The 72089-nt window shown below is 42.9% G+C and overlaps 1 protein-coding gene across 7 annotated transcripts; it reads left to right on the forward strand.

The window, feature by feature from the left end:
* Positions 1-1406: 1406 nt before the first annotated feature.
* Dse (dermatan sulfate epimerase) lies at positions 1407-60247 on the forward strand. 7 transcript variants are annotated; one of them, XM_021229079.2, is made up of 7 exons: positions 2390-2516; positions 14184-14377; positions 25478-25946; positions 48288-48541; positions 51374-51613; positions 55475-55682; positions 57532-60247. In XM_021229079.2, the coding sequence occupies exons 3-7, from the start codon at positions 25531-25533 to the stop codon at positions 59294-59296; spliced, it is 2883 nt and encodes a 960-aa protein (XP_021084738.1). In that variant the 5' UTR covers positions 2390-2516; positions 14184-14377; positions 25478-25530; the 3' UTR covers positions 59297-60247. The 7 variants fall into 7 exon arrangements, with proteins under 7 accessions (XP_021084739.1, XP_005073329.1, XP_021084738.1 ...); XM_021229076.2 differs by lacking the exon at positions 14184-14377 and adding an exon at positions 6585-6767 and having other exon boundaries at positions 2452-2516; XM_021229080.2 differs by lacking the exons at positions 2390-2516; positions 14184-14377 and adding an exon at positions 1407-1526.
* The last annotated feature ends 11842 nt before the right edge of the window (positions 60248-72089 follow it).

Genomic DNA, 72089 nt, shown 5'->3' on the forward strand with positions numbered 1-72089 from the left:
AGTGCCAGTTAGAAATGGAAGTTGATATTAAAAGGTGATATAGAATACAAACCTTCATTACAATTGGGTGGTAGAATTAACCATTATGTTATTAGTACTGAGCATACCACAAGCCTAAAGAATAGGCCAAATTTAACAGAGTAGAACTTAATAGAATAATATAGGAGTGGTGGACACAAACTGCAGTGAATGTAGGTTGGAGAAAGCCTACATTGGAATCAGCTATGGAAAAAAAAACACAAACCCCAAAACAAACTCAAACTTCAGTGAATGGTAATACAGAAGTCAGTTCTCCAAGGATATATGTCAGAACAAAGCCATTATACAACCTTCTACTCTGACTTTTAAATGAAAGTTTGGACACAGTTCTAGGGATCGGGTTTTAATGAGGACACTGGACGAGGGAACGATGGGTATGTACTCAGACAAACGGAAGCATTATCCAGTAGAGTCAAGGACAGACAAGGTGTGGCTGGAGTGTGTAGCTAAGAGTGCACACTGCTTTTGCAGAAGACCCAAGTTCAGTTCCTAGCATTCATGTAGGACAGTTCACAACCACTCTACATCCAATGCCCTGTTCTGGCCTCTGTGGTTACTTGCAGGGAGACATACTCACAGGGAGACAAAAATGTACATGTACTCAAAAATACAAATACATCTTTAAAAAAATGTGGCCTATGGACTCCAGAAAGCAGAAGTGGAAACGGATTGAGAGGTACCATGGGGTTCTTTGCAAGTCAGTGTCATTCACTTGATCACATCAGTCATAGGTAAATGGGAGTTGGTAAGCACATGGCAGTGAGTGGGTGCTGTTCTTCCTTTGAAGAATTTTCAGTCTAGTTTCTACAAGATTGAACGATCAATGGTCATTGATCTGATTCACCAACCAGGTATGAGCTTCCACTAGGAAAAGAAATGTACAGTTCTTTAATGATACTAAGCTATTATCTGGAAGAATCAGTGGCTACAATTTAAAGAAGATGTTTTCTCTAAAGTCATTTTCCAATTTGAGAAGACAAGTGGAAATTCACTCAGAATTATGTACCACAGCTAGGCACTGACACAATTTGTCCTACTAAAATAAATACCTTAGCACAGTGCCTGAAATAGAGCAAACTTTCAATAAAAGGCATTTTATTGCATGAAGAGGGAGGTAGTAAAATAACTGTTCTACAGATGAGAGACAGGCTCGGAAGGTGGCTTAGCTTTCCAAGCCCCCCAGTAAATCACGAGTAAGGATTTGAATATTAATTCACAGCTAATACTAAACTAGGCTCTGTCTCCTTCCCTCAGGCCATGACTAAAATATCAGGAAGTTTATGCAAATCGGTGATTTATCTGAGTTAGCATTTCAGAGCCTAACATTAGTGTTGCTTTTCTTTCTAAATCTGTGGTGAGGAAGCTCTTGATTGCAAAATCCTCGACCTTTCCTAACTGTGTGGTTGTCTCTCAGGACTCAAAGCAGGAGTCCTAGCAAAGAGGAGAGAGCCTAGGGGCTGAGTGAAACAGCCCATTCTGATGAAAGGGTAAGTGACTCACACACCTGCCAGGCCATTTCATAGAATCTAGCTCTACTAGGTTAACTACCTTAACCCTGAGGGAGGAGGTTCGGGTCAGGCCTTGTTAAAAAGGCGAGTTTGATGGCTGCTTTTCATTGAAAGAATAAACAGAACTTGGGTGCATCAGCCCCACCCCCCCCCACGAGATAAGTAGATAGTTTCCCTTGTGGGCTGTGAACTCCAAGTGGTCTGCCCCCAACGCTTTATCTTTGCTGATTAAAATCAGTTCAGCTTGCTGGATTCGGGGCTGGATTCCCCGGATTTTGTTGCTCCACTCTAGGCGACAACTGCTTCGGATTAGGTGATTTCCCCCTTCTCCTTAAGAGTAAAACTGAATTCAGGAAAAGGGGAGGGAGAGGGAGGGAGGCAACTGGAGTGTAACTATTTTGGAGCCTGGAGAGGGGATTGGGCGCTAGCGTCGGGAGTGGGATTCTTTAAATTCTCAGCTTTCCTCTTCCAGCTCTTTGCAGACGCATCGGCCCCTCCCCCTGGGCCTCCAGAAGTTATCTTTTCTTTGGGTGCGATTCTAGAGTGCAACCTGAGGCTCTCAGGTCTCGAGAAGCCAGAGCAGCAGGAGCCAGAGCGGCAGGGCAGGGCAGAGCAAGACAGGGTGCGTGGGGTCTCGGTCACCGGGCGGGAAGGCTGGGACCGCGGAGGAGAGCGCAGGCCGAGGTCGAGATTGGGCTGCCCGGGGGTCCAGTTTTCCCCGTCCCCATCGTCGCCTCCCCGGCTCTGCTGACGTTGCGGCTTCCTCCGCCCCAGGCCGAGCCCTGCCACGGCCCGCCCTCCGCCAACGGTCCCCGCCCCGTCCGTCAGCACGGTCGCTGGAGGCTGCAGCGGAGCATCCCGGGCGCGGCGCCCTGGGCTCAGCGTGTGCGCTGAGGGCCGGACTCCAGGGGTCCGGAGTCTGGGCGCCCGGCGGGGACGCGGCGAGAAGACGCCCCGGAGGACGTAGCGGTGAGCAGGGGTGGAGGCGCGGGGTCGGGGCGCAGGGTGGGCGCAGTGGGCCACGCGCGGAGAAGCCTTCCTCCTGTGAGGGACGGGTCCCCCTGCCAGGCAGCTAGAGCCACGTCCGCCGCCGCGTGCCGATCCCCGTGAGCCACTGTGCATCCCGGCCGGCTCGGCTAGCTCCACGGGGCTCTCGAGTGCCCAGCTCGGAACCCGGCTCCACAGCCGCAGGGAGATCAGAAGTGAATAACCGGGACTGGACGGCTCGGGACTCCGGTGCTCCGGCAGGATCGGGTGGCACAGCCTCGTGTCTCCTTCCTTCTTTACACCAATCTTTACACCAATCATCTAAGGATGGTGGTGATCGTGTGCGCCCTTGATGGCTCTGCCTCTGTTACCTCCGGACCGCTGAAGCCCGGAGAGCCGGTACTGAGCCACCCCCAGCCGCAGGATTCCAGAGCCCCTGCACTCCATCAACACCCCGGGGTGACTGAGTAACCTCAGCCGGAGGCCGTCTGGGCCCTCCGCGCGCGCTCGACTTGGGCTGGGGAGCACTGTAAGCGATGCCACATGGGCTTAGAATCTGTGAAGTTTCTCATCTCTTCTTTGAGGCAGCAGTGTCCGCTTAGGCCAGCTGGCGCTCATATTGAAACCCAATCCCTTGCTTCTAGTGGGAGAAGCCAACCTCATTTACCTGGAATGCTTTAGGTCAGGAATTGACACGTTTCTAGGGACTTTCTAGTAGATTCTTAAAAACATTTGGTGTTTGTTGCTGCTTAGTCAACGATGTATTAAGGAAGGAAGAACTTCTCCCTAGAAATATCTTCATTATCTTTCACGTCACAGAGTTTTCACTTCTAGTAATTCAGTTTTCTTAAGTTTTTACATTTTCTTAACAAAAGATAATATTCATGAGATGAAATTTTTAAAAAGATTTATTATTTTAAATGATGTGTTTGTCTGGGAGTATGTACATGTGAGTATGGGTGCCGGCAGAGGTCAGGGCAGGACATCAGATCTACTGGAACGGAAGTTACAGGCAGGTAGGAGCTTCCTAATACGGGTGCTGGGAACTGAACTCTGGTCCTGTACAAGAACAATACTAGTTCTTGTAGCACTGAGCCATCTCTCACCCTTTATGAGTTGAAAAATTTGGGTTAGGTGTTTTGTGGAAGATTTCATACCATACTAGTAAAGAAAACTACAAAACATAACGTTCGTGAAAAATAGATCAGCATCAGCGGAATCACCCGAGTGTTTGCTCATGCAGTACTATTTTCTTTTCAAGTCCCCATACAGACGTGGGTTCCCCCCCCAGTGAGCTCTACCCCACTTTTTTTGTTTGTTTTTAGTGTAGTAAAATCTATTTTAGTGAAAAGGGAGAAAAAGTTGGATTTAGTATGTGATTTTAGTGATGCTTAGCCAAAAGCACCAGTACTAGTTAGTACGGGGACAGGCAGGGGCACTCAAGAGAGATACCTCCAGCTTTCTTGGAGTTTCTCTGGCTGTAGAAAGGGAAAATATGACTAAGCAACCTGGAGAACTTGAATGTTAGAAGGTTCATTTTGGTCATTGGGATAGGCTATCAGTTTCAGTCTCAGTAATTAAGTGAACACACTGGCCTATGGAGTACATTTTAATATTCAGACTGAAAAGAGATAGTGATATCACCCAGTAAAAGACATTTTTCCCCCAGCAAAGTACCTTGACAAGGAGGGAAATTGGCGGAAGGATACAGTCTATCTTTGCATGGTGGGGTTTTAGGCTCTGTTCCTGGTCCTGCTGGGTGAGGATTATTCCACATTTCTCCCTCGAGTTTGGGGCCTGATGGAGAGAGAGAGAAAACACCATAAGAGGTCAGCTGGGTTTGCCCGCCCAAGTCAGTATCTTCTTGGGGAGCAACTTGTCTGTGTGTCTACTTTAGTACTTACCAGTAGTTCACAAAGAGACTAGCGTGGTCCACTTCAGTGACGCAGAAGGTTTAAGTGCTGTCCTGCAGGGACCTGGGGTATTCCCTGAGACGAAATTCTTAACTTCACTGAAGTTTCCTCCTGCCTCATTATAGAAAATTATTTCACTGTCTGTGACAGTTTTAAGAATTGTCTTAAATGCATTCTGGGATGAAACAAACTTTTTCCCCTCATTTCTTTATGGTATTTGTGATAGAATATTTTGCTACTTACTTCTTCTTGTTTTGGTTCGTCTGTGTCACATGAGGAAAATCACATAATTCTTAATGTTATGATTTTAGCAAGTGGAGGAAAAGAAGGAGAATAATTTGGGTTAATGCAGTGGTAATCTTTGTTTTTAAAACAGTCCAAGAAATCAGAGAGAGAGACTGATTAAGCCTAATTCAAATATCTTTTCAGCCGTTAGAATGTCTCAGTCCTAAATATAGTAAATATTTTAACATGCCTTACCCTTTTATTGTCCTTAGTTGTGTTTGGGGCAGGCATCTGGGGGAGAACCAGGGCCTATTATGGTGGGAACTGCATCAATGGAAGCTTCATTCCATTCCTGAGAGGGGCTGGGTGTTTGCCATTCTGAAGGAGGGAAAGACACCTGAAGAGTTGCTCTGACCAGTGACCCCACTGAAAGAATGTCTGACCCAGGGCAGGATTGTTCCTATTACTATATTTAGTGCCTTGAGACTTTCTCATATTGGAATTACATTATCTCCTCCTTTTGTGATTTGTAGACTAAAACCCTCTGGAGGTAACTAAATTACTAGCAGCTGTTCGGACTGTACAGCCCAAATCTGTGTACCTGTAGTCAGGGGTGGACATGGGAATGAGGCTGGTGTCTAAACCCAGGGTACTCACTAGGGTATTATCCTCCCATAAGAGCCATATGATGGATGAGTGTCAATGGGAAGTGGAGGTCAGAATCCCATACCCCTGAAACACTGCGTGCAACTGTTTGCTGCTAGCAAGAGCTGGAAGTGAATGTTTCCAAAATCCTTCTCTACTGTCCCAATCTAAATGTAAAGTCTCTTTTAAGAGGTAGACTTGTTTTTCAAAGAAAATATTGCTGTGTATACAATAAACAAGTGTAGCACTCAAGTGGTTTCTTGTTCTTTGGTGTTTCAGAGCTCATGTAGCAGGGTGATTTGCTCAGCTGATGGCAAAATCTTTCAAAAACAGAAGAAAACCAAAAAGTGTTGGGCATTACTTTAACTAACTCTCATCTACAAATTCCTAAGCAGTTAGTCACCTGGAGGACAGGCAATGGATAGAACAGGCATCCACCTGCATGCTTAACGTTTTCAAGTGGCCTAGTGGTCCTGCATGTCATTCAAAGTATACTTATTCACATTTTAGCCTAGTAGAAATGGAGCGTGAGGTAGGGTGTATGCCTTGTCTTCATTTTAGTCGAGTGGAAATGCTGAAGGTGGGAGACTCAATCGATCATTTTATAGGTCATCTGTGACATACCTTAAGCTGAAAGAGACAAAGGCAAATAGCACACTTTGTCCTCTGTACTTCCCAGTTCACATTACTGAAGGCTCACATTTCAGGTGTCTATAGATCTGCTTTATTGTATTTTGTAGTCACTGCCCATGAACTGTCAGTTCCCGGGATGATCATGTACTTCTCAGGCTTCTGCAACTGTTTACAGATAGCTCCCTTTTGTCCTCAAGCTCTCCTCTTCCATCCCACCCCATCTCAGCTTGGTAAGGACCTCACCGGAAGAAGGCCTCTTCTCCACCGGAAGGCCTCTTCTCGTGCCTGCAGACCCCCAGGCTGCATTCTCAGTTCTTGCGAACTAGCTTTGGTCTCTAACTGCTCCTAATTGCCATATGGCGACAGGCTGCAGTCTGTTGCAGGGTTCAACTCCAGATTCTTTTGCAGATACCCACAGAAGTATAAACCTGCCGGAGAAGACAGATTCTCATAGTCTGTTCCTTTGGGTCAGAGAAGAAAGGGGGCGATTTTAGCTTGGAAAGAGAAGAAAAGATGCTGAGGCCATCTGTTTATTTCTTGAGTGGAATGGATTCGTTCAGTTCTTAACTCAAGAATAATACTGAATTTTAATGTGTGTTAAGATTCTCCCCGGGTTCCCTTCTGTGTGTTTTAGTTCTCTTGGAAACATTTGGAAACATGATCTCTGTAGAAATGTGAAGCTGTTCTCAAAGGAGAAGAATGTCTACGTTCAGTACTATGTACAGGCTCTGAGACTGAACACGAATATGTACAGGCTCTGAGAATGAACACGATGAACACGATATGCTTCGGTGTTTTGTGCTTGAATATTTGTTAGGTGAGTCATTATTGGGCTAGTGAAAGTCCTGTGATAAAAACGTAACAAATAAATGTGTTACTAGCTGTTCACATGGGTGCTGGGAAGTCTGAACTCAGGTCCTTTTGCTTGTGTGACATTGTACTGACTAAGCTCTCTCTCCAGCCCCCTTACACATAGGACATGTCTGCTGTGAGCAGTTTGCATCAACTTCATCCTAGACAGGGTCACAAGGAGTTTGTCACTGAATGTATGTATCTTCATACCAAAACAAAACTTTTGGGGGGACTTACTTATAGAATTCATAGTTACTATCTTCTTCAATTATTGTGAAAGTCATATTAAATCCACAGTATTTTAATTAACTAGCATTCACACTCTTTTAGGAAGAATTGGAGACTTTTGGCATGGTAGTGATGGGAGGCAGGAGAATTGCCTTGAGTTCCAGGACTGAGCATCTAGTGAGCCACAGGCCTACATAATAAGACCCCATCTCAAAAGTCAAAGCTAAACACAAAGATAAAAGACTTTAAAAAATTGAATAGGCCCCAGCCAATTTAAACAGCTGTCATTTAAATCTTTCTGCTTGAGGTAGCCAGGTCATACACACATGCCATAGGGCTGTAAAGTTGTATTTGTTGATCAAGTCAGGTGTTTACATTATTTTCATGTGCATAAACAATAGGTGTTTAAAGCAGAAGACACTAAGTAATAGGCTTGTGGCACAGTAGCACACATGGAAGACGCTCTAAGAAAACTCAACCAGCATTTTATAAATCCTGAAAAGAATTTGTGAAGGAGCTGTGCTCACCAATTTGTATGTCTGTACTATTTCCCTGATGAAGTCACAGGGGACGGTACTGGCTTTCCTGTTGCTGTGGCTGCTAGAAGATGATTGCTGACAACTCCTGTGTCAGTAAACACAGCGATTTTCAGATGATGCCTTTATTCCAGTATAGATTGCTCCCTTTCTGAATAACTGAGTGACTATGCAGCGCTCTCTTCTGGATTGGGGTATAGAAGGGGATGCTACGTTTCTAAAGCTACTTATATGCAGAGGTTGCCAGTGACAAGAAATCCAAGAGTGCAAGTCACTGATGTAGGTCAAAAATAGTCTGTGCCAAGCTTCACTCCAAGACAACACACACAGATGGGAGTGAACCCCGATGCCAGGGGAGCTGCTGACCCTCGACACAGTGCCGACTGTAAGTTGTTCTTGAAGCAACACTGTTTTTATTGTCGAACTATATCTATCAGTGCATTTCTAGAATTCCACACTTTCTTGGGAGAACCTTTCTTTTTAGCAGGCCAGTGATGTCATTGTAGGAGGTATAAAAGGGCTCCTTTCTCCAGCCCCAGGGACAATCAAGCCAGCTGGCCTTTGGAATCACCTGCTGTGTTTCTGCTTCTCTTAAGGGATGGGATGGGCCAGGCAGGAAGGAAAAAGGAGCCTGAAAGGGAAAACTGAACAGCTGTTTTCCATCTTCCCCTAGGAAAAAGAAGGGGAAACAAACTGGAGGCCCATAAGAGGGGTTTCTGCTAACCAGAGTGAGGCTTTCCTGATGCTTTTGTCCTTTTGGGTGATTTCTGGGGGGCCTTGAGTCCTCTGGAAAACTTTACATCAGGCAATCATGTGTTCTGTGGTGCTCTGTGACTTCTCTCTCATCTGAACTTGAAAATCATAGAAAATAAAAATGATTTATAGGAATGTAAAAGAAATGGTCAGTTTTACTTCTTTAAGTGACAATTGCAGTTTTTTTTTTTAGTTTTTTTTTTACTAGAGCTTGGTATTAATTGGCTGGTTAAATTAATTCTGATTGTGTAGGATTTCTCGAAGCTTCATTTAGGAAGATATTATATAACCCTATGCTTTATTATCTTCATACTTAAAAGAAGTTATAGTAAAATTTTATTAGCAGACATTAACTTGGTAGACACATTGCATAATTACTGCTGTAGTCAAATTGTCTAACTTATCCATCATTATCATATCATACCCCAGCTCTCTTAATTCTTTATTTTTTTTCTTTTTTCCTTTTTTCTAGTCATTTAAAAAAGTCTTAGCACCGGGCGTTTGTGGCGCTTGTTTTTAACTCAGCACTCAGGAGGCAGAGGCAGGTGGATCTCTGTGAGTTCAAGGCCAGCCTGGTCTACAAAGCTACACAGAAAAACCCTGTCTTGAAAAACAAAAAACAAAAGCAAACAAACAAAAAATCTTGGGATCAGACTCCACTGTTCCACTGAACTTTTGTCTGTGTCTTCTACTTTTCTCTACTCCATTTCTAAGTGGGGGCTTTTGTTTTCTTTTGTCTTTGATGGCTGTTGTGTTCCAATAGCAGGATCTCACGTAGCCCAAGCTGGCCTGGAACTTGCTGTGTAGCAGAGAGTGACCTTGAACCTCTGAGCCTCTTGCTCTCGCTCCTAAGTGCTAGGGTTCCAGGCACACGCCACCATGTCAGGTTTATCCTCGTCCTTACTGTGGTAGACTCAGATGGACAGAGGGATGGAATCTCAGTGGTCACATGAACATGTGGGGCATTCACCATTCTTGTGGTCACCACAGGGAGGTTGCCAGTGCCAGAAAGAGCTCTGGAAATTTCACATAGGAATGTTCTTTTACAGCCAGAAAAGAGGTCAGATCCTCCAGGACTGCACTTACCAGTTGTGAGCTGTCTTGTGCTTTTGGGAATCGAACCCAGGCCCTCTGGAAAAGCAACCAGTGCTCTTAACCCGGAGCCATCTTGCCAGCCCCCATAGAAAGGTTCTTACTTCAGTATTTATGGATAATACGCACACAAAAACCCAATAATAATAGTTTTAGACACAATTGTGAACTTTTTCATTTTGTTTAAGAAGATAATTTCAAAAATAATGATTCCACGGCTTCCGGTTAGCATGTCAGTTATTGTATTTTCCTACAAAAAGTGGAAAATAGGCAGTCGTCTGAGATGAACCCAGTGTGGGGATGCCATGGGCAGCCTCGTCTTAGACAATTGCTGTAAGTGCTTACATAGTGGTAGAGCCTGTGTTTCCCTTTCCAAGAGGAACTGATTTGTGGAATCACCAAAGATCCTCCGTTATCTTACTTTAGAGTGTCTTCTTTTGGTTTCTCTAGTTTTCTTTTTGTCTTTCTCTGTTTACCTGATGTCTTCCAGAACTTAAAGTGTGTTCCCAGGAGGATCCCAACCAACTTGTTAATTTTAGTCAACCATCCAATTATTCTTTCCTATACACTAGTTCCAAGATCTGCCTCCTCCACCCTAATATTATTGGGGCCACATTCTGATGTATTTCTTACATTTAGATTCTAAGGCTTTTCCTTATAGAAATGTGTGAATTTAATGGGATTTACGTAGAATTACTCTGTAGATGTTAAGGAGAAGTTGCTTAGTGCCTGTTCGGGGAGTTTTAAAAGTGCAGTTTCATTTCAACATGTTAAATTTCATCTTTGAAGTTTGAGGTCCTTGACCTCATCCAGTATCTCTTTGTTGGGGAAAGTGTGTATGGCAGTGAGTATTTACCTTACTGAATTGCCCTGGAGTGACAAGTCCCTCACCTGCAGTGCGGCTGGACAAGCAGTTCAGGAAGGAGGTTACAAAGCAGATTCTTCTTTGTGTGCCTACACTGTTTTTTCTTTCTGTAATTGCTAAAGCTACTCACTGTTGACTTGGTGACTGCAGATTTTAAGAGCGATGGATCTGTGTTATTTGGGAAAGAACACTTTGATGTCTAACTTTGTCCAGTGCACTCTTGAACTGGACACTCAGTCAAAGACCATTAGACCTGCACGATAGGAACACTGGAAGGGCTTAGTCCTTAAGTCAAGTATTTGCCAGGTTCTTTTGTGTTTGAGGACATGTCTGGGTGGCAGGAGTGGGGGCGGGGCATACAAAACAGATAAGATGTGGCTTTTGGCCGTGAGGAATTTAAAATTTGCTGAGCAGAGCAGTGACTCTGGTGCTTAATGAGATGAAATAAACACTGAGCTGAACCCCGGGATCACAGAAAGGAAGAGACTGGAGAAGATGACGGGCCAGAGGGAAAACAGCTGGGAAAGCATAAGGACTTGGGCCTGGAAGGGTCTTATGCAATGAACGGAGGGGGTAGGACACCACTGCCAGTGGATAGGCCAAGGAGCGGAGGTACAGGAAAAGGAGGGAGTGGAAATGGGATGGTTGAGTTGCATCTTATTATCTGTCTGTGTGTCATTCTGCCTTTTCCCTTCCCTTCAGAAGCTTTTCAGTGTCCCCGTGCAGCATATGGTGCGTGCGTGCGTGCGTGCGTGTGTGTGTGTGTGTGTGTGTACGTACATACATGTGTGCTCCGTAGTGTGCATCTGGAGGTGGGAGTACAGATCCAGGTGTGGTCCTTCTCTTGCGCTTTGTTTGAGACCGGGTCTCTGCTTTGCTGTTTGTTACTGTGCATGTCTGGAATTCTCCTGGCTCCGCCTCCCATCTTACCATAGGAGCACTGGGGATGTAGATGATGCTATGTGCTTGACTTAGGTACAGACCTCAAACTGGTGCAGCAAGACTGTTGAGCCGCTTTCCTAGCCCTGCCACACATACTTTTGAAAGGCTTGTACTGGACTCTGTAGGAGTGACAGATGACAAAGCCCCCGAGTCCCAGTAGCTTGTCCCTGAGTAGGTGAGATCTGCCTCACATTTCTTTGGGATCCACAGAGGCTCAAGGTACAGTGTGAGGAGGAGAGATAATTACAGATGTTAAAATACTCAATATACATTGTAATTAGTCATAAACGTATAGCAGAGTCAGTTGAATCTCTGTGCATTCTCACCTACCCCCTTTTACGGCCCAGTCAGATACCACTTCCTTGGTCTGTCTTTCCTCACCCCCATAGCGTCTGTCTCCAGCTTGCCTGGACTGGTACCTTTCTCCACACAGCCCTAGACAGCCATGCCACAGAAGGCCTTAGGGTATGGGGGTGGTCTCCATGTCCCAAAAGGATCTTGTGCCCTTCTCTTTAGTGTGGCATACTCTGTGACTTCTTTCTGTTTGAGGCTGGAGATAACGATAAAGTCTCAGTTAGGGTTTCTGTTGCTGTGACAAAACACCATGACCAAAAAAGCAGCTTAGGGAGGAAAGGGTTCATTCATTTTTCTTTTGTAGCTTGTAGTCTATCATCCAAGGAAGTCAGGGCAGGAACCTGGAGTCAGGAGCTGATGGAGAAGCCATGGAAGAGTGCTGCTTACTGGCTTGTTCCTCAAGGCTTGCCCAGCCTGCTTTTTATAGCACCCAGGACCACCAAACCAAGGGAGGCATTGCCCACAGTGAACTGTGCCCTGCCCCATCAATTGTCAATCAAGAAATGAACTATGGGCTTGCCCACAGGTCAGTCTGGTGGGCCAGTTTTTTAAATTGAGGTTCCTTTTCTAAAAAAAAGAAAATAATTCTAACCTATGTCAAGTTGACAAAGAACTAGCCAGCATGGATAGCAAGATAAATTTTTTGATATTACACCTGCACTGGATAACTCTTGATACATCACTGTCCACTTTATAAGTGACAAGGGGAGCTGAATGCTTTTGGAAAGGGGTAAAATGGGAAGTGTAGGTGGTGAGCTTTTACTAACAAGCCAGGAGGAGACAAATGAGCAGGTAGGTCTGCACTGTGCAGTAAGAGAAATTGCTGCCTCCCCACCTATGTTTGAGGATCGAAGCTCTATAAGCTATCGACGAAGCTGGAAATATCCTTCAGACAATCCAAGTTACTAGTGAAGATTAATGAGAACATGTAGACAAATGGCAATTTCAAATGCTGAAAGTACAAGGGACACTCCCGAAGTCATGTAGAAAACCAAAGTGTCCTCATGGATTGAAGTGGCTGGTTCCAGCTTGCTTGTGGAGTGGGGGGATGGGACATTTGTTTTTCATGCGAGAGCAGGACAGGGAATAGGTGTCCCTAAATGAGTCAGATACTTCAAAAAACTGTCAACTTGAGAGGATCCTAACCGTCATTTGTCCCCTTCCTTCTTCTCATGTAACTGAGGCAGTTACCTAGCCTCTGTATATATACACTAGAGACAAGACATGAATGTTTGAAAAGGCAGTCTTCTCCAACACAGGCAAAGTGGACTCCATCAGGTTTGATCACAAGAAGTAGCTGGGGGAAGCTAGCTGTGAGTAGAGACAGGGATCTAAATGGTAAGGAGAACATGGAAGTTTGGGTAGAAAAGTTTACAGAAGAGATTAGGTTAGGAGGGACAAATAATGGTGCTAACATTGTCAGCATAGGATGCTAAAGATACCCCAAAGGACAGTTGACTCATCAGGATGAGGACACAGACACCAAGTCCAACATTCCTGACCTTCTACACAACCACAGATATAAGTATTCAGCATTTGGCTGTTCCCAGCTCTGAGCTGGACTATTTCTCCCCTTCTTTCCCATCCTCCCTCCTCCTCTTCCTTTTCCCTTGGTTCTCCCTCTACTTCCTTCTTCTAGTCAGAACTTTTTGGTAACTACCTCCTCTATGCAGTTGTAGCTCTGGGAACTTCGCTCATATTATCACACATCTTTCTTACAGCCCTGTGGCATTACATGTTTATCCCTGCCTTACAGACAGGGAACTGAGTTGGAATGTCTGTGGGAGCATGTTTTTATCCTATACATCTAAGTCATTCATTCATCCCTTCTTCTACATTCCTTTGTTGCCTCAAAACGTGTTTTCCCGATAGTAACTTAGGTATAAATATCACAGTGGCTTTCTTAGCACAATCTAAAGGCAAGGCAGAAGAAATGGTAGAGAGTATAAATTCTCTAGATGAAAAAGCCAGCCCTTCCTTAATTTAAACCTTTAAAATAGTAATAAAAATAAAGCCTTTATTACCAAATAATAAAAATGGTAATTATCACTGGAAATAGGGTTAAATGAACTTACTTTAAATTTCAAAATAGAATGATGTAAATCAAAGCAATTATGTCAAAATCATCCAGCAGAGAGCCTAAGTAATGGGCCAGGTGTTTTGGTGTGTTTGTAAAGACCCGAGAAGACTCATGAAAGCCCTCCGTAGGATGTGGGGAAACAAGGGCATTCTGGAAGTGCTCTGGGATCATGAGCACACCAGGCTTGTTGGTGGTGGTGTGGACAGACTTATGGGTAAAGTTGGTCACAAGGTGGCCTGGAATGGGGTTAGCAGGACCATTGGGAAGACACTGCACGAATGCTTCTAGTGAAGTCTGGTAGTGACACTGCATAGCCCTGGTGACTGTAGCACTGTGCTACGTTTCCCCCCCAAATGGTTTGTTTTAGTAGTCAAAGAAAGATTTTTATTGCTTCTTCCTCTAGAGTTCTATTTAGGTAGCTGTAGAGTTATATAAATAGTTATCTCTGAGTATTTAAAGGCTTACATCTTGACACACCAATTAAATCCATTCATTCAGTAAATCCTTACTGAATGTTTCCTCCAATTCCAGCCCTGCTGGCCTCTTGGCTGTCTCCGTACCCCCATGACACTCTCAAGAACACGGAAAGATGCCCTGGGAGGGTTTCCAATAGTGCAGGGCTGGATCAGAATTGTGACTGGCGAGGATCACTCCAGCGTCTATGTTGAGAACAGCTATGGGAGAGAAGAATTAAAGCCTGGTGGCTGTCTCTGAAGCTGTTACAGGTATGGGCTAGGCTGTTACAACAGTGTTCAAAGTGGGTAGACTTGAGTACAGAGCTAACATTTACTGACAGTTTGGTTACAGAAAGGAAGTTATGAACAGAGAGAAGGGGAGTTTGGCCTGAATTTCCAGCAGGATTGATTGGAATAGGAGATGGGGGTGGGTGAGGTGGGGTGTGTGTGAGCATGCAGCTCTGTATCTTTGGGCTATTCACATGGCTGTTGCATTTGGAGTTTGAGTATGATTCGCAGGAGGATGTTTGCAAAGTGCACAGGGATTTTTGAGGTAAATTATGGAGAAAAAATGACCTGAAAAATAAAAATAAGTACATGTAAAGATACTTAAGAAGGCAGGAGAAGAGGCAAATTTATTATTATTTTATTATTATTATTAAATATTCACATGGCTGTGGCATTTGGAGTTTGAGTATGATTCGCAGGAGGATGTTTGCAAAGTGCACAGGGACTTTTGAGGTAAATTATGGAGAAAAAAATGACCTGAAAAATAAAAATAAGTACATGTAAAGATACTTAAGAAGGCAGGAGAAGAGGCAAATTTATTATTGATAACTATTTCAGGACTGGGGAGAAAAGGAGGATTGCTTGAGATGCCTAAGAAGGTAAAAGTGCTTGCCTCCACACCTGACAATCTGGGGCCCACCTGAGGAAGGAGAGAACTGACCCTCCCCCAGGTATCCTCACACTGTGGGATGTGCTCCTCCAATAAATAAACCTTACATGTTCCAAAGACCAAGTACTGGGCAAGATGCTCGTAACCTTAGTGTGAATGTAAATGATTCCACCAAAGTAGTGAAGAAAGAACAGGATGTGATTTTGGAAGTCCCTATAGCACCATTCAGCTCAGTGACTCTTTGGATGGACAGTGACATTTATTATAATCATAGCTTTGTTGAACATAACCCATAGGTAGAGGCAATGGGGCAGAGGGAAAGGCATACAGAGCAAATTCATAGAGAAGCCAGGGACAAGCCTCCAGGTGTTCCCTCCACTGTGGGACAGTGTGCAGTAGTGCTGGCACCTGAGCCTTGTTGCCTAGGGTTCTTACTGGAGTCATCTACGCATGCAACACCTGTTTGCTGATGCCAACTACTCAAACTCCACCCCCACCCTTTCAGTGCAGGCCAACTGATTAACCCAGTGTCAGCTGACCGCCAAACCTAGACAAACCAGTAAGAAGCCTGGTTTGCAAATTCTAGTGTAGAAGAAGAGAAAACTGACCTGCAAATATGTGTGACATTGAGTGGGTTCAGGGACGAGGCCAGGAGATGGAAAGATAGTCTGGTATTTGGTGGTTAGACCTAGAACAGAGTCTCTATCAGGAATCTGTTGCATGGGAAACTGGGTGTAGAAGGCCCAAGAAAGGAATGAATTAAGAGTGATTTCCAATAACCAGAGTGAGAAAGTGTGCTAAATGCGTTTGTTTTGAATAGAAGATGAACTTAGTTTTAGTTAATGTATATTCTTGACATTGATAGGAAGTTGAAAATGTAATTTCATTGAATATCACATCTCTACAAACCTAAAATTTCTCTGTCTCTCTGTCTCTTTGTGTCTCTGTCTCTCTCTCTTTCTTTCTCTCTCTTTCTCTCTGTCTCTGCCTCTGTCTGTCTCTGTCTCTCTGTCTCTCTGTCTCTCTGTCTCTGTCTCTCTCTGTCTCTGTCTCTCTCTCTGTCTCTCTCTCTCTCTCTCTCTCTCTCTCTCTCTCTCTCTCTCTCTCTCTCTCTCTCTCTCTCTCTACCTCCCCCAGGCTGGTGTGGAACTCACAGAGATCCTCCTGCCTCCTCATCTGACTGGGACTGCTGTTTCCTCATTTAGGGTCTTGTTCTGTGTAGGGACATACATTTCAGCAATCTTTTTCTATGAGCTATGATTGATGACATAGCATTAGATTGGAAAACTTCTGTTTCCCTTAGATATGTTTAGTTATTAGAACATGTAAGCCCCAAAGTTATCTACCTGCTGTTGAACAGGAAGCATTGTCTCGGAATCAGATGCTTTATGTTTGTGAAAACATTTGGTTGCCAGGGCCTTGAAGACACTGACGATTTTAATAAACAACGCACGGTGCCTATTTTGGGAGTGAATTCTCTGGGTTTTGTGAGTGCTCGTTTCCTCATGGGGTCACAGGGCACTTCCTCCAGTCAGGCTGACTCTGACATTCTCCTCCAGAAGATAACAGTGGCTGCTAGCCTTCACTGAGCACTTTCTGAATCCTGCACATCCTTTTAATGCTGCAAATATATCAGCCAATTAAAGCTTCACAGAAACCCTGTGGGTGAGATGCTCTTATTTTAAACAGGAACATAGCTAAGGATGTGGTGATGAGATTCAAACCCAGACATCTGCTCTAACACGGATCCTCAGACACTCTGGCTTAGGACCTGCTTATGTTAAATCACTATAGAACAAACATCTTATAGATATTAGTCCAACACCAACAAGTTGGGGAGTCAAGAGAACATTTTTAGTACATTTTAAATGGAGTAGGTCAGGATAGTTTATCTGAAACAAGCTATGTTGGCCCCCATGAAGGCTCTCTTAGCCTCTTGCCTGCCTTTGTAAATCTGTGGGAGGGAGGAAATGTTTACTGTAGTTTCCTTGAGCATTTCATGTCTTAATTAAACTGGTATTTGAAACTGGAAGATTAAATTCAGCCCTTGGCTTCATTATTGCTGTCTTTTCTGATCTTTGCTTTCAGTCCACAATGATTGTGCATGGATGCAGCCATTGCTGAGCAGTTCAGAGCCGGCCCTTTGAACTCTTCTACAAAAATCTTTGGTTGTCATTGAGGAAATAGATTCTGAATTTTCTTCTGTGGCTAGGAACGATAGGATAAACAAGCTGCTTTAGATTGAGGGAGAATGTGCATTCCTCTTGATTGCCAGACAGTAATTCAAGTACTGCAGCTTACAAACCCCCTGAGATGCCTATTTCTTTGTTTTCTATCCTATAGTTGTTTGGGATAGGATGTATTAATTAGTTTTTAGTACCTGACAAAGACTACTTAAGGAAGGAAGGGTTCATTTTGGCTCAGGTTTTGAAGGTGAAGTCAGTCTGTCATGAGCTGGGGACCATGGTGGCCAGAGAATAGCTCTGGCTGCAGTAGCAGGAGTGTGAGTGAGCTCATTTAATTACTAATAATTAGTTAATTAATGGGTATGTATGTACACATGGAAGAGCACAAATGAGTGTGCTTCTCTCTGTGCACATATAGAAGCTAGAGTTTCCCTTGGAACTTTTTCTTTCTCCATTTTATTTAGTCGTTTGTTTGCTTGTTTATTTGTTGAGTCTCTCAATGAACCTGGAGTGCCCCATCAGGCCAGTGGGCCCTGGAATCTCTCTGTCTACCTTGTGTTAGTGCTGGGGTGACAGGCACATGTCACCACAGGTCCTGGGGCTTCAAGTTTACTTCATGTCTGCAGAGCAAACACTTTTACCGACTGAACCATCTTCCCAGCTCCCAGCTCTGGATCTTAAGGACCGTCAGCTTTACAGTAGTATGCATCAGACCCTTAAAGTAAATCTTACATACGGGTTGCTAACTACTGAATCACCTACTCCGATGGTCTCTAATAAATGAAAGGATGATGGAAGGCTTCAGATTTACAGTAGGAAATCATCTTTAGACAGACTTTAGAAGGATGACTAGTGTCATGTAGGATAGTGGATAGAGGAAAGTGGACTTCGAGTTGGCAGGGATACAAAAGCTTTCTGATGGCAAACCCTGAAAACCCAAACTGGAGCATCCCTGCTATGTGTGGTTTCCCTGTGTATACTTGGGTTATAATTACTCCTTTAGGAACATGTGCAAACTCTAGAAGGTTCTATATAATGCCATTTTATATCGTGAATTTTTGTGTGAAAATGGTTTTGAGGGGTGTGGGACACTTCACTTTCCCCTTAAATCAGGAGGTAGTAAGTCCGCTCAGTGAAAGGAGTGTTCAGCTTGACTAAGAGCTCATGGTTTTTCTTTCTCTATTTGACTTCAGGGGCTTCACATACTGGGGAGTATAATTTCAAGGATGGTTATATGTTTTCTTAGGACTTGACATAGTTAAGAGTAAGGGTAGATTTATTTCACTACAAAATCTATGAGACAGTTAAGGTTTTATTTGATGTTGAGGATTTGTTTTCCAGAAATTATTTTAATTATCCATTTACTAAAGCTGAAATTTTAAAAAAAGCAATAACTTTAAAAGTATGTGTCTCTGTCAGTTCTAGAGTTTACATATTATCCTTCTGTGGTCTTTTATGGAGTTGAAGGTAGATATTTATGGTTTCATTAGTTATGATGAAAGGTGTCATGTAAAGCCCTGGACGAGAGGACATGGAGGGCATTCTCTGGCAAGCCAAGACCATGTGAAAATACTTAGATTAATAGAAATGGGTTAATAATTAAGACAGAGCTAGCCAATAAGAAGCCCAAGCCACCGGCCAACAGTTTTATAATTAATATAGGTCTTGTGTGTTTATTTGGGGCTGAAAAGGGCAGCGGGACCAGCCAGGACAAGAAAAACCACCTCAACAAGTATGTACATTCCCTTAATTGTGAGGAAGTACACAAGAGGTGACAGCAAGATGTCTCCCAGGCACGTGGGTGGAGGTTTCTCTGAGGGCCACACCCAAAACGGAAGGCTGAAGAATGTGCATCTCTGCTTGGCATGTGTTAGGGCTCTGTCTGGTCCATCATGGTTGGCCTAGAAGCTCATTGGAGATATATCAAGGGAGGGAACTTGGGGTAGATGGACGTGTGCTCGAGGCAGGGGCTCAGCACTCAGTGCTCACAGTTTCTAGGGGAAGAGATGTTAATAGTCATGATGGTCTGCCTCCTATAGAATTGGGCAGACCAGCATGGGATGCAGTGACATACTGCAATCAGGAGCTAGTTCCTGGGCCCACCCATTGGTTGGGGCAAACCAGAGCAGCTGTCGTGGGCAGAGGATGGTGTACATATATGGGTAGCAGGAGTGACGAGGGAATGGACGTGTTGCTCATCTCAATTTTTAAAAGTGTTCCTGGTGACCTGGAAGGCATCTGTGACAGATACTGATGTGGTAGCCTCCTTCCAAGTGCAGTAAAGATAGGTATCTTGACCGGTCAAGGTGGCCCAGACCCTAGGCCCTTCCAGTTGTTTTTGTTCTGTCCATTTCCTGTGAAGCCAGAGCATTTCCTAATCTACTAGATAAAGTCTAGAAGGTCAGCATATTGTGTATTTACTTAAATACACATGTGGGGGTTGATAAAACATTTAGGTAATATCTCATTTCCCAGAATTACCAGCTGAGATGCATGTAATATTGACTGAGGATTGTCATCAGCTGTGGCAGTGACAGCAGATGTCACCCCAGTGTTCATTTCCCCCTTTCATAATATAAATATATGTTATTGGAACATAGCTTCCCAGTCATGCTGTGTTTCCTGATCACTGTTGTATCACTGAGCCTTTCTCCTGAAAGAATACAGTAAAATGAATTTACCATATGCACACCAAGGTTTGCTTGCCTTAGAGAGTAAGCAAACTCAGGTTATGGTCTGTTTATGCGCGGTGCTCTTTTTGGAGGCAAGAGTGCTTCCCTTCCCAGTGAATGATGCGCTGAAGATGCGGGAACGTCGGGCTACTTTAGTTACATGGCTGGCGAGCCTGAGGATCTTACCCCAGGCAGTTGACAACTTGGATTCTCAATTTTTGCCTGTGAAATATGAAGATGTAGTTTCTCTCCTGTATTTCATTGGTAGGTTAGTATAGTCTTAAATGAGAGAAACTCTGCATATTTTACTAAAAAACGAGTACCCCCTGTGCTCTTCCTCCATGTCAGGTGCTAGGCTAGGTACATCACTGGCATTTAATCAGCCTATGCAATAGGTACCATCCTGTTTAAAGAACAGCATGGAGGCTTTGGGAATGAAAGTCAGTTGTTCAAAACCAGCAGATGGCACAGCTAGGATTTGCACTGGCGTCCGCACAGTTAATCACTGTGCTACGCTCCTAAGATTTGGCACCTGAAAGGATTTTAATCCATCCTCATCTGGGCCATGTTTTACTTTCTTCGGGGCCATCTTCCTGTTCTGTCTGCAGTGCTCTGCGTTTTCTGAAGCACGAGGAGTTGAAAGGGCTTTTGTGATTCAATCTGCTTCATTCTGTACATAGTCCCAGTTGGGCACTGTTTTGTCCTCAGTTCTTCAAGACATTCCTTCCATGCTTTACGTAAAGTTAGCGAAAGGGAAACTTCCAATTTAAAATGCTTAAAAAGAAAAATCTCTTTGGTTAGAAAAAAAATCCGTGATTTAGGATTTAAATTCTAGTTCAGCTTCTGGGTTGCATCCAGTTTCGGGGCAAACACCGCTTCTTTGCCACATGGTTATTTTAATGTTAGAGATCCGATATGGGGAAGGCATCTAGATCCCAGCACCGCACTCTCTGTATTAGCAGCCAACAGCTGTGGTGGATTATTGGAAGCAGAATTAAGTAGAATCATTTGGGGCTGTGCGGCATTGTGAAGATGTACTTACGAGAGTTACAACTGGCTTGGCTTGGGTGTGACGCTGAACTGAGAGGCAGCTGGTGGCTGGCATTCCAGTGCTGTCCTAAGTGTCTTGTAGCAACTGTGATTCTTAAATTTCCGCACTGTATCTACTGATGAACGAAAATATAGGAATGTCTTAGTGATGTGTGTCTGTGGGAACAAAAGAATGAGAAGGAAAGCTGAATTCTGCGATTGAGTGTACTACATGGAGAAGAGGAAAGGAAATGAGGTCCATAGGATCCCTTAGGAACACCCTGGGGATCGAGTTCCGGGTAAGCCATGTATTCACAGACTGAGCTGCTAAGTATGTCTAGTCATTTTGCCAAATTAAAATACCATGTTCTTGAACTGCCGGAGATTCCAGTGAGCTGGCGGCTCTGCAACAGTGAGCTAGGGTCGGGATCTCTTGAGAAATGATCTCTAGGTGTCTGCGAGTCCAGACTTGTTTCTCCAAGGCTCTGTGCATTGGAGAATGGGATGGGGGTGGGTTGTTTCTAAATGCATTAGCCTTTCATAAGCCATTGTCTCGCTCAGCATTCTCAGTGTCCCCCAAACTGTTCATTAAGGTACCACAATGGCAGATGCCATAATCAAATCTTCTCTGTATCTCTGTGTTCATCTACTTGGTTTTTGTTGTCTGTTTTGCTTTTTTTAAATTTTAAACTTAGAGGCTTGAATATAGATCCCAGATGTGCTATGGTACTTACAGCTTCTCCCATTGTGTATTGAAATACGTACATGAAATTGGTCTATAACATACTTGCTTTGGGCACACTTTAAATTATCTTGAAAAATAAATGCACCTTCCTTTTAGTTTTAAAGTATTCAACAGGATGGCTAGGGTACACCCGCTGATGGAAAAACATATAGACTGGAAATGGGATTTTGTCTGGTAGAATTTGCTAGACATTTACTATTGATGAACAGGAACCAGGTGTCTCTTGTACCTTAAAGCAAGCTTGAGACAGACTTCTGTTTTATTTATTTTAAAATATCACATTTAGGTTACTGAAGTTTCTAGACCTTCTGGGTGTTTTCTCCCATTACTTTCCTGGCAAAGATTTTTTTCTGGAAAGTTTTAAACTTGCCTTTGTTTCATATAAGGAGAAACAGTATTTCTTCTTGCTCGTTTTAGTGGTGAGACTTTACCAACTCCCAAGCTAGACTTTAATTCCGAGGTGGCATCTGTGAAGGTTCAGGTGCCAGGCTCAATGCTGAGCTGCCCTTGTGCCAGGATTATTCCGGGCTTCTGGGAGACTTGATGTGTAGATAGTGGAACCTGGCTAGCATGTTCATGTGTGCCTGCTTAGGAGTAACTGTGGGTAGGTAAAGGAAGTCCTGCTCCCTGGGAGTCTGGTGGGAACCCAGCTCATCGAGTGAGACATTAGGAAGGCAACGTGTAATTTGTGGCTGGTAAATACCAGGCCCTTGCTGCTTAGCCCATCTCTGCTGATGTGTTTTCTGCAGAATGTCTGTGGGTTCTGCACTGGCCTGAGAGATTTTTCCAGCAGGTTTTAAAGTGTGGCAAATCCCAGCCTTTCTGCTCTTATACCCTCTCATGAATGTGAAGCAGTAACTGAGGAGTCTTCCAAAATAGTTGGCAGAAGGAGATGGCATCCAAAGTCTGGATAGGGTCCTGTCTCTGTCTCTGGAACTTCATTTATTGTTAGGCAGGTCCTGAGTGACTGGGGGCCTTGTGGCAGAAGTGGCTGGGTGACTTTGGTCAAGTAGGGCTCGTCCACCCACAGCCTCTCAGGCCTCTAGGATAGCTCTGCTTTCTCAGTGAACTGACTGGGTAGAAGGGTGACATACGTGTGCAGGGAGCTGGGAAGAGGAAACGGCAAAGAAAACCTACCAGGCTTTGTCATTTTGGGGCATGTTTGTACAGAAACTGGAGATGGGAAAATCTTGGTCTCCACATAATCTTCTTAACCTCTCCCCCAGTAGCCTGAGTCACCCCATTCCTTCTGTACCACCACCCGAAAAGCCCAGCCTTTGAGAGACATGCAACTGTGTGCCTGTGGGGCCAATTAAAAAAGAACCTGTCTTCTCCAGGGTGCCTGATTCCTCCACAGTGCTAATTGCACTGATGACAGCATCGTCTCTGAGATTTTGAAGGTTCACACACACACACACACACACACACACACACACACACACACACACACACGCGTGCACTTTTAAAAGAACTGCCAGCAGTATTGCTCTCTTGAGAGAAGCAAAAAACAATCCCCTGGGGGGAACTGAGCGTTCTTTCACACCAGCTGCTTCTGTATTGCCAGAGACCACACCCTCCCCTGTGTAACCACAGAAGACTATTTCTTTTGGCTGGGTCTCTGACTTGAAGGATGTAGTCAGCGGCCTTGAAGCTTTGGGTGCTAGACATAATACTGGCAGAGTCCAGGGGTTATTTCTCTTTTATATATCTGATTTAGTATGACTGTATTCACATTTTTTATTCATCAGAGATTCTGTCCTTGAGCCTAAAGTGCACGACCAAACCACTGCCATTACATTTTCTTATATATGTATTTATTCTCTAAGCACATTGAAGAATAAAAACTACCAGGATAGGAGTAGCCACAAGTGATGCCACTCTCTGCTCATTGGGAGATGAAGCGATTTGAGAATGTGGATTGAATTTGGCGTCGAATTTTTATTTTTCTCTCATCTATCTGGGATGAGGCCATTTTTCCTTGGAAAAATTGCTTGGGTTCACCATCAGCTTTTCCCTTTAATAATTGGAAACCACTGTTCATTATTTACATAAAGCTTTTTTTTTCTGGCTTGCTTTCTATAACCTTTCCCCTCATAAGAATTTTAGGAATTCCCTGACTTTTCTCTGCAGGATTTTATGCCTGCTTTATCCCAGATGTGGGACTTAGACAATGCTGAGGGTGTGTGTATATGTGTCTTTCTTCCTTTGTGTTTGTGTGTGCTTCTGTTTGAAGGTTGTTCTTTTAGCTAGTGCACACATGTGTCACTGGGAGGGAGAGCTATAAATAAAAACAAGTAGATGAAATAAACTGCTTTAAATGTCTAACTTACTGAATGATACCAAAATCCTATATGCAAAATGAAAAAGCATGCAGAGGTTGCAGTCAGTAAGGGTGAAGTACATCTATTAGTCATCCAGTCTTTCCATACTGGGATTTTCTTTTCTGAATGAAGGCATGCCAACTTCCCAGTCCCAGAGCTCAGAGTCTGGGCTTCCTGGAGAGCTGACGTCAGCCCAGGGAGCTGTTGGCAGATTCTTCTGTCTTCTCTAGCCCACCTTCTGCTCCCACAAAGAGACAGTGAACCTTACTCACTCTGTTTTGTCCGTGTATGCCCCACAGATAATGCTGATCCCAATGCCTGGTTCAGAGTGTAAGAAAGAGGGGCATCATTGTGGTGAAGAAGGCTGGATTAAGAAATGTAGGATTTTCTCCATTTCTCAGAATGCCTTCTCAGATTTCCAGAAGACAGTCAGCTTACCACAGGCTTTTGGTTGTTGTGGTTTATGTATTAATGTCTAAAATATCATAAAAATCTCTAGTTTCCTGCATGATCATTTCTGAGAAGGAAATCATGTTTTTGCCCTTCCCCCTAAGTCCAAAGTTGTGTTTTTATGATGAATCCTATCTACTAGATCTTGTCTAGGTCTATAAAATCACGCTTTGCTGGGTTCTACTAGATCTTGTCTAGGTCTGTAAAATCACACCTTGCTGGGTTCTACTAGATCTTGTCTAGGTCTGTAAAATCACACCTTGCTGGGATCTACTAGATCTTGTCTAGGTCTATAAAATCACACCTTGCTGGGTTCTACTAGATCTTGTCTAGGTCTGTAAAATCACACCTTGCTGGGTTCTACTAGATCTTGTCTAGGTCTGTAAAATCACACCTTGCTGGATTCTACTAGATCTTGTCTAGGTCTGTAAAATCACACCTTGCTGGGTTCTACTAGATCTTGTTTAGGTCTGTAAAATCACACCTTGCTGGGTTCTACTAGATCTTGTCTAGGTCTGTAAAATCATACCTTGCTGGGTTCTACTAGATCTTGTCTAGGTCTGTAAAATCACACCTTGCTGGGTTCTACTAGATCTTGTCTAGGTCTGTAAAATCACACCTTGCTGTCTAGGTCTGTAAAATCACACCTTGCTGGGTTCTACTAGATCTTGTCTAGGTCTGTAAAATCACACCTTGCTGTTTAGGTCTGTAAAATCACACCTTGCTGGGTTCTACTAGATCTTGTCTAGGTCTGTAAAATCACACCTTGCTGGGCTCTAGCAGGGTTCTCCCTAATTCAACTTTTTGGTGCATGTTAAGAAATTCACAAGTGGCTGGACAGTAGTGGAACTCGCCTTTAGTCCCAGCATTCGGCAGGTGGATCTCTGTGAGTTCAAGGCCAGCCTGGTCTGTAGAACGAGTTCCAGGACCGACTCCAAAGCTACAGAGAGACCCTGTCTGGAAAAAGAAAATGACATTCACAAGCTTGCTTTTTCGATATTCAGTCCTTACAGGAAGTGTGCTTCCACCAGGCGTGACTGACACACACTCTCTTCTGTGTCCCCTGTAGGATCGTTCAAAGATGGTTTGGCTGCCTTGGAGATTTGGAGATCTGATGCCACAATGAAGACTCACACACGGGGTGCTCCCAGTGTGTTCTTCATATATTTGCTTGGCTTTGTGTCAGCCTACATCACCGACGAGAACCCAGAAGTCATGATTCCCTTCACTAATGCCAACTATGACAGCCACCCCATGTTGTACTTCTCCAGGACAGAGGTGCCAGAGCTGCAGCTTAAGGCCGCCAGCTCCCATGAGCACATCGCCGCCCGGCTCACAGAGGCTGTGCATGCCATGCTGTCTAACCCCTTGGAGTACCTCCCTCCCTGGGATCACAAGGACTACAGCGCCCGCTGGAATGAGATCTATGGAAACAACCTGGGTGCCTTGGCAATGTTCTGTGTGCTGTATCCTGAGAACCTTGAAGCCCGAGACATGGCCAAAGACTACATGGAAAGGATGGCAGCGCAGCCTAGTTGGTAGATTTTTGTCTTTTCCTTCTTACTGTATTAACCTTGTCACTTAAAGGAATGATCCAAGTGCTAGGGGTCTGGCTCAGTTGGTAGAATGAATGCCTAGCATGCATGGAAGCCCTGGGGTTGGTCCTACCACCAGATAAGTCAGGGGTGGTGTTACATGCTCTTAATCCAACACAAGAGATGGAGATAGAGGGGTAGGGAGTTCTAGGTTATCTTCAGCTGCATAGTGAGTGTGAGGCTAGCCTCTTGATACTTGAGCTACTGTCTTGATTTAAAAAAAGAGATGGGGGAAGGGACGGACACAAACACACACACACACACACACACAGAGAGAGAGAGAGAGAGAGAGAGAGAGAGAGAGAGAGAGAGAATATCTAATAATTTCCAAAGACCTAATACATTTCCACTTAGAATGAGCATGTTGAGAGGCAGCTTAAGAAAAGAGGGGAAAATTGCAGAATTGAGCAACCAGCATCTTGTTAATAGGTGAGAGTTCTTTCTGTATTATTTAACATACATTTACACTTGTGAATGGAGTCACATTCTGAGGAATGCATCAGTAAGTGATTTTTGACCTTGTGGGATTATCATGGAATGTATTTATACAAACCTAGGTATCATTTATATAGGATGTAGTCTATTGCTCCTAGGGCCAGGGTGAACAGTGTAAAATGAAGTCAAGCACATGACACGTGTTAAACAGGGTGTCTAGCAGGCTGCTGCCTACATAACACAGTATGCATATGCATGGTTAATTTTGTATAAGTGGAAGGAGTACTCTCTAAAATAACAATGAAGTATACTGCATAAACGCATAAATCAACAACATAGGTGCTTATCAGATATTATGCTCTGCAGACAGTTATTTATGCTAACCTTTATATGATTGTCAGTGGAGTAGGCTTCAATACAGCAGTGCCCCTATGAATATGTGAGCAAAGAACACATTGTGCCGTTAGGGTGGCTTCTGTGTCACTAGGCACTAGGACTTTTCAACTTGGTTGTAATCCTGCATATGCTCTTTCTCAGAGCAGAACACCATTGCATGATACATTGACTGTTTCCTACTATTTGGTGTTAGGCTTTGATTGACACCCTTTTGCCAAACGGATTGAAATGTTTTTTTGCCTATAAAGTATTTCATCCAGTTAGCATTTATGTGCACTTTATGATAATAAGGAGATAAAAGTCATTGTGATGGGATTGACTGGCGATTTATAAACAAGATTCTACTTAATAGGTAGCAGAGGGCCCAGCCCTGTGGGAAAACCAGTGCTGGAGTACACGTGTGTGAAGAATTCTGATTATCTCATAGTTTACTTTTCAGGAGTTTAAGGCTCAAGAACAAACTTCCCGTCTTCTTTTGGTTAGTTTAACTTTGTTTATAATTCATGTTTCTATCAGCCTGCTTTTTAAAAGATAAGGTTTGAACTGACTAAACTTGAGATTCTGTCAGTATTTTTTCCCTAAACTCTAACTTAATACACATTCACAGCTTGGTTGCTAAAAATGCTTTCAAACTGTATGAAGCATGGTCCTAAAATATGTAAGTTGCCACTTCTCATAGGCCTGGAGAGGACTGGTTTTAACTGCTTAAGGACATCTGTAGCAGATGGCCACCACAAGTTCCCACTCCAAGGATCCACACCAGACCACTTTCAGTGACCTGATCAGAAGCCAGAGAGAGTGACCACCCATCTCAACCACAGACCAAAACCACTCTCCCTCATATCTGCATCTGTGACCACGCCCAAATAGACATGGTCAACGCTACAGGTGTGGGCGGGGTGGATATCTCACTAGAATTGGGCGGGGTGGATATCTCACTAGAATTCCCCTTTTAGTCTAGAGAAAAAGATTTAGGCTTGATACAAAACTGTATACAAAGATAGCAAATATCAAGTGTGCTCTAGGAGAAGGAAAAGTAAGAACATGCACACTTAAAACCTATAGTCAGTGAAGCAACAAGAGCAAAAGGCAAGAACTGCATATCCAGTCCTAGGGTAAAGGCATCACAGAGATTACTATAGAGTTGTCCTAAACTGGAAAGTTTAAGTCTTGTACCTAATATTTCTCTCTAGAAAGACAGAACAATAATTATGACAGTCTAATCTTCAACCTCATCAAAGACCCGAGAAAGGGGATAATAATACTAAGGTAGGCAAGGAGTGCAGGCAAGCATCTTCCAAAAAGCGCAGTGAAGACAGAAACAGTCTACCTGGACAGTCACCCAAAATCTCACAGCAGCGTAGGGGCAACCAGCTTTGGCTAAGGCCTAGAGTATCTGACCAACACAGAAGCAGGAGGTATAAAGACTGTCTTACCCTGACTTGGCAAGGTTCTCTTTGTCTCCTGCAAGCACAGTAGGACAGCATGTCCAAAGTCATCTGTCAATGTGGGGGCAGTTCCTTGCCCAAGAGGCCATTAATCGAGGAGAGAATGAACTCCAGAAGGGGTGTCATCAGTGCCCAACATTTTCTCTGGAAATCTTGGTGCTGTCAGGAGCAAGTGTGTCTCAAGTCAACGAAGTACAGAGTACTAGTGTTAAAACATTTAAATGCCATGTTCTGCAGGTCTATGAAGTGTTTGAAGATCAAATATCTATGTCTGACTAATCTCATAGGTTTAAGAAACATGGGTGATAATAATCTGTAAGTCTCAGAAACATAGTTGTACAATGGCTGAAGCTTCCCAAAATAAATCAGTAAGGACAATGACTTTAAAAAATGTAACCATATTTATATATATATAAAATTCTCACTAACAGAGATAGAACTGAAATGTCTTGACTAGAGGTAGAACTGTAAAGTGCAATATGGTAAAATATCCTAAGTTGTATCAATATACAAAATATATATACATCAAGATAGATTTATAATTGTGTGCAAAACATTGTAAACAGAAAGAAGACCCTAAACATACAAGAACCTAACAATTTAAGTTATCTATAGCTAACAGTTGCTAAAGTTAGTTCACTAGAAAATATGTTAATCTACCGATATCCTATCCTAACCATACCTTTCCCATCCATACCCTTAGACTTATCTAAGAAGATACCCAAGTCTGAGCATCGCCTTTTCTATTCAACCCTATACAACTTAAAGCCAACCCTAAGCAGGTGACCCTTGATGTCTGGGTTTTAGTTTTAGATAATCGAACCTTTTCTGTAGTAGTGGCTTTGGCACTCTTATAAAAATACTTATAAATAGCCACATGCAAACCTAGATTCCTAAACATTAGGCGTGTAGTTGCGCATAATCATTTTATGCAACTTAAAACATCACTAGATATTTTTTATTTCAGTCCCCATTGCTTAGCTTGCTCAGTTTCGTTCTATTCCTCACTATACACAAAAAAGGATACTCTGAGTGTTTCAATGTCTAGGATATAGTGTGAACCTATCCATTTAATAATAAAAAGGACTAGCAGTATTTATAAATCAATAATAAATATTATAGATTTAAAAAAACTCCCTATAAAGGCTTCATATGGAATATATTTGCCATTTTCCTTGAAGAACATTTCTACTCTTTTTTTTTTTTTTGGTTTTTCGAGACAGGGTTTCTCTGTGGCTTTGGAGGCTGTCCTGGAACTCGCTTGGTAGTCCAGGCTGGTCTCGAACTCACAGAGATCCGCCTGCCTCTGCCTCCCGAGTGCTGGGATTAAAGGCGTGTGCCACCAACGCCCGGCCCATTTCTACTCCTTTAAAAACTAAATTGTTCTTTTTCACCTAGTCAGCCAACATTTGAGCATCCACTGTGCCAGTGATGTGGACTCAGGGTTGAAGATGTGGTCCAACCTTCTGTATCCCTGGGATAAGGAGTCTTATAGTGGTGCCTCTGCTCAGAACTGAGCGTGAGGATAGTGCAGTAAGGGTTTCACTTGTGACTACTTGAACCGCAGTGCAAAGGGACCAACTCTGGAGTCATTTTGCCTGCATCCTGAACTCTGTATTACCACAGATGCATTTCTCAGTTTGAGTCTTAGCATCTCAGTGTGTAACAGCAGTAGCGTGTCTACCTCACAGGTCATTAGTAGATTAGTCTACCTCACAGGGTCATTAGTAGGATTAAGTGAGATAACCAGTACCTAGTACTCTGAAAGTTCTTGTCATGTCATAAGGCTTCAATGAAGAGTAATGGCAGTTGGTACTAATTGTGTGATGAGATGCCTGACAAGCAGCAACATGAGTCTGAGGATACAGTTTATTCTGATGAGAAATTCAGGAAAACAGCACCTGGTCATGGTGCATCCAAAACTAACAGGTGCCCACAATCAGCTAGCTTTTTCCCTTTTATGCAATCTAGGGCCTATGTCCAGAATGCCGCAACTACTTTTAAGGGAAGGTCTTCCCATATCATTTGACTAATCAAGAGAGTTCCTCACAATAGGTCCAGAGGCTCAGCTCATTGATCCTGTTGACAAAAATGAACCATCACATTTATTGAACACTAGTAAATTAAGAGATTTAAAGGTTTACATCCATAGAGTAATTTGAGAATTTCAGCCACGGTGGCACATACCTTTACTCCTAACACTTGGGAGGCAGATTCAGGCAGATCTCTGAGTTCAAGGCCAGCCTGGTCTACAGAGTAAGTTCCAGGGCTACACAGAGAAACCCCGTCTTGAAAAACAAAACAACAACAAAATGGAATTCAGCCACTGTGGAAGAAAAGTTAAGTTGAAAATGTTATGTAACTTTACTGTTCTTACCAAATATACTATGTAGTAGAAAGGGAACCCGAAAGGTGGGGTGGTTGAGAAATGTTTATAATCACATGGTTTTGTAAACAACTAGGCACCACGGGAAAATGTGCTTGCTGTGTGCTCCGTCTGCCTGTGGAGAGGCAACCACATCCTTTCCAGGAGGTCTTTCCTGTTCTTGTTTTTGTTAATGCTAAGGTCATGGGTAGCTCACTTCGTAAACTCAATTAATTCAAATACATTATGTCAGGCCTTTGAGATGACTCAGGGGTAGATGCTCTTCCCCCCCAAGCCTGATGACCTGAGCTCTGAAACCCACACGGTGGAAGGAGAGAACTGATTCCCACAAGTTGTCCTTCACCACCACATGTATGCCACGGCATGAACATGAACATGCAAATGTGCACAGGCACTCACAAATGCACGTGCACACAAATAAAATATAATTTAAAAATCACAGAAGCACTGTGCATAAACAATATTATTTTCATCAAGATTTTAAAATTCAAGCCAGGAAAATAATAGTTTTAAAAGTGTTTCGTAGAAATTTTAGATGGATTTCCATAAAGATCCGTTTGAAGATACTCTGGGGTCAGCACACATTATTCTATTTTTCTTAAAAATGTCTTAATGTGTATGCTTTTTTATTTGCTTACTCGAGCTTGCCTGTGTTTTGCCTTCACCTCTACAACCCTTTGCCCCAATTAAAGAAGCATATTACAACATTCAAGTTGAAAGAAGCTGAGGGGGAGGGAAGTGGTGAGTCGGGAAATGGACTGGGAGAGGAGTAGGGTCACTAAGATGCATCACATTATGACCCTGAGTCCTCACAAGGGGACCCTGGGACTGACATCTTTTCTTAATTTAGCAACGAGATGATAGGCGTCCTTAGTTTTGAAGTTTACAGTGTCCATGAGAATAAAAAGCAGGTCAGGGCTCTAAAGGAACAATCACTCTTGACCCAGAGATCACAAAGAACTTCCTAGATTTTCACAAAGACCTAGTACTCTCATAAACGTCCTTCAGCGTGTGTGATGAACTGTGTTCATGCTTTTCATGAACCGGGCAGAGAACAGGAACTATGTTGTTTGGTGCACGTATAGGTTCCCTTAATGGAGGCTGCCCTGAACAAATTTCACTAAAGCCTGCAGGGAGGAAGGAGTAGGAATGGAGTAGATACATGGTATAGCCAGCCACGTTTCCCCCTAGGCTGGTTGAATTCTTTAGTAGATTTTTGTTTATGTTAGAAAATGAAATGACAGCATGCTTGTCTGTCAGGCGGCTTCCCTTCACATCTGTCTCATCAAGTTTTGGGGAGATGGATTGCTCTAAGCTTGATCTACTCTGTTATGTGTATCTGGTGGTCTAGAACTAAATGCAAATCAGACAAAAGGCTCATTCAGTTATTGAAGCCCACCATCATCAAATTCCCTCAGGAAGGTGTAAGTTTACCATGTTGCACTTAGTCATATGTGGAGATGAATGCGTTGAAAAGAGGGCGTTTACCCAAGCTAAAGCCCATAGCTGGGAAGCATCCAGTGTGCGTTTCCCTATAGACGGTTCTGGGAGCTTACCTCTTAAATTCTGGACCCAGAGAAAACAGGCCTGACACATTTGTCTAGGATCTGTGTCTTGTGTCCGGGCTCTGCGATATGTAATTAGCCGATTTCATAGCTGCTGCAAGCCTGTTTTTTCATCTGTAAAATGTGGATGATTCCTCGAATCCATGATGGTTCTAAAGAGGAAACAAGGCGGTGCACAGGAAGCGCTTAAGAGTATGTACTCTGGAGACTACGCACACGGTTCTACTAAAAATTTATTATTTTTGTTATACAAACGAGATGTAAGGATGCAAGACTGTCAAGTCCTGGGGGCCCCATTCTCCATTTTAACTACTCTGGCGCCCGGGAGTTGTTTTTGAGAAGCATTTGTTGTGAAACCCTCTCCCTTGTCTTATAGTATTTTTCTTCCTTATCATGAGGCAGAAAATAAATCACAGAGGAAAGAAATGACTTCACTCTTGTGTTGGAGCCAGTTGGCTACGGGGGATCGGGAGAATTGGTGAGGGAAAGAACAAAAGTTGAACTTTTGGACAGAGAAGCAATTGTACATTTTTTTTCTCTCTACTACAGATTATTAAATCCTTGATAATGGATGGCAAACTTCTGACATCTTAGGGTGTATTTGTAAAATAATATAAAACAGTAAAATAAAATAAAACAAACCAGTCGCTTTCGTTGCTCTACGTACTGAGACGAGCTGTGGGGCCTGTCTCAGCCCTTGCCTGTGAGGCTCCAAATGAAATTCCTTGCAGCTGCTTCTCAGACTTTTTGCTTTCTAAACTGCAGACTAAGGCTGACAACCAAAAGGCGGAGGAAGTAGCTGGGCCCCAACACATGGAGCCACAGCCCTGTGAGTGAAAAGATCGGGTTTTCCTCTCATGACCTTCCAGCGAGAACGGCAGGGAGGTTTGCCCAGCAGACACCTGGAATCCATTAAAGTGGGCTGGTGGAAACAAATGCTGGGCTGTCAGAAACCCAGCCTCCGGTCTGGCTTCTTCTCATTCATGGTTTTATTCTCTCTTGCCTTCCCCCTCACTCTTTCTACCACTCTTCCTTCCCTATTTCTTACATTCTGTGGCCATTTTCTCATTTCGTGTAGGCTTAGATCTTTCCAAATAAGGGAAATTAGCAGATGACTCTGAGTCTTTTTTTTTTTTTTTTTTCTTACTTTGGTCAGTTTCTTTGAAATTTACAGGATCTGAAGCAGTAGGACCCTGACCATTGGGAAATTCTTCTTGACTGCCATTTGACAAGCAGGTTGATGCCAACCAGACCAGCATGGATTTGTGGGTGAGAGGGACCCTCAAGCTGTAGAGGAAGCCCAGTCAGGTTGACAGGTGAAGGGGAGCTGAGCATCCTTGGAGTACAGCTGAACTTGTGTGACATTTCCCTCTCCATAGGATGCTCAGATCCCCTAAGTTCTTATTGCTCAGCTACCTTGAACTCTGTAAAGGGAGGCTTTTTCCTTGAGAGAAGCCTTCCCGCCAGCCTGGTTCTAGTGCCGCATCAGTCCCAAATAAACACACAGGAGGCTATATTAGTTATGAAGCTGTTGGCCTTGCTTGTCTCTTACTGGCTAGCTCTGCTTTAAGTAATTACCCCATAATTGTTAATCTAAGCATGTCTCTTACCGGAGAATAGTTCCGGGCTTCCTACCCCATGGCGTTACATCTTGACTCTCTTGTGTTTCTCTTTCCCAGAGTCCTCCTGGACTCCTAGTCCCTCCTATCTAGATTCCTATTGGCCAGCAGTGCTTTATTGACAAAGGACTTCCCCAACAGAACTCTAAACTGTTCTCCTTCTATTTCAAATGTAGGCAGGGATAAAAATGTTTCAGTAATGCCTCTTTCAACATACATTTAAGATGTTTGGTGATGGCTGCAGTCACACTCACTTGGAATGAAATACAAAGATAATTTTCTTTGTAGGATCCGTTTGTTGTCTAATGTTAAGTTCTTTACTGTCTCCTACCCTCACTGTCCTTTGTTGCCTATTTAAATACAACCGGGCTTTCTGAATTGCCACAGGGAGTTGTACTTCAGGCCAGTAGAAGCTACCTTCCTTTGTAGTGGAGTCTCACTTTGTATATGCAGTGCAGGTAACATGTGTGTATACAGTTCTGCACCACCTTTACATATAAACATTTAAAGTATATCTTTAAATGTTTTCTAACAAAAACTTGGCAGGCCTGATGTTTGCATTCTATGTATTCCTGTGTTAATTGGTGGGTATTGAGTGTATCTGCAATGACACTTCATATCGATCTTTAAAACACGATTACAAATGTTACTGAAAATTAAACACTAGGTTTGCCTATTGGATGAAATAAGGACTCTGTTTTGACATTGTGGTCTTGCTGTCAGTGCAGTCTTAGTAATGCTACGTGGTTATTCGTAATAATTTCCGAGGCTGGTGATGGTACAGGTGTACTCATTGGATCTCTTGATAATGGTACAGGTGTGTTCATTGGATCTCTTGATAATGGTGAAGATGTACTCATTGGATCTGTTGATAATGGTACAGGGTTGACTACTGACTCTTAATAATGGGTCTCTTGGAAAGCCAGGGGGTTCATTTTCTCTTAGGTATCTTCAAAATGATCTTTAACTTTATTGATAAAGGGGGCACATTTTAATTTTGCTTAATGGGATCTCTCACTCATCTTTCCTTTTCTTTCCACGTGCTTGCTTTGGACAGCAGGAAGGTTCCCAGTTTCCCAGATATGCCTGTGATTTAGAAAATGTGGGCGTATGGTGGCCTGGTATGAATGAATCGGGAAGAGAGAAGCTTGTTAGTGGCTGTAACATTAGTCAAGGAGGGAAATGATTAAGAGTCCAAGGGTTGGGGAATGACGAAACAGAGAATGAGTTCTTTTAGCATTTGGGCCATCCTTCTAAGACAGGTCCCAGTTCTCCTCCCCACTACTGACTCCCCAATTTGTGTACTAGCCCCAAGAATCTGTACATCTAACAAGTTACCCATCTGAGTTTGAGGTTCACAGAGACTTATGTGGCTTGTGAGGGATGGACCTGGGCAGCTGGTGACAGACTGTACCTAGGTGAGATAGGGGATGTAGGCAGGAGAGTCAACTGGTGGAAGAGAGACGATATTTCACTTCTTTACATGTCTTTTCTATGACATTATCTGTTTCTTCTCACTTGCATGTATCATGATGTATGCAGATGACTGTTTGCATCTCTCTGCCCCTGCTCATGGATACAAGGGCTCATGGATGTTACAGATTATATCTAAACTGACAGACTGTTACGGTTCACATGGCGGAGGCACTCAACCCTTGGCACTATTGGGAGTGGTGAGAACTTTTGGAAGCAGAGCCTAACTAGTTTGAGGAAGTCACACAGGGCATGCCCTGGAAGGTTACCCTGGAACTCCAGCCCTTTCCTCGCTGTCTGCTTCCAGCCGCCATGGCATGAACTGAACCACATAGTTTCTATCATGTTCTTCCTCACCACAGGTCAAAACAATGGGCCTAGTGACAGACCGCGAACTGAAGCTATGAGCTAATTAATTTCCTTGTCATGAGTTGATTTCGTCAGGTATTTAGTCATACTATGGAAAGCTGACAGTTAAGTGCTTGCTGAATATCTCGGTGTTTATCGTTTTTTAGGGCCTCCTCACTGCGTCTCCCACTGCTTACAAATTCCCGGTCTTCCACTCGCTCTGCCCACACTCGTTTTCCCTCTCCCTCCCGCTATTCTTCTTGAATCTCTTGAACACAGCTTGTTGAGGTTAGTTCTGTGGATATTGAATGGAGGTGAGCTGTGACCTTCACCACAAAACGTGTTCATCCGGAGAGATTGGGCGGCATTTCTATCTTTCTGACTTTTAAGTGTTTTGTGGTTTTATTGTTTCAGTTGTTGACATGGTGTCTCCCCAGAGACACTGGCATCTTCAAGTATGCCCTGGACCTGGGAAGTTGTCTGCTCCCAGGGAGCCAGGCTCATCCATATCTTTCTTTCCAAGCCTAGCAGACCCATGTCTACAGTTAACTGTCTCCTCCACGATGTGTCTCCAGCCCTGCATCTCCTGCAGTTCTCATTGATTTTTTTGTTGTTGTTGTTATTGTTTTGTTTTTAAATTCATCATATTGGTTTGTGCTAGGAACTAGAGCACACATTTGGTTGTTTGATCATGAGTGCATGTCCCAAGGACACTTCTTTCTAGAGATGTCTGGGTTCTGCCTCTACCCTAACAGTGCCTTCCCATTCTCCATAGGATGTCTCACCTGCAGTGTCATTTTTGGTTTATGTGTCAGTCTTCCTCATTTGCCTATGCACTGGCCCTCAGGCCCAGAGGACCTAACATAGTTATACCTGTCACAGACACCACAGTAACACTGAAGGAAGACAAGATTCTACTGTGAATGAGTGCCTGGGTTTACCAAAAGCAGATATCCTGAGTCTTCACACAACTGAAATCCCAGTCTTCATGCAGCTGTGGATGTAATTTGGTGACTTGCACACTGTGGCTGCTCATGAGCATTTGGCTCCACTGTGTTGATGGATTTCTTCCCAATGACACCACTGTCACTCTGAAGACCCACCTGTGACCAGTCTTTGGTTTAGTCTGTCGGCCTGTAATCACAGAGACAGAGGGTAGAACCATCAGGATTTGCACCTCTCTCCTTAACCCCAGGGTTTCGGGTTACCTGCTCTTTGCAATGCTATTCTCCCAGAATTCTCTCTTCCCAGAGCCCCTGGACCCTGGAGTCCATCATCTTATTTGTGTGTTCCCATTGCAAAGCTTTGGTGCGTTCACTTTAAACCCACCTTTTCCTGTCTTTGAAGAGAGTGGTTAGTGGTGTTCGACATAGGAGGTTGTATGTCATTGCAGTGAAGGCCTAGGACTGCAGAACCAGGCTGCCTGTGTTCTAACACTGTGTTCAAGCTCTGGGACTTTCAGCATATTTCTTGACTTCCTGTTAAATAAGTTGGCGATAAGTATTACGTTTGTCTCATATGTAGTTTAGAGGACTTAATGAGTTAATGAAACACTACTGTTCCCAATTGCAATAACTGACCAAACTGAAAGGTTTTCTACAGAAGACTCCAAGACTGCTGGGTAGGGGTGGGGTTAATAAAAGGTCTCTTGGAAGAGTTTTGAGGTCCCTACTCAGCATCATAAAGGAGAGTCAACAGTTGCTGTAGGCAGAGGCTGATCAGACAAGCTGTGGAAAGAGATGGTCACACTGGAGCTACATAGAGAACTTCAGGGTCTGTGGATCTGTGTAGAGTGCTGTGGGTCTGTGTTGAGAGCTCAGGGACTGTGAGCCTGTGTGGAGAGCTCTAGGGACCTATGGGTGTGTATGAAGAGCTCTGGGGACTGTGGGTCTGTGTGGAAGCTCTCTGAACTGGTGGATTACGGGTATGTGGGGATCACTCCAAGTACTGTGGGTGTGTGTGGAGAGCTCCAGGGACTGTGGTGTGTGTGGAGAGAGCTGTGAGAACTGAGGGTGTGGGTCTGGAGAGCTCCAGGGACTGTGGAGCTGCAGATAGAGCTCCAGGGAGTCATTACATCACATATATTAGGGTGAGCTTTCTGGTGTTGCAGCAGCTGCTTTTGAGTCATCCTTGCTCCTCATCCATGCTCCTCCTGCTAACCCCAACAAAAACACATTGGTTCACTGTCACTGTAATGATAAACAGCACACTTGTTGAGGGGATAGGTAACTGTTTATTCTAGAAATTACTTACAAGAGAAAACGGGCAACCAAGGTGAGTCAGTAGCTTTCCCCACAGAACCAGAAGCCGAAAAGAGAGCCTGAGGCTCTCCTGCGTGGCTTTTATCAGAACCTCCATACATGCCTCTAGCCACGCCCAAAGTGGGCAAGGCTAGCGGTGTAGTTTACCCTTTCATTACCGCATCCCTGTGCACCTCTAGTGCAGTCCTAAAGTCTCCTCCTACAGTTCACCAGGTGATCACTACTTTGTTGTGGGGCCTCCCCACCCCCGAGTAAATAGATATGTGTTGGTTCTCTCCAGGAAAGTCACGTAACGACTGTGTGACATGAAGCTGTATGTTACTGAGCTCTGTTACCCTGCTTTTTATGTTTACCCTTCACAAATTAATGCCAACAAAGACAATTTCATTTGTAATAAATATGTTTATTTCATGAAAGTTAATCATCAACATACTCAGTTTTAAGCCTTTTGCTAAGTATCAAACATAAAGAAATATAAGCACAGGTTATACATCTGTCTTGCCTAGGGCTCCTTGGCTTTAATAGAAGAAATGAACATTATTAATGCATGTGGCAATATCATTAGCTGAGTTCAAGCATGATGGGAAGACCTGAGAGATATTTGGCTGAGGCCTGAAGCATGGGGGCAGACTTTCTAGCTGGGGCAAAACCAAAAACTGTGAATCAATCAAGTGATGGAAGGAGAGACCCATGTTTGACTGTCCCAGGCAAAAGCAGCTGCCTGGCAATGTAAGAAAGTGGTATGCTTTTAAGGAACTGAAAATTTACCATAGGAAGTAGAGTTGACTGTGAGGTTTTGAGTCTGGAAGCAGCTGCTGTAAGACCCCTCTGCACCATGTGAAGAAGCTTGGATTTCTCTTAAGAGCACTGTGAAGGCACTGAAGGATTGAGCACAGCAGTGACATGATCCAGTGTGTGCGTGTGACCTTTTCACTGTAAAAATAAGACACCAAAGAACAATGTGAGTGGTAGCTATAATACAAGTCAAGAACTGGGGATCCCAGTCACAACCCCTCTACCGGAGGGAGGGAGGGAGGGCGAGAGAGAGAGAGAGAGAGAGAGAGACAGAGACAGAGACAGAGACAGAGACAGAGAGACAGAGAGAGACAGAGAGAGACAGAGAGAGACAGAGAGAGACAGAGAACCTTTTCCGGTCATCTCACCCTGCCTCCATCTAGCAAAGTGAAGTCTTATACATGCTTTGCTTTGCTTTGCTTTGCTTTGCTTGGGGGGTGGGGTGAGCCGCCTCACTGTTTTCTGGTATCTTCTTGAACTTCTGGAGGGATTCTTCTGCCATAGCACTAAGTGCTGCCGTCACAGGTACATGCTACCACATCCTGCTTCAGGCTGCTCGTTTTTTCCCCGGGGTTTGAGTGTGTGTTGGGGGTAGGTGATGGGGAGCGTATGTGGACTTTGCAGACAAGCATTCTGCCTCTGAGTTGTGCTCAGCCCCATCTTTGCTCATTTTTGCCTCAGACTCTGTCTGCAGTCTCCTCTGCATCCCTTTGTTACCTTTCCACTTTGTTCTGATCTTGCAGACGCATGGCTGATCTTTCGCTCTGAGACAGAATTAGCTGGTGTTTTCTCATGTAGCAATCTGTGTTTTAAGTAGAGTCTCTGGTCATGTATAGGAGTAGGTGACAGAGGTCAAACTGGGAAGTGCATTCAGGTAAGATCCTGGTTTAGGAAAGAAGCGGCCATACCCATTGCAAGGAGGTAACATTGAGAAGGATGGATAATTGTATCTGCGACCCACAAGGAGCAAAGAATTTATTTTCCAGGTTTTCTTTAAAATTTACTTTTCAGCTGCTGGAGGAATGATAGGGCTTATCACTGAGCTCGTAATACTTGGAGCTGGTGGAGTATTCTGAGAACAGGTTTTGGATATACTAAGCTTGACAGTGCCTGTAGATTCTAGAGATATTGTCTAGTTCACCTCTCTCAGGCTTTACTTCCACTACTTCTATTTGCCAGTGTGTTTATTGTAATTCTGTGTGTGTGTGTGTGTTTATTGTAATTCTCTGTGTATGTGTTGTAATTTTGTGTGTGTTTGTGTGTGTGCGCGTGTGTGTGTTTCTGTATACCTACATATAGTTGTCACCAGGAAAAATTATGAAATAGGAAATATGCCTTTAAATATAATGCATGATTTTGTGGATGGAGAAGGGAAGTTGAGGAATCAGATTAATGAAAGCGGTTCTACTGTTACTAGTGAGGAACGGCTGGAAGAATGAGAAGCCAGGCAGGCCCTGCAGCCGCATGGGTGCCCTTGGATCCTTTGCTGGAGCTAAAGGCAGAAGGAAGCGTCATGCTGTCTCCACCTAGAGGAACCGTGGAGTGGGGGATCTATCAGATGGAAAAGGAAGAGGTCCTTGGCGAGCCCTAGGTGGTGATTTGAGGTGGGAGCAGTGAGCATTTGTTAGTTCATTCAGGACCCACTGGCAGTGAATCCACCACCACAAGAAACAAATCCAGGGAAGGGGAAAGAGGAGAATAAATAAAACCCACACACATAACTGTGATCATATATTAACTCCAGTCTCTCATAAAGTGTTTTTGCTTTGTATTTTGTCTTTTTGGTTTTTTGCTTGTTTTTCATTGCTAGAGACTGAGCCCAGAACCTCGTGTTGGTCAAATCTTTAAAAACTATGTAAAGTGCTTTGCCTTAGTTGACTGTTCATATGGAGGTATACAGTATGGCTAACTCTAGGTTGATAGCCTGGTTTGATGTCATTCCACATGGTCAGAGAAGATGAGAGAGTGAGTTTATTCAACAAAGAGGTCAACTTCTGTTTTCGTATGACTAGATCTACATCTCAGGTGTCTTTAGGTTTACAACTGGGGAAAGTTTCTTTTTTCTGGGTTTGGGAGATAGCTCACAAATTTGGCTCATAATTTCTCATGATTTTTAAGTATTCTGTTTTGTCACAACATGATATAACATAATGCAAAAGGCACACACACACATATATACATATACATATACATATATATATGTATATCAGGTTACATAACATAACAAAGAGGGCACCTGGTCTCATTATAAACAATTATGAGCCACCATGTGGTTGTGGGGACTTGAACTCAGGACCTCTGGAAAAGCAGCCAGTGCTCTTAACCTCTGAGCCATCTCTCCAAACCCCCCAAAAAACATTTTTAAATGGTTCACAAAGGAAAGTTCTAGCTAGCTAAAGTAATAGATAGATAGATTGATGTACTTTTTGAGATTGTGTCCCAGGCCATAAAATAAATTAATATATTGGAATACAGTGCTAGTGCTGCTACAAGCATAATTTCATATTTATTTTGAATGTAAAGTGCTTCTAAGCAAAAAAAAATCTTTGGAGGTAGGGGATGTCCTTGTTTTGGGCACAGGTTATAAATTACATCTTTCTTAAGTTAGTTGCTGAGGACAGGCAGTGCGTTTACATCTGTACCACCGCTCAGCACCTTAATGGTCTCTGCCCAAACATTTTGAACTTTGTGGTTTCTTGGACTCCTTCCTGATGATCTCATGGTGGGCCCCCAATATACTCCAGGTCCTCTGCTGGAGTGTCATGACAGCATCACCTTCAGCCCAGCATCTCCCAAGGAGCAGGCTCAGCTGGGAAACTGTAAACTGTGTCTGAAGGACATAGCTACCTGCAGGGTATCAAATTTCCCTTCAGATCTTCTTAAAATATTATTTACAGTAAAAAAGCAAAAATTGCATTATAACAGTGTGTGTGTGTGTGTGTGTGTGTGTGTGTGTGTGTGTGTGTGTGTGTGTGTAGAGAAAATGGCCCTTACATGTAAATAAGGTGGTGGTTTGACTGAGAATAGCCCCATGCGCTCATTTAGTTGTCTATAGAGTTGGACTAAATGCTTTTGTATTTTGATACAGCTCAAGCCTATGTTGGGGGGGGTGGAATGTGGTCTGGGGAGAATGGCCTCACAGACTCATGTGTTTGAATACTGGGTGCTTAGTTGGTGGAACTGTTTCAGGAAGGGTTAGCTGTAGCCTGATTGGAGGAGATGTGTCACTGGGGGAGGGACAGCTTTGAGGCTTAAAAAGCCCGGACCAGGCCCAGTCTCTCTGCCTCCTGCTTGTGGATCAAACGTGAGCGCTCAGCTACTGCTCCAGTGCCGCGTCTGCCTGCTCCGTGCTCCCCACCATGGGGACCATGGACTCCCCTGAGACTGTAGGCAAGCCCCAATTGATCTTTTCCTTTCGTAAATGGCTTTGGTCATGATGTCTCTGCGCAGCAATAGAACACTGACTAAGACAAGTATGCTTTGTAATCTTACTGTCTTCCGTTTTATTCCATTCTATTTTGTTAGATTCCATTAAAACATGCTGGTCAGCACTTAAATGCTTATTTAATAACCTGTAGTTTGAAAACTTAACATTTTCATAACCACACGATTCCTCTTTAGAGAGTCCTGGTTTACTATCCCTTCCCCGAGCATCTCCAGTGAAGGGCCAGACCCCTCTCTGAGTGGTCTCTTTATTCTTTAATTCCAGTATTTACTAATTCTTCTTCCAAAATACATTGAAAAGCATCTTTTTTTCCCCATTAAGAAGCAGTACAAACCGGGTGGTGGTGGTGCACACCTTTAATCCCAGCACTTGGGACGCAGAGGCAGGGGGAATTTCTGTGAGTTCCAGGCCAGCCTAGTCTACAGAGCTAGTTCCAGGACAGGCTCCAAAACTACAGAGAAACCCTGTCTCAGAAAAAAAAACCCAACAACAACAACAAAAAGAAGCAGTACAAGTGCGCATTTTAGGTTTCCAGAACTGAACGGAATATATTTCAGCATATTTATTTTCCACTGATGCTCAGAATAAAATCAGTCATAGTCCATTCACTGTTTTTAAAAGGTGCCCAGACTTCATGAAGTTTTGTATACCATTTTAGCAAAATCGTCAAAAGTCATATAATAAGGAAAAAATTTTGATAAACCCTTCAAAAGTAGGAGAACCAGACAACTATGCCATTTCTGAGATGGTGTCCTGAGGAGGTAAGATTCTACTCCCTACATCCTTGTACAGTAAGGAATACTTGACTTTGGTTAGTTTTAATTGTCAAAGTGGCATAATCTATAACCACCTAGGAAGGGAATCTCAGTAAGAGATTGTCTAGACTGGCATATCCTTGGGATTGTCTTGATTGCTTTAAATGAGCTGACCCTTGTGGGAAGTCCCATTCCCTAGATTTGGGTCCTGGACTGTGTTAAGTGTGGAAATGGAGCTAAGTACAGGGAGTATGCATGCATTTACTTCTCTTTGCTCTTAGCTGTGATGCTGTCACTAGCTGTTTCAAGATCCTGCCCTGATTTCCCCACAGTGCTGGACTATATATAACCTGGCATTGTATGCTTAAATAATTCCTTTCTACCCTAAGTTGCTTTTTTATGGATTTATGAGTGCTCTATCTACATGTACACCTTTACACCAGAAGAGGGCATCAGATCCCTCTATAGATGGTTGTGAACCACCATGTGGTGGCTGGGAATTGAACTCAAGACTTCTGGAAGAGCTGCCAGTGCTCTTAACCTCTCAGCCATCTCTCCAGCACCCTAAGTTGCTTTTTCTTGGGTATTTTATCACAGCAATACAAATATAACCAATACAAAAATTTTGATAGCAATGTTTTGCTGTAATCAAACCTGAACTTTGTTGCCTCAGATTGCCCTGTGACTTTTTTTCCAAGTTAGTGGATCACATGCTAAGGTAAATAGGGTGATGATAACGGAGTCTTAGGCAGCAGCAGGAAGAAAGAATGGAACAAGCTCCAGGCTGGACTCTAAGTCGTGTCCGTTGTCGCTGTAACTAAGAGTAGATAAATTGCTTAGAACAACAGAATGTGTTCTCTCACAGTTTGGGAGGTGGGACTCTAAGGACAAGGTGTGTCGTGATTGCGTCTTCCTTCAGTGGGCTCTGAGGGGGAAGGTGTTTCTTGTTGTCCTTTCTGTGTCAGGTGATTACAGAAAGTCAGAAAATCCTAAGATAATAAATACATCTTCCCTCACATTCTTACACAGTATGTTGTCTTAAAAACGATTCTTACATCTTTTTTATTGCACCATAGCTCATGCTTTGTAGGTGTATTACAGTTCTAACGAGTTTAATTTTGTGTTTGCATATTTGTCTTTTGCTTTTTTTTACAGTTCATAGTTCACTCAGTGTTTTCGTTGGCATGACAGTTGGGTAGTTGGTAGCATTGTCCATACGTAGATCCTACTTTTTATATAATATTTAAATGTATACTACAGACACACAAACCTTAAGCACATCTGTAAAATCATTTTTGCCTTGAAGGTATGGTGTAGTGATAGGTTCTCTGGTACTTAGAGATGCTAAGCCATTTCTTCAGCTCAAATAAATCTTAAAAAAATAATTAAAAGTAAAAAGAATGCTAATAACAGCAAATGCTGGCACAGATGTGAGGAAAGGGAAACCCATATTTATCTCTTATATATAGTTGACTAACAAAAATTATTACCAAAGTTCCATTACTTTAAGCATTTGTGATAATAGTAGTTACAGAAATTTAAAAAAATCAGTTGCTATGACTTGGATGTGCCCCCCCCAAAGAAAAAAAACTTTCATGCTAAAGATCATTCCCTAATGTGGACAGTTTTGAAGAGATGGCTTTTTTCAGAGGTAATTAGATATAGATAAAGTTATAGGTGTGGGCCCCTCATAGTAGGATTAGTGCCCTTATGAGAGCAGACTCTTGAGTGTTCTCTGCTAACCTGATGCATTTGTTCAGAAGCCTGGAAAAAGCCTTGTGAGAACACAGAGAGACACAGAGGATCGCAATATTCACCCAGCAGGGAGAGAGTTCCCAGGACACCTCGTCATGCTGACTCGATGACCTCAGACTTTGTGTTACACAACTGTATAAAGAGACATTTATGCTGTTTAAGCCATTTTGTTATAGCAGCTCCAGCTAAAACCACACTAGGACAATCTAAACAATTTATGTTTGTGAGTCTTCAAATACTAAATATTGGTATTTTCCAGATAATTGTATTTTATCTACTACCTACATCGATGAAAACTATATGAAAAAATTAAAGCTGAAATAGTTTTGATAGTTTAAAATCAGATCTAGAAAATATGCCCAACACATTATTGTCAGACTTCTTTTTATTGATATTTAATCAACTAATTTGTCAAATGTGAATCAGTGCAAACTTCATACTATCTTCTGTGCATGATAAGTACTTCAGAACGCATTTATGATAGTGAAAGTGGCTTATGCATAAAAAATTATTATAAAAATTGGTCTTATTAGACTGTTAAATTTTGGGAAGATACTTATGCCATTTTTCTCCTTTCTTTTTCTTGAACTCAGGCCACACACATGCCAGGAAAGCATTTTGCTATTGAGCTCGAGTAATAGTAATAAAGATTTTTTAGGAAAAAAATGTAAAAGCCATAAGTACTTTGAGGAAAAGGAGGTGCTGGTTTTACATTCTTACAAACCTTGTGTGTCTGCTGTCTAAGCTGATGTGCACGAAGAAATGGAGCTTCAGATGTGTGTTTGAAAAGTGTTATGAGTATTCGTCTTTGTTTCTACAATAGAACTACTCTAGTTCTGTAAAAATTAGTGGCAGTATGAAATCCACAGACTTTTAATTCTTTTATACTCAAGTCTGTTGCTACATGTTGCCCTTGGAAGGGCCTTTTGGCCTTTGAGTGGCTGTGTAGTAGCATGCTGTTGTTATTTTGAGTATTTGTTGGTGTTTGTTTACAGTCTGACACATTTAGCTGTACAGTATAAAAATGAACACACTGTGTTCTTCCCAGTTTCATCGGGAGAATGGTAAGTTCACCGAGCCAGCACCAACTGGCTGCTTTTTGTAGCTGACTACTGAAGGGTCACCGATGCCCCTGACCTTTTGATAATGTTAAACACTTGACAGTAGCTGAAATGTGAGTTTAGAAAGAGTTAATGTCTCTAAAACCAACTGGGAAAACGTATTCTAAAAGCATTGCTATCATATTTAGTGTAGATGAGAGTTGTAAGTAGTGTGGGAAAACTTGGAAATCTGGAAGGAGTCTGCATTCCTTCACGTCTTTAATTTCTTCCTGCTGTATAAAGACAGCAAACCTGGAAATTGTGACGTGGCCTATGAGTGCTTTACAGGGAGGAGCGATCAACTCCATCCAGACATTCATATCTAAGGAATAGGCTTGAACTCACCTCAGAAGATTGGTGAATATGAATACATCTAAATAGAGTCTAAGGCAGTGGTTCTCAGCTTGTGGGGCACGACCCCTTTGGGTGGGAGTTGTATCTCACATATCTTGCATATCATATATGTACAATGTATAAAAGTAGCAAAGTTACAGTTATGAAGTAACAATGAAAGTAGTTTTCTGGTTGGGGGTCACCAGCTACAGCATGAGGAGCTGTGTTAAAGGGTCACAGCATTGGGAAGGTCGAGAGCCACTACTGTAAGGTGAAAGAAAATAAATGCTTATTTTCTTAATGACTCCCTACTTAATTAGATTTTTCAGTAAACTGATTAGCACCTTCTCATATCACATCAAATAAGACTTTTTTTTTCTCACTTCATCCATGAGCTGAGAGCAAATTTCTTTTAATTTCCATGACCATAAGAGTATGGTCTCTGTAGTTGAGACTGGATAAGGCTGTTAGGGGAGGGATTTAGATGAACTTCTAGACATGCAGCTATTCCAGGCCAGCCTTGAAAGTGATGCTGGAATGAACTAGAAGGCGCCATGAACTCTTCATCTACTGGCATGCTTTGTTGAGTTGGAAACTGCTTAAAAGGCACAAACTGAGCATCCAAGACCTAGAAAATGTGAAACGAATTAGAGCTTCAATATTTTACAAAGGTTAGGGCGTATATCCCATGTTCTGTTTGTAACGATAGAATCAGTTTACACAGGTGTGTGTGTAAGGGCTTGATTGGTGATAGCAAGCTGCTCACATTAGCGCTGTTGTGGCTAGGTGTATACACTGCTGTTTATAGATACGCCATTACACGGTGCAATGACACAGAGCTGGGCGCAAATAACATGGCCTGACAGCCTCCCCAGTCACTTGTTCCCAACTCCCTGACAACAGCATAGTCCTGCGGTTTGTTTTCTTTCTAGAAGCAGGAATCTGCTTGCAAGCATCACAGCACTGGCAAGCTGAATTGCCACAGAAGGAACATTTTTTTTTTAGTATGAGCAAACTCATCCATCTTTATCTTCCTAGTACCAGGCTGCGGTACCAGGACAGCTAATTGGAATGGTGAGATTATTATAAATGCAGAGATATCCTGCCAAACGCCTGGTTTCATAAAGACCACATAATTGTTGTGAGCAGTGTGGCCTGGTTTCGTACATCAGTTCATTTTTCCTTCCTTTCCGAAACTATTAAGGTCGTCTGTGCGCCACCTGTGCTTCTGTGGTTGGGGATCCAATTATGATTGGAACGAGAAAAGACCCCTTTTATGACCTAAATTCTAGGATGGGATACACACACACACACACACACACACACACACACACACACACACACACGCTGTAATCAGAAAAGCAGGAGTGGGTGGGGGGTTGGGGGACTGGAACTTTATTTTGGAGGAGCGTTGAAATTCTGACAGCGTGACCAGGAAAGGCCTCATCACCAAGACCACCCCTCATCTCCCAGTCAGTCCCATCAGTGTTTTAGTCACTCTTCCCTTCATGGTGCTGACCTTGTAGTTCTGTCCAGACTGCGATGGTGTAGTTCTGTCCAGACTGCGATGGTGTAGTTCTTGCCAGACTGCGATGGTGTAGTTCTGTCCAGACTGCGATGGTGTAGTTCTTGCCAGACTGCGATGGTGTAGTTCTTGCCAGACTGCGATGGTGTAGTTCTGTCCAGACTGCGATGGTGTAGTTCTGTCCAGACTGCAATGGTGTAGTTCTGTCCAGACTGCGATGGTGTAGTTCTTGCCAGACTGCGATGTAGGCCACCACACTTCCTGCTGACCCGCTGAGGGAAATGATATCAATATATTTGTTCAGCTGTTTCCACAAGGCACCCTTAAAACCGCACATAGAGAGGAGGGGTGAGCCCTGAGCTGGCTTGTCATTACATGTTCTGTTCTTTATATGCCTCAGGGTTTTCTTCCACCTCTCAAGAATGGAAAATCCAAAAAAATAAAATAAAATAAAAATCTTAAAAGAAGCCTGAGAGGAGGGAGATGATGTGTTTTAACCGTGTCATCAGCACACGAGCCCAGCTTTGTACTGGAGTCTCAGGTCCATTCTGCGTCCTCAGACCTCTTATCTTTTCATTTGTACACTCTGAAGAATGATGGAAGTGGTGAGGCCCACACTCAGTCTGGGATCATCTTTCTTTACAGGTTGGTAAAAGATGCTCCTTGGGATGAAGTCCCACTTGCCCACTCCCTGGTGGGGTTTGCCACTGCGTATGACTTCTTATACAACTACCTGAGCAAGACACAACAGGAGACATTTCTCGAAGTGATTGCCAACGCCTCAAGCTATATGTATGAAACTTCATACAGGAGAGGATGGGGCTTCCAGTACCTTCACAACCATCAGCCCACCAACTGCATGGCCTTGCTGACTGGGAGCCTCGTTCTGATGAACCAAGGTACGTGTATGATCCTAACCCAGCCAGGGCATCGCCAAGTGTCAGTGAGATCCGCCATGGTGAAAGCACAGCATTTTCCTGACTGTCCTTAGGTATGTGTTTATACTTGGATCCCAGTTAAGCTCACAGATGAAGTAGTATCCATGGCAAATCTGGGGTAACTGATGACACATAACTTTTTAAATTTCAGCTAGTGATATTAGCCTGCAGGTTTTCTAATGCCGGTCAATAGCTGTCCTAGGCCACACCCCTGCGACACAGCATTAGTGATGAACATTCGTTCTTCCAGGGAATTCTGACAGTAGAAGATTGTCAACCTAGAATAAATGGAAGTTTTTAAAGCCTAGCAGGTTTTAAATTTGAAATGCAAATTCCTAGCATGCACAAGCATGAACCAGATACAGCCTTGTACACACACATAAAGAACCTGTTGGAGCTGGGCATTGGTGGTGCACGCCTTTAATCCCAGCTCTCGGGAGGCAGAGGCAGGTGGATCTCTGTGAGTTTGAGGCCAGCCTTGTCTACAGAGCAAGTTCCAGGACAGCCTCCAAAACAATACAGAGAAACCCTGTCTCGAAAAACAAAACAAAACAAACAAAAAAGAACCTGTTGGAACACCCAGTCTAGATAGTTCGGATCAGAGTTGGAAGCAGTTTTTGTGGTCTGTGTAGTTACTTTGTGTTAGTACATCACGTTTGTCCACGTTGTTCTTGCAACTCTAGTTATGACCCCTGTGGAAATCTGTGACTAAGTCTTTAAGGAAAGCAACTCTAAGATCACAGTGAATTGCTAGAATATTAAAGATATCGTTGGATGGGCTGAAGAGGTGGCTCAGAGGTTAAGAGCACTGACTGCTCTTCCAGAGGTCCTGAGTTCAATTCCCAGCCACCACATGGTGGCTCATGACCATCTATAATGAGATCTGGTGCCCTCTTCTGACATGCTGGCAGAACACTGTACACATAATAAATAAAATCTTTGGCTGGGTGTTGGTGGCACATGCCTTTAATCCTAGCACTCAGGAGGCAGAGGCAGGCAGATCTATATGAGTTTGAGGCCAGCCTGGTGTACAGAGTGAGTTCCAGGACAACCTCCAAAACAATATAGAGAAACATTGTCTTAAAAAAAACAAAAAAAATCTTTTAAAAAAAGATATTATTGGCTTGGAAATCTAGACTAACTTAAGGCCTATTTATATTGCCTATAGTAGCATTTTATATGGCTTGGAATGTAGCTTAGTGGTAAGGTCTTCCTAGCATGCAAGCCTCTAGGTTCAGTCCCAAAAAGAAAAGAAGAAAGGGGAGAAAGGAGGAAAAATAATGAGAGAAAACGAATGCATTAATTAGCGTTATTTAGACTATCCATCAATAACTTGCCATACCCAGCCTTCTCTGTTTTGCCAGCCAACCATCATTTTAATTAAGTCTTGGAAAAGTTTCCACTGACAACTGAGTCGTGTACTGAATGACTTGTTTTCCAGTCTGCAGAGTATTTTGGCAGACACTGTCTGGAGAGACAGCTATTGTAAGAACCAACAGGGAAAGCCAGGGAGTATGATATCTATGAAAGGGTAGCCAGACTTTGTTTGTCAGCCACATTGCTCCCTGCCTGGAGATGGAGGACAAGGACCAGGGGAAGAAAAGTGACTGGAGTTTTATGCACTTATGGTGAGAAAGGATAGGAGGACTGCTAGAAAGCATGAAGCTGGGTGGCAGCAAGAGCCAGACTACAGTTAATTGTTACCTCTGTAACAAAGTGTGAGAGCAGGGTGGTCCTCACAGTCTGAGGACATGACTTAGCCGGGGACCTTAGTTAGGATCAGGGATGCTGGGACCTGGGTCACTGCTGACCCTACCAGCTAGCCCATTGCCTAGAAGCCTGTGGTAATGTGGTCATGCAGACACGACACACATGCTTGTGGAATAACTCACAGACTCCACCCATATTTGAAGCTCACCCTTATCCTGGCATTGTGCGTTTTTAAAATGAGCCACCAAAACAAGGAAGGCTTCAAGCCCTAGGTTCAGACCAGAGTTCTGTTCATTCTGAGTGATGTACCCAAGGTCTCTAATAAGCCAGCTTTTCTGTGGTTTGGGGACAATATGGGATAACTGGGTTGCTGAAAGAATTAAGTAAGGTTCTGTTCATTGCTGGCCAGATTGTAACATGAGAAGTCACTGTTACCTAAGTGCAAGAATTCTAGAAAGCCCACGTTCTCCATCCAAGGATTCTGCAAACACAGTCATCAGTGTAAAAACTCAGTGTGATCACGTGAGGGAGTACTGGAACACAGTTGTACGGCTTACCCCGTCAGGACCCTCAGCTGATTGGTCTCACTGTTAGACTTCAACCTGATCATTCTGTGGAATCTAAAAGCCCAGGAGGATGAGAGTGGTGTTCAGTGATGAGACAAATTGAGAGAAGTATCTTTAGCATTTGTGGTATTTTTTTCAGGTTATTATGAACATTTAAAGCTTTGCAAAGTGATGAACTTCCAAAAGACTATTTTCAAGAAGTTTTTAGGAAAATGTATGCCAAAGTTAAATGCAAGTTGCGATACAAATGTTTGGGTTACTTTAGTTTGGTAGAAACTGGAAAATTACTTGATCCTCACTTAAGAGTTTATGTTTATTTAATTAGTAAGTGACCTGTATTCAAAAGCGTCTCAGCTATATCATGGGCTTAGTACAAGCTAGAACAGAATGTAGTTTATCATGCTGACAAGGTGAGATGTGTAGTAATATAAACGGCTTGGATGACGTCAGAGTTGTGTTTGCCCATGTTTTTATCCATGCTCTGTTCAATCCCCTAGTTATTATTTTCATCCTTCAGGGTACCTTCAAGAGGCCTACTTGTGGACCAAGCAAGTTCTGACCATCATGGAGAAGTCTCTGGTCTTGCTGCGAGAGGTGACGGATGGCTCCCTCTATGAAGGAGTTGCCTATGGTAGCTACACCACGAGGTCACTGTTCCAGTACATGTTTCTCGTTCAGAGGCATTTTGACATCAACCACTTTGGCCATCCGTGGCTTAAACAACACTTTGCCTTTATGTATAGGACCATCTTGCCAGGTATGGAGAAGAGGGAAACATTACACCATTTTCACTGTGATTATGAGCTAGAATAGACAAAGAAATGAGCTTAGGGGGTTGCGGCTTGTCTACTGAGATGAAAGTTTCTTTTTTTATTCAAGAAAAATATAGGAGCTATATACAAATCAAACATTTGGGAGCTAGCATGAAGATTGGTGGTTTTAGTATTATAAAAGTTGGAACATAATAGATCAACTATACTTTGATCCATAGTACTCTCATTATATGTTTAAACTTGATAGCCATAAACTCATTTTCATGAACCTAAACAAGATACAAACATTAATGACTGTACTTCAGTTCTCTTTCTGAGATCCACGCTAAGCCTATTTTAGATTTGGGTTTTAAGCTTTTCCATTCCAACTCTACAGAATTGAAATGGATAGTAGATTATATACACATTTTGTATTTAAAGCTTAGTATTTTCTTGGAGCGTTTTGTTGAGCCAAGATGTAGTTCACTAGTAGGATGCTAGCTAAACAGACATAAGACCCTGTTTATAATAGATCCCTAAAGAAAACAGTAGTAAAACTACAGTGAAATACCATGACGTACATACTGATGAAATAGCTTATTGAAATAAAAAGCATAGAATACAAAGAACAAAACAAAAAATGCTATAAAACTTTAGTTACTACTATGCCATTGTGTATCTATTTATATGATTTGATAACTTATTTATAAGACATCTTTATAATTTTCCCTTTTTCTAAAACAAGACTAAGATTACAAAATTTAGAAGATAAATGTTCATCGGGATGGATTATTTTCTCTTGGGAAATACAATTTTTGATGATTCTGATAGTTAATTTCCTAGTTACTTTTCTGTTGTATGACAGAAACAAACAAAAACCCAAACAAACAAAAACCAAAACCCTGACAAAAAGCAACTTCCAACAAAGATGTTTGACTTATAATTAATTATTATAGATAATAATTATTTTGGCTTGGGAGGGCCTAGGCCCTGCCCTGGATGAAATGACAGTCACTGGAGATCCACCATGGAGGGCCTCACCCTCCCTGGGGATCAGAGTGGAGATTGGGTGTGGACTGGGGGACCTGGTGGGGAGGGCGGGAGAGGAGGGGAAGGAGAGGGAGCTGGGATTGACATGTGAAATAAGATTGTTTCTAACCTAAATAATAATAATAATAAAATTTGAAAATAATTATTTTGGCTTATGGGAATCCCAGAGGGGTCAATGGCAGAAAAGACATGGCAACAGGATCCTGAGGGCCTGAGGGCAGGAGGGAAAGCTGGCTGGTCGAATTGCATCTGCATACAGGAACGAGAGAGAGAGAGAGAGAGAGAGAGAGAGAGAGAGAGAGAGAGAGAGAGAGAGAGAGAGAGAGAGAGAGAGAGAGAGGGAGGGAGGGAGAAGGGGGAGGGAGGGAGGGAGGGAGGGAGGGAGGGAGAGAGAGAGAGAGAGAGAGAGAGAGAGAGAGAGAGAGAGAGAGAGAGAGAGAGAGAGAGAGAGAGAGAGAGAGAGAGAGAGAGAGAGAGAGAAACTGGGCCAGGCTCTAAAGCCTCAAAACCTGTCCCCAGTGTCCTACTTCTTCCAGCAAGAACCCACCTCCTAAAGGTTCCATCACTGTTCCAAACACTGCTACCAGCTGGGGACTGAGTGTTCAAACATACAAACCTACAGTAGACATTTCGTATTGAAACCGCAACAGTTGGTTCTGATTGTCAGCTTGATTCAGTGGCAAGGGTGTCTCAATGAAGGATCGTCTAAATCGGGATGGTGTCTGGGCATGTCTTGATTACATTATCTTCTCCCTGTGGGTGACGCCATCCTTTAGGAAGGGGGCTCTGAGCCACATGAATGGAGAAAGCTAGCTATGCATCTATCCGCTGCTCTCTGCTCCTGACTGTGAGTGCAATGTGACTTTGAGTTACTGCTACCGTTTTCAAGCGGTAGGGTTAACTAGAAGATGTGATCCAAGTAAGCTCTTTCTCCATTAAGTTCCTTTATCAGGGAACTTTATCCCACAATAGGAAAGAAAACTAAGACAGTGATCCTATAATACAGCCAAAAATCCTGGGCTGGAGAGATGGTTCTGCTGTTAAAGGCTAGACTCACAACCAAGAACCCAATATTTAAAATTTTTTGCTCTGCATGTGTGCATATAGACAGACTCCCCTTTATTAGATTAATCATCCATTAATGCACCAAGAGGTGGCTCAGGGGGCAAAATGCTTGTGCAGGCATGAGGACACAAGTTTGAATTGCATTCCTGGAACTGCTGTAAAGTCTGTGATGTCAACACTGACATGGGGAAATGGAAAGTTGTGGGCCAACAGCAAGAGATCCTCCCTAAAACAGGGTGCACGGTGAGAACTGACACCTGAGATTGCCCTCTGACCTCCACACAAATACCATGTCACCTGCTTGTCTGCATTGACACTGCATGTGCTCGCACGCGCGTGTGCGCACACACACACACACACACACACAAAGATTTAAAAAATGCATAACAATTACCATTTATCAATTCAGTTTAGATGCACCCTGAGAACTCTATGGCTTATTCTCAGACCTAGAAAAGAAGTATATATGTGGTTCTTCTTGATAATTGAGGATTGTCTACTAGAGTAGGGGACCCCAGCGTTTTTAATTTGAGCTGAGATCTAACAGCAAGCCCCCTCAGGGCATGGGGCTGCAGTAAACATGTGTGCTCATTTCCTAAGATGGACAAGGCAGTAAGAATGCATAGAAGAGGGTACTTAGGCCAGGTGGTGGCACATGCCTTTAGTCCCAGCACTCATGAGGCAGAAGCAGGCAGATCTCTGTGAGTTGAGTTCGAGGCGAGGCCAGCCAGGTCTACAGAGTGAGTTCAGGACAGACTCCAAAGCTACACAGAGAAACCCTGTCTCAAACAAAACAATAAAACAAAGAGGAAAACGAGATTGGGACTTAAGCTATTTGTGTTTATTAATGCAACAAAATTCAAGCAGGAAGATACCCTCTGATTTTATGGAACTTGGAGTATGAGTTTTGACATGCCATATTTTATAATATAATTATGTTAGAAAATTGCTTATAAAGTTATTGGCAATCAAATTATTAGCTACAAATACATTCATGGTAGCATTTTAGAACACATTCTGCTTTTATTCTTTCAATCTATTCTCAACCCCATTCTCCCCCCCCCCACCCATCTCTGTCTCTGTCTCTCTCTGTTATGGTTGATATTATAGCAATGATTATTCTTGTCTGGGCACAGGGTTTTCTTCTTTCCTCCTCAATGATATCTGAATTGCTTTTGATTTTCTTCTGTGTCTCCAATCATGATGCCTAGCTTCATGATCCTTGCAGATTTTGTTTTTCTCCTTTAAATTCCAGCAATTTGTTAGCAGAGCTTTGTTGGGAATTTAGCTTTTGTCTTCACCCTTACAGGCAAAGTAAGCTTTACCTTATTGGGAGCCTATTAAATCACAGCACCTACTTTCTGACCTCGGCCTAGAATGCCAGTTGAGCTGCAGAAAAGCCTAGTGCTGTTCCAGCTTCAGGACCACACCTGCAGAAGATGGTGTCTGTCCTAGATGCAAGCCTCATCATTCATAGCATAGACATTGGAGAGTGAGGAGGAGGGCAGTGTGTACATGCTAAGAGATGTGCCACATTTGTTACCAACAACAGGTTGTTACATAACACATCCAAGCTTGCACACAGTAGAAGACGTTCAGGGTGAGTATGATAAATTGGTATAGCATAGGTTACAAACATTACAGTTTTGTTTACTGCTGACTGTATTTTAAAACAGGCTTGATGATCTTTGTTTAGACCTTTAAAGGAATATACAGTTTTAAACTCAGTCTTTTCAAACTTCTTTCCACAGGCTTTCAAAGAACTGTGGCCATTGCTGACTCAAATTACAATTGGTTTTATGGTCCAGAAAGCCAATTAGTGTTCCTGGATAAATTTGTCATGCGTAATGGCAGTGGAAACTGGCTAGCTGACCAAATCAGAAAGAACCGTGTGCTAGAAGGTCCAGGCACACCATCCAAAGGGCAGCGCTGGTGCACTCTACACACAGAATTTCTCTGGTAAGACATGTTGAGCTGGAATGAAATGCTACTCGGGTTTGTGCTATGCACTGCTTTCCTATAAAACAAATAGACAACGACCCCTTCACCTAAGTAGGGATGTCTTAAGCTTGGGCTGTTTCATAGACGAACCTGTTTTGCTTAGATTTTATGTCATTCATTTTTTAAGTTGTGGAAGGAGAAAACTCACAATTTTGACCAGATTAATCTGATGATCACCACCCCCCCAAAAGTAATAGAATAGTTTATTTTATCTTGGTAAATCGAGTATTATAATCCTCTAATAATGGCATAGTCACTCCCAGGTTTCACAGCTCTTTAGAAGTGTTCACAGTGTTTGACAGGTTCGCTTTGATAATAAAAAGACCATGTAATTTTTTTTGTTGTAATCTTTTAAGCCTAGAAGAAGCTTGGGCCTCATTTGTTTTTAAGTGTTGCCAAGTATGTTGGCTTCAAATGAGTTAAAATCAAGATGACAGTTAATGGTGGAGTTTTTCAAAGGTATTGCAATTTGCATTTAGTCCCCAATCAGCTTTCTGTAGAATTTTCTTGACTTTTCTCCTGACACTTAAACAAGGAGAAAAAAATATTAAAGCAGTAGCTACCTGTCATTTAACCAGCATTATTAAACTCCTTTCACAATGAATTAAGGACATGATTCCTTTGCTCGTCTCAGGGGTGTGCAGTAATTACACGATTGTATTTTCACTTACCCATAAAAAGGCACTCAAGAGAGTTCTAGAAAGCTAGCTGTAGGAGTTAGATTAATGCTACATCTAAAGTTTAAATCTGCCTTTGTGAGACTATTCAAACCTACCAAGGGCTGAGAAAATGGTCATTCAGCTTCATGCATATTTGGTAAGTTATCTTCATCATGCAAATATTGTACTAGACCTCAGTACAGAGAGGATTTCTGATGTCCTGACACTGAGACTCTAGAAATGGAGAAAACCAAACATCAGTAAGACCAACTCAACCACAGGTGACTGTCCAGTCGGCAGAAGCCTGTGTGAGCTAGAAATGAGTTTACCTCCTCTTCCTTAAGCGGCCGATCACATGACCTTATCAAGGCAGTTGTCCTAGCTCATCAAAGCTAGTCATCTGTGTGCTTAACTACTGCGGCATTTTGTGTTAAGTATCCTATTTCATTAATGAACATTAAGCATAAATAAAAATAAGGTATTTCTCATCTCAGAAGCATGGCTCATCTTGAGATTAAACAAAGCAACACCTTTGGTTCTGGGCCCAGCAGTAGCCACAGTTTTAAATGTTCCCAGTATTAGTTTCTTGTAATTTGACAAATTTATACTTTTTTGGTATGCTATTTGCAGTAAGTTGTGTCTCCACTGTGAAGTTCTACCCTGCTTTACAGTTTCAGAGGAAGACAGTCTGCCAGAGGCACAGATTGCAGATTGAACGTAAACTCCTGTAGAGTAGCTCTTCGGTGCAGGTCCAGCTGGATGTTAGTGTCCACAGCCGGATGTGGAGGGAGTTCTCTAGAGTAGGGGCCTGTTGACCAGAAGTTTGATGAGATTTTAAAATCTGCAAACCCCAGCTATTTGGGTGACAACTCTGAAATTGCCAAGTGAATAAGATCCAAGTAGAGGTTAGTGGCAGAAATTGTTTCTGACTCCAGCCCAGGATCACTTGTTCATTGAAGTCCCCAACACTCACCTTGTGCATGCTGACCTGTGCGTGTTTGTGGCATGTCCCTGATACGATGCCTGCTCTGCATGACATCTGTGGATTATGCTTTTCAGCCACATTACCGTGTGGCTTCATAATTCTAGTGGGTTCTTTTTACTTCCATCAGAAAGCCATTTAATTTTTAAAAACTTAATCCCTTCAGGTATGATGCCAGCTTGAAATCAGTCCCACCTCCGGATTATGGCACCCCAACCTTGCATTATTTTGAAGACTGGGGTGTTGTGACTTATGGAAGTGCACTGCCTGCAGAAATTAATAGATCGTTCCTCTCCTTCAAGTCAGGAAAACTTGGAGGGCGTGCAATCTATGACATAGTTCATAGAAACAAATATAAAGACTGGATCAAAGGGTGGAGAAATTTTAATGCAGGACATGAACATCCTGACCAAAACTCTTTCACTTTTGCCCCCAATGGCGTGCCTTTCATTACTGAAGCCCTCTATGGGCCAAAGTACACCTTCTTCAACAACGTCTTGATGTTTTCTCCAGCTGTGTCTAAGAGTTGCTTTTCTCCCTGGGAGGGTCAGGTCACGGAAGATTGTTCGTCAAAATGGTCAAAATACAAGCATGACCTGGCAGCCAGCTGTCAGGGGAGAGTAGTTGCAGCAGAAGAGAAGGAGGGGATTGTTTTCATCCGGGGAGAAGGCGTAGGAGCTTACAATCCCCTGCTCAACCTGAAGAACATTCAGCGGAATCTGGTCCTCCTACACCCGCAGCTTCTCCTCCTTGTCGACCAGATACACCTGGGAGAGGAGAGCCCCCTGGAGACAGCAGCAAGTTTCTTCCACAATGTAGACGTGCCTTTTGAGGAGACAGTGGTAGATGGGGTCCATGGAGCTTTCATTCGGCAGCGAGATGGCCTCTATAAAATGTACTGGATGGATGATACTGGTTATAGTGAAAAAGCAACCTTTGCCTCAGTGACATACCCTCGGGGCTATCCCTACAATGGGACAAATTATGTGAATGTCACCATGCACCTGCGAAGTCCCATCACCAGGGCAGCTTACCTCTTCATTGGGCCATCTGTGGATGTCCAGAGCTTTAGCATCCATGGAGACCCTCAGCGGCTGGATGTTTTCGTCGCTACCAGTGAACATGCCTATGCAACTTACCTGTGGACAGATGAGAGCACAGGGCAGTCTGCCTTTGCACAGGTCATTGCAGATCATCAGAAAATTCTGTTTGACCGGAGTTCAGCCATCAAGATCACCGCCGTCCCCGAAGTGAAAGATTATGCTGCTATCGTGGAACACAACCTGCAGCTTTTTAAGCCGGTGTTCCAGCTGCTCGAGAAGCAGATCCTGTCTCGAGTCCAGAACACAGCTAGCTTTAGGAAGACCGCTGAGCGCCTGCTGAGGTTTTCTGATAAGAGACAGACAGAGGAAGCCATTAACAGGATTTTTGCCATATCCCAACGACAGCGGCAGCATCAAGGCAAGTCGAAGAAAAGCCGAAGGACAGGCAAGCGTTACAAGTTTGTGGATGCCGTCCCCGATATTTTTGCACAGATTGAAGTCAATGAGAAGAAGGTTCGACAGAAAGCTCAGATTTTGGCACAGAAAGAACTGCCCATAGATGAAGATGAAGAAATGAAAGACCTTTTGGATTTTGCTGACGTTACATATGAAAAACATAAAAATGGTGGGGGTTCCGTGAAAGGTGGCTTCGGACAGGTGCGAATGGTGACAACAAGTCTCAACAGAGCCCCGTCACTGTCGGCCTCATACACCAGACTCTTCTTGATTCTGAACATTGCCATTTTCCTTGTCATGCTAGCAATGCAACTGACTTATTTCCAGAGGGCTCAGAGCCTCCATAGCCAAAGGTGTCTTTATGCAGTCCTCCTAATAGATAGCTGTATCTTATTGTGGTTGTATTCCTCCTGTTCTCAGTCACAATGCTAACACCAAAGCCATGAACCATTTTATGAGAATGCATGCAAAAAAAAGTATTTTTCCCAATTTGTTATAATTTTCCCCCCAGATTTTTGACAAATTTATGGGTCGACGTTTTCACACAGAAAAGCAGGGGTGTGGAGAACCCCACATGGACCCACAAAGGATGTATGTAAGGAATAAGAATAGCCTTGGCTGTCCCTAGGATTTCTGTGAGTGTTTGCCTTTGTTGAATGACCAGTTCCTATTGTCAAAGACAAAATGCCTGTTCTTTATGCCATATTTCTCTTAAACAAAATTATTTATACAGAATTGGGTTTTATTAGCATTAATTAATGCTATTAGAAGCTTCCAGGTACTGTATTATGGAACATACTAAGACACATAATTCCATGCAATACAGACTTTTAAAATGTTAATGATGAGAACTGCTATTGTAGGACCTGGAAGGTGTTGAAATAACATGATAAAATGATGGCATACATCATAAAGAAACAACTTTTTTTTTTTTTTTTGGTTTTTACCAGACAGGGTTTCTCTGTATTGTTTTGGAGACTATCGGTCCAGCCCGGCCTCGAACTCACAGAGATCCGCCTGCCTCTGCCTCCCGAGTGCTGGGATTAAAGGCGTGCGCCACAACCGCCCGGCTAAGAAACAACTTTTTTTCATGAAAAAAATCTACAAATGAACATTTCTTTGATGTTGGACAATTCAGGCATGAGATTTGTGGCTTTATCCATTCATTGGCTTTTTGATAAATAACATAATTACAGTTAATTATCTTTCCCTTCTATATAAAATGTCTCTAGACCCAATAGTAAAGTTTTCAAAATAAACTATTTTATATCTTGACTCTCAATACCAAAGAATATGGGGATAAAGTTTTGGTGTGATCCTTATGTTTTTCTTAGAAAGCTTTCTTTGAATTTATTTTGCTAAATAAACCAATCATAATTATGATTTTCCCCCCTCTGGTGTGTTTCTTCCATGTTCCATTAAAATCAAAGTACATTTACATTTTTCAAAATCTTTCAAGAGAGGTCTTCATTTGGATATGCATTCATTAAAACTTAATTTGATTTTTGAAAAGCATAGTTTCACTGTTTATGTTATTCCTGTTTAAGCATATTTTAAACATTTAACACAGAATCTGAATTCTGGTTACCTAAGTAAACAAGGTTTCTGTAATTATGTGCAGTCAAGTCCTTAGGAGCTACCAGCAGCATAGGATGCTGGGTATGTAGTCCATGACTTCTGCTTGAGAAGAAGAAAATGTTACACTTGAACCAAAAGCATAAATCACCTTACATATAGCATATTTGAGTCTGATATATTTCTCCTTTGAAAATGGGAAATGTACTGGGAACACATTTTAGAATAAGGACATGCTCACTGATGTATGGAGCTATGCTTAATAGCAGTCCCATCTCTTCCTAGGCCTTTCCATCAGGAGGCATCAAAGATAAGCCCAGAGGAACTCCCGTGAACACTTTTTCGTGGTTCTCATTTGAATGTTTCAGACAAGGAAAACTTAAACTTGTCTGTTAGCATTGCTGCTCTTCTTATACTCAAAGGCTGGAAACTAACCTCTGAGGAAGCAGTCTGTCCCTCTCGGGGCATCTCTAGAGAGGATGTCATTACACACTGTTTAAAGAATAGTGTTTTCAGAAGAACAATGCTTCCGTTTGTCCCTGGTGGTTGCTCTTACTGGGATTTATGCTTGCTTTGTGTGACAGACTCTCCGTTTACTTAACCCTCATTCAACATTCCTCTCCTACTCTTTCTCATTCAGTAAGATGAATTGTCTGAAATGATAAAAAGGGAATGTAATGAGGGGTGGGGGAGTTAACCTTTGAGGTTACCAAGAAAACCTGACCTCAGCTCCAAAGCACAGGCATGGTTTGTAATAAAGATGGGAAGTGCAAGTAAAAGCCAAATGGAGCTTTCCTTTTAACTTAGTAATAAATTAGGTTCGGGCTAGACAATGCATTAGTCCCCGTTGCACGATCCTGTTTAACCAGAACATGCCTTCCCTTTTGAAGTTTTTTAAAAATATGTTAATATTGCATCTTTTGGCTTTTCCGTCTTCTAAAGAATGGTGACATTCTTTGGGATTTCATTTTCAAAATGAATTTCTTGGATGATTTCTTAAGTAACCAAGTAAAAGATCATGCCACAAGGAATCAAGTCTCTTCATAATGGGACATGTTTTATATCAGGGACACTATAATTGGGTCAAACTAAGGAACTCTTTGTATCTTCAATTAAGCCAGGCAAGGCTAGAGCCCCCTTGAAACTGAGCAGTCACTATGGACTGTGTCTCAGTGCTGCTCACAGTGAAAGGAATGTAATCTCTCAAATGTGTGGCTAATCTATGAACTGTTGTTCAGGACCAAGCAGCACTTTGGGTCCCAGCCTCCAAGGAAATATGAGTCAGCACAGAGTTAGACTGTATGGTGAATGTAACATAGCACTGTGTTTAAAGCTGATTAGCTTTCAAGCATCTATGGTGATGCTGTAGAAACATTCTTTGGATACAATTGTTAAAGCCACTAGATGTGACTGGCATATGCCTTTAAAACCAGCATTCTGGAGGCAGAGGTAGAGGCAGATGGATCTCTGTGAGTTCGAGGTCAGCCTGGTCTATATAGTGAGTACAAGAAAAGCTAGGGATATGTAAAGAGAACCTATCTCAAAAAAACAAAACAAAAAGGGTTGAAAGGCAGGCTAGAGGGATAGTCAGGTGGGTAAAGTGCTTGTTGTTCACATAAGGACCTGAGTTTGAATCCCAAGCCCTCTTAAAAGCTACTGTGTGACTATAACTCCCACACAGAGGAGGGAGGAATAGGTGAATTCTCAGAGTTTGCCAGCCATCCCTAGTCTAGCCAAAAGGGTGAGCTCCAGGTTCAGTAAAGAGATCTTGTCTCAAAGCCAAGTGGAAGGGAATAGAACAATAGAACAGGATGCCTGATGTCACCTTGTGGCTTCAGAACACTTATGCATGAGCATGTATCACACATATTACACACACACACACACACACACACAGAGAGAGAGAGAGAGAGAGAGAGAGAGAGACTACTAATATTTTTTAAAGTAAGACCCTTTACTTTGTGTTAGAATTGTAAACAAGATTGACATGGCTATAGTTACAGATATTAAGGCCTTACTGGTGCAGAATGGGTAAAGGGGGATGGATGAGAATATAGAGTGAAGTGGAGACTTGGCTTAGGAGATATATTCCCGAGTTTGACCTCAAGGGTTGAAAATACGTAGATTATGAAATTTAAATCACAAGACTGTTGCTACTAGCCCCAGCTGCATGTAGATGACAGCTGTTAGGCTCAGAGGTCAGCATTCTACAACAGCAGAGAACAGAGAGGGAGGATTGGTCTTTGGAGAATTGCTAGGACTTTGGACTTTATTCTGTAGCGAGGGCCCCTTAACCTTTTTTGATGGCTCAGCATAACTGAGGGATATGCTATAAACCCATTACTGAGAGAGCATCAGAGAATTTTTATGGAATGGGAATTGTATATGGATTATGATTTCATACATGCTCCTGTTTTAAAAACTTGAAGTCGCTTTGATATGCCTCCACTTTTTAGTTTCTGCTGAAATTTAATGTAATTCTATAGATTGCACAAATTATAAACAATATATATCATTTGACTCACAGTCTGCCAGCTGGAACAATCAGAGATCCTGATGTCACGTACCATGAGTTTTTTCTTGTTGCAACAGTCAAAGCTAGCACATGGAGAAAAGAGATAGAGCAAACTTAGAAAAGGGACCGCACTGCGTCTTTGATAGCTAAACTACGTGTGGAGGCTCCTTCTTCTCAAGGCGATCATGATGACAGTAACATTTCAACAAGTGGTTTGGAGGGGACATTCAAACCATAAAACCACTCCATAGTCCACACTCACACTCTAGGGGAGGGTACCACTCTTACTGGAATTCACAGTGAGCAATGGGAAGACACTATGGAATTATCTCTATATGAGACCACTGGCAGTGAGACCCACATCTAACACTAATGCACAAACTGACTTAGTGGAGCCCATTCTATACAGAGAGATAGCTTGCCCAGCCTAGACATAGGGGTGTTGGGGTGGAAAGGTGCCTTGGTCCTATCTCAATGAGATGATGGGACAGACTTAATAGACTTCCTATGGAAGGCCTTACCCTCTTCAAGGAGCAGATGGGGGGGGAGTGGAGAGGAGGGAGGGGGAACTGAGATTGGAATGTAAAAAATAAATTAATAAAAAAATTGAAAGAAAAAAGAATTTTGTCTTTAAATGACAAGACTTGCATTATAGGAAGACAATTATGGCTTCAATGTAGATGGACCAGTGGGAGGATTAGACATTATTTCCATAGTCGAAGTAGAAGACAATTAGCTCTTTGACAGCTCACAGACAAAATGTGTGACTGAAAGTATGGGTACTTTGTGGGAGTGTTGATCAGACAAAGGATGAGTCAAGATCAGTCATGTTGTGTGTGTCTTAGTCCCGTCTGTCATACAAGAATATGGCTCCTTTGTGTTTATGCCTTACTTGTGTGGCTGTCCCTTATCCCTGGAAATTGCCCAGATTGTCCCGTCATTCTTCTTACAGGCTGCCTTCTCCAGGGATTACATTTAGATTGGCATGGCTGGAGTATGGGGTGGGTAGTGGAGAGTGAAGGAGAAAAGATGCTGGAAAGGTAGACCAGGTTAACTTCAAAAGAGATGATACAAGGGCTGAGAGATGGCTTAGTGGTTAAGAGCACTTGGTGCTCTTGTAGAGAACCCAGATTCAGTTCCCAGCATCCACAGAAAGGCTCACAGCAGTCGGGACACCAGTTCTGAGAGATAAATATGCATATATTTATATAAATATAAAATATAAATATAAAATATAAATATAAAATATAAATATAAAATAAAAATGCATCATTTTTGTTTGTTTGCTTGCTTGCTTGCTTTAGTTATAGTGTCACACGCCTTTAATCCCAGCAGTGGGGAGGCAGAGGCTAGCCTGATCTACAAAGTGAGTTCCAGAACAGCTAGGGCTGTTATACAGAAAAACCTTGTCCTGAAAAAGCCAAAAGAAAGAAAGAAAGAGAGAGAGAGAGAGAGAGAGAGAGAGAGAGAGAGAGAGAGAGAGAGAGAGAGAGAGAGAGAGAGAAAGGAAGGAAGAAAGGAAGGAGGGGGAGGGGAGAGAGACAGAAGGAATGAAAGGAAGGGAGAGAAGGAAAGGGAGGGAGAGAAAAGAAAGGAAGAAAGAGAAGGAAAGGGAGAAAGAGAAAGAAAGAAAAAGAAAGAGAAGGAAAGGGAGAGAGAAAGAAGAAAGAAAGGAAGAAAAAAGAAAGAGAAGGAAAATAAAAGAAAAAGGCAAACTACAAGAGTGCCACTTCCTAGTATGACTTTAGAGGCTGGTGTGGGGGAGGACTCTGTGATGGATGTCTCTGAGCTTGGGCCCAAAGAAAGTTTGGAATGGACTCGACATTTTGAGTTTCCTCTGCCTCCCAAGCAATGGGATTAAAGGTGTGCACCCCACCACCTGGCTGAGAATGTGAATTTCTAAAATCAAAGTGGGAGTCGTAATTTCATGCTATTGCTGAATACTGCCCTTGTGTGGCTCACACTTATAAAACTCAAAGACATTAATTACATGTGCATGGAATTAATGTGTAAGCATGCACATACACACATACAGTGAGTGACCCATGTGTGTAGATGGGAGGACAACTAGAAGGTATTGAATTTCCTCTTCCACCTTGTCATCCCCCAGGTCCCCGTCTGTCGCAGTCTGTGTCGTCTGTCCCCACGTCTGTCTGTCTGTCCCCACCCCCCCACCGCAATCAGGTTGAGCCATCTCATTGGCTGACAAAGACATCTTATTAGTAGCCATTACTCTCTCTTCCACAAGAGACTGAAGTCCCTCAGAGAATGAATGGCAGTTCTTCCACAGTGGCTAGCCTGTATTACACCTTTCATTCAAATAACACTAATGACTTGGTAGACTGAAGGACCGAGTGAATGCATGGACTATCAAAGTCCCAGAAGACTTTAGCATCAATCTTGCTATAAACTTAATGTGCTCACACCCAAATTGCAGCTGGACCCTCAGTGGTATGGTTAGGGAATGGGACTTTGGAAAGATGATAAAGTCATGTGGGTAGATCTGTCCTCCTATGCAGAAGCTAGTCTTATACAAGAGACTCCACACAGGTCCCTTGTCCCTTCTACTATGAGGGTTGACAGTGGAAAAACAGCCACTTATGAGCCATAACACTGGTCCCAAGCTTCCAGTTCCTGTCTTGAGCTTTGCAGCCTCCAGAATTCAGAAATACATAGCTCTTGTTTAGCATTCTTATTTTTGTTAGACTGGTTTAATCAACTAAAAGCTGGATTTCTTGTAATAAATGTTGTTAATGAGCCACAGAGAGGCCCTACGAAGTGTCCAAATACATCCTGGAGTTGACTCAACATGATCATGCTCTGAGCCATATCGCAAGCCCTGAAGGCCTGAAACTCCATCTCCATGACAACATGCACATGAAAGACAGACATTAACTTGGGCACAAGTGGATGCTGAAACGCTGTCACGAGTGGGATGCTGCTGAGTTGACGAGAATGTCCAGATGCCACAGCACCACCTTAAATAACATTTGATCTCTGTGGGGTGTTGGAAACCACAGGCAATCCACTCATGACTTCCAAACCTCAGAAGTTGTCTGGGCAAGTACCTCTGGGGTGCCAGACTTGTGCAACCCTGAAAGCATGGCCAGCTGGTGCCCCAGACTCCTGGAGCACACAGGTCAATGCACTGTGGGTGTGGAAGAGTAGGCAACCTCGTGACAGGCCAGGTTATACAGCTGGACTTCTAGACACACCTTCATGAGTTCACAAATTTCCTGAAAAGGCCCTTGGCAAGTATGGTGTCACCCATATGTGACTGTGTGTCTTCTCTGCTGCTAAATGGTATTTCTCTGTTGCCCTGGGATTTAAGAGCCCTTGTATTCTACCTGGTGAGAGGATCTTTGTAAACTTATTCCTAAGAAGTAGTTTCTTATTTTAAAATATTAATTTAGATTTAGATGCCAGAGAAAGAATTAGGGAATAAAGGATTATTTGATAATTCTGAAAAATAAGTTTGCTTTTTAAAATAGTTGATAAGGAGTCCATATGCTAGACTTATTTCTATAAAAACAGGTTAACATAGGAAAGATATGTTCTGTACAGATTTGCATTATCATTAAGCACTCTTAGTGACAGTGGTAATAACGCTAACTTACTAAGGGCTAGCAGGGTTCAAGGACTGACCTACAGCGCCTTGAGAAACACAGCCAGCAATGACTGCAGGCTATGGTATGAATCTCAAAATAAGTTCCAATGCATGAATTTTAATTATTTGTATACCACAAATAATTAAATACCACATACTAACTATTTAAAATATTGAGTTATATATATAGTTTTATGGAAAACATGAAATCATCACTACAACATTTTAAACTTTTAATGGTGTAATCCCTAGCATTTAACTTTTTGGGCAAAGTAGATATTCTAGGGGGATTTCCACAATGAGACATTACTGCTTCTATGTGTTAGAGTTTAGAATGTCACAGCACAGCCTGTGGGAAGTATAAATGAAAAACCATCAGCATAAATTAGACTTCTGTTTTTCCCCCAGCTGTAACTTGCATTCAAACTGAGATTCATAAACGCAGACTCAGAAAAAAAAAAGACTTTGACCTTCATACACATAAAATGATGTCCTAATCTGTCTCCTTATCTTAATTTAATACTTATTATTCTCCAGCTACTGCCCTTAAGTCATAAATATTTGTGGTTTCAAGTGATTGACATGAATGGAGTCATTGTAAAAGTGTAATGCTTTTAATTGGCTAGTACTGTATATGAAACTCATCCACTTAGCTCCTAAGAAGGCAAGATTTGGTGGGGTTCTTAATGGAGGGTGTGGAGACACAGACAGGCCAGTCATTTTCCACACTCAGTACTCTATGGCAGACAGCCAAGCTTCTGCCACTCACTTTGTTTTCTTAAAATAGGATTACATCGGAGGAAAAATGAAGCCACAAGTTTATTTTGATTTGCTATTTAAAAAAAAAACAAACAACTTTTCATTGAAATTTTTCCACTTCTTGCAAGTTTGGGTGTTTTGTTTAATTCCCCATGGTCTTTCCTGGTTCCTCTTTTTCTTTTTTAACTTTCTTTGTATTTATCCTTTGTGTCTTTCACATCATGCATCTTTTTTTTTATTTAAACAATTTAGTTTTCATTTTGCATACCAACCCCATTTTCCCTTCCCTCCCTCCCCCACCCACCCTGGCTCCCACCCTTCCTACCCCCATCCACTCCTCAGAAGGGGTTAGGCCTTCCTTGGGAAGTCACCAGTCAAGCATACCAAGTTGAGGCAGGACCACGCCCCTCCCCCTGTACCAAGGTTGAGCAAAGTTGCCCACCATAGGGAGTGGGCTCCAAAAAAGCCAGTTCATGCCCCTGGGATAGGTCCTGGTGCCACTGCCAAGCCCCTGCCCTACCACATCATGCATCCTGATCCCATTCATCTCCCAGTCCCTACGTATCTGCCCTTGCAACCTAACACCCCCCCCATCCCGTCACCCCTTAGCCTCCCCACCCCCGCAAAAAAAATCCTTGTTTTTTCTTAAGCCTTCCTAAATTTTATCTTTTAGCTGACACACTATAGTTGTACATTTGTATAGGGCACAGCGTGCTGTTGCTGGGCGTGTGTACACTGTGTGGTGATGCTATCTAACCAACCAGCATTTCCAGCATCTTGGGCATTTGCTATTTCTTTGTGTTGGGAGCAGCCGGTTCTCTCTTCTAGCATTTGGAAGTAATCAGAGCTGCCTGCTGTGGGCTAGAATTCCTACCTGCAGTTTGGCAGGCTTTATGTTCCCGGCTCCTCCATCAACTTCTGTAAGATCAGCTTTTCAGCTCGCCCTTGTGAGTCCGTCCTGGGTCGTTTCACACAATGCCCTCTGGGATTACCTTTCCTGCTGTAAAGAACGGGGTTGCATTCTTTTATGATCTTTCCTTTAAGTGAGCTAGAACCGTGTATGACAGAATACTAGAATTGAAGGGATCCTGAAGGTGACCTAGTCCAACCTTCCCACTTCAAGGCAGGGTACGTCTTCAAAAAAATTTCTCTTTACTTTTCCACTGTTTATTGAGATAATACTCAAAGTATTCAATATACCAGAATCAATGAAAAACATAAAATTTTGAATGATATTATCTTTTTCATTAAATCAAAAGGTCCAATATTTTGCTTACTGAACATCTTATTCTGAATCTTATTTTTTTATTTGAATTAGAATCAAACTTGTTTTACATGTCAATCCCAATTCCCTCTCTCTCCCCTCCTCCCCTGTCCCTCACTAACTCCCTGTCCTGTCCCCTTTCTGCTCCCCAGGGAGGGTGAGGTCTTCCATGGGGGATCTTCAAAGTTGCTATATCCTTTGAAGCAGGGCCTAGAACCCCTCCCCCCATGTGTCTAGGCTGAGAGAGTATCTCTCTATGTGGAATGGGCTCCGAAGTTCATTCGTGTGCTAGGAATAAATACTGATCCACTACCAGAGGCCCCATAGATTTCCCAGACTTCTAAGCTGACATCCTCATTTAGGGGGTCTGGATCAATCCTATGTTGGTTTCTCAGCTATCAGTCTGGGGTCCAGGTGCTCCTGCTTGTTCAGGTCAGATGTTTCTGTGGGTTTCCCTAACCTGGTTTTGACCCCTTTGCTCATCATTCCTCCCTCTGCGTCACTGGGTTCCAGGAGTTCAGTTCAGTGTTTAACTGTGGGTGTCTGCTTCTGCTTCTGTCAGTGATGGGATTGAAGGCTCTAGGATGGCATATAAGGTAGTCACCAACCTCATTATCTGGAAAGGGCATTTAAGGTAGCCTCTCCACTATTGCTTAGATTGCCAGTTGGTGTCATCCTTATAGATCTCTGATTTCTCTTTAAACCTATAATGACTCTCTCTATTATGGTATCTCTTATCTTTCTCTCCTCTATTCTTCCCCTGACTCAACCTTCCTGCTTCCTCATGTCCTCCTCTCCCCTCCTCTGCTCCCCTTCTCTTTCTCCCAGCTTCCTCTTCCTTCCCCCCATGCTCCCAATTTTCTCAGAAGATCTTGTCCTTTTCCCCTTCTCCAGGGGACCATGTATGTCTCTCTTAGTGTCCTGATTGTTTCCTAGCTTCTCTGGCACTGTGGACTGTAGACTGATAATTCTTTGCTCTATGTCTAAAATCCATGTATGAGTGAGTACATACCATATTTGTCTTTTTGTGATTGGATTACCTCAGTCAGGATGGTTTCTTCTAGTTCCATCCATTTGCCTAAAATTTTTCAAGATTGCATTTTTTTTCTGCTGAGTAGTACTTCATTGTGTAAATGTGTCACATTTTCTCTATCCATTCTTCAGTTGAGGGGCATCGAGGTTGCTACCAGTTTCTGGTTATTACAAATAATGCTGCTATGAACATAGTTGAACAGATGTCCTTGTTGTATGAATGTACTTCTTTTGGGTATATGCCTAAGTATAGAATTGCTGGGTCTTGTGGTAGACTGATACCCATTTTCCTGAGGAATCTCCATATTGATTTTCAAAGTGGTTGTAGGAGTTTGCACCCCCACCAGCAGTGGAGGACTGTTCCCCTTTCTCCACATCCTCTCCAGCATAAATTGTCATTGGTGTTTTTGATTTTAGCCATTCTGACAGGAGTAAGATGGTATCTCAGAGTTGTTTTGATTTGCATTTCCTTTACGGCTAAGGATGTCGAGCACTTTCTTATTGTCTATCAGCCATTTTAGACTCCTCTATTGAGATTTCTCTATTTAGTTCTATACCCCACTTTTTAATTGGATTCTTTGGTGTTTTGGAGACTGCTTCTTGAGTTCTGTGGGAACACCAGACCTTGAGCAGAGACCCACTTCCCCTTCTGCCTGGGAGTAGGCAGCTGTAAGACAATGTTTAGTAAAAACATGTTTACTAAAAACGATACAATAAGTTCCTGGCCACTTCCCCTTCTGCCTGGGAGTAGGCAGCTGTAAGGCAATGTTTAGTAAAAACATGTTTACTAAAAATGATACAATAAGTTCCTGGGAAAGGCCTTCCCACAGAAACCGCCCTGACCTCGACCTTGTCAAAAGACTAACCGCACCTTCAAAAACCCACACACATCCACCTCTGGTGTCAGAGCAGAACCAGCGAGGGTAGAGGAGAGAGCAGAAGCTTCTCTGGTGGGAGCTTTTCTTAGGAGGTTTTCTTGAACCTTTTTGGAGCCTGTTTAAAGTTCTCTTTATATCATTGAACGAGTCTCTGTGTTTTCAATACCCGACACCCTCCGCACGTTCTCGGACACAGGCCGCGCAGCAGACGTGACAATTGGAGGTCCCACTGAGATCGTGAAAGCGAGGTAAGTGGACGGGGTTAAGAAACTATGGGGAATAGTTCCGGGAAGCTAGAATCATTGCAGTATCAACTAAAAAAGTTACTTAAAGAACATGGGACTGCAGTCAAGTCTAAAACCCTAGAAGGCTTTCTAAAATCGATCGAACGAGCCAGTCCATGGTTCATTACTGGGGGAAGCTTAAATATTCCAGATTGGGAGGAGGTTCGCCGTGATCTTCATAGACTTTTACGAAAAGAGGGATCTGAGTCCTTGCCCCCTACGACATTCTCCTTATGGAGATTAGTGAGGGGAGCACTTTTGACAGATAAGGTTCGTCACCGCCAGGTAGTTCAGGACACAAAAGAGGCTTTTTAGAGTTACAAGAGACTGAGACTCAAGCCTCCTTGAGTTCAGGGGCAGAGAGTGATGATGAAGAGACCGTGATTGAAACTAGAGGCTCCATTGTTAGTGAGGATGAGGAGGAGTCTCTTAGTAACAACAAAAAAACGGGTAGACATCTCCGGGCGCGACCCAAAAGAAGGACTCCGGTCAGAACCGGTTATATCCTTCTCTATCAGACCTAGAAAATGGAAGTAGCTCAGACTCAGACTCGTCACAGTCTGAAAAGGAACGGTTACTTGCTGAGATCGTGGCCCTTAAAAAAGAACTAAAAAGATTCTAATTAAGGAAAGACAGGACAGGGAGAGAAACCCTTCCCCATACTCTGAAAAAGGGACTCCTCCTATGAGATAACCCAGTCCTTCTTGGACCTGGAGGGAAGACCCAGAGGAGGGGTCCAATGCTGCCCGGTGGTGGCCCCGGTAATGGAAGTTCCAGACCCGAACAATTCTCGACAGGTCATTCGGCGCCATGACCCTTTAAGTTTCAAAGATATAAAACAACTGAAAGAGGCAACTTTAAATTATGGAGCACAGGCTCCCTTTACACTTTCCTTAATGGAATCTTTTGCGTCTCTTAATTTGACACCTGGCGATTGGCAGCAGCTTTGCAGAGCAGCTCTGTCGGGGGGAGATTATTTGATTTGGAGAGGTGAGTTTCAGGAAAGATGCAGCCAGAGAGCCCAAAGGAATGCACAGGCCGGACAGCCCCAGAGAAATGTGGAGATGCTTACCGGAAGTGGTCAATACGCCACCATTCAGCAGCAAATGCAATATGACATCGCAGTCTATGCCCAAGTGGCAGCAGCGGCCCAAGGGGCTTGGAAAGCATTGCCTTCCAAGGAAGGAGGAGATCATTTGTCCAAAGTCCTTCAAGGACCTTCCGAACCTTTTCAAGACTTCGTAGACCGTCTCAGTCAGGTAGCAGAAAGAATATTTGGGGGCATTGGGCCTGCGATGCCAGTCATAAAGC

Source organism: Mesocricetus auratus, unplaced genomic scaffold (assembly GCF_017639785.1).
Source record: "Mesocricetus auratus isolate SY011 unplaced genomic scaffold, BCM_Maur_2.0 Super-Scaffold_100018, whole genome shotgun sequence".
Lineage (NCBI taxonomy): Eukaryota > Metazoa > Chordata > Mammalia > Rodentia > Cricetidae > Mesocricetus > Mesocricetus auratus.

What these genes read in the sequence shown, in the direction of transcription:
- Dse (XM_021229076.2), top strand. Translation starts at nt 6,734, where the DNA reads ATGCTTCGGTGTTTTGTGCTTGAATATTTGTTAG. An exon ending in ATGGCAGCGCAGCCTAGTTG is followed by an intron (nt 25,947 to 48,287) that starts GTAGATTTTTGT and finishes CTTTCTTTACAG; the next exon opens with GTTGGTAAAAGATGCTCCTT. An exon ending in CCTCGTTCTGATGAACCAAG is followed by an intron (nt 48,542 to 51,373) that starts GTACGTGTATGA and finishes TTCATCCTTCAG; the next exon opens with GGTACCTTCAAGAGGCCTAC.